The sequence below is a fragment of the Carassius carassius genome, chromosome 38, assembly GCF_963082965.1.
Source record: "Carassius carassius chromosome 38, fCarCar2.1, whole genome shotgun sequence".
NCBI lineage: Eukaryota > Metazoa > Chordata > Actinopteri > Cypriniformes > Cyprinidae > Carassius > Carassius carassius.
In genome coordinates, this window is record NC_081792.1 from 16204042 (window position 1) to 16276130 (window position 72089).

At 37.7% G+C, this 72089-nt stretch overlaps 2 protein-coding genes across 2 annotated transcripts; one reads left to right on the plus strand and one right to left on the minus strand.

Annotated features, from left to right (window-relative positions):
- Positions 1 to 17453: 17453 nt before the first annotated feature.
- On the plus strand, positions 17454 to 57226 carry LOC132119438 (A disintegrin and metalloproteinase with thrombospondin motifs 9-like). Its single transcript, XM_059529390.1, has 28 exons — positions 17454 to 17775; positions 18430 to 18809; positions 20522 to 20681; positions 22089 to 22378; positions 30930 to 31013; positions 31166 to 31290; positions 31673 to 31713; positions 31867 to 31972; positions 34005 to 34151; positions 34395 to 34536; positions 34797 to 34901; positions 35857 to 36002; positions 36265 to 36446; positions 37186 to 37322; positions 37457 to 37574; positions 37769 to 37864; positions 38972 to 39138; positions 39287 to 39416; positions 39649 to 39775; positions 42824 to 43034; positions 43153 to 43314; positions 43461 to 43622; positions 45286 to 45405; positions 51205 to 51312; positions 51419 to 51586; positions 52472 to 52747; positions 54204 to 54365; positions 55559 to 57226. The coding sequence occupies exons 1-28, from the start codon at positions 17679 to 17681 to the stop codon at positions 55745 to 55747; spliced, it is 4338 nt and encodes a 1445-aa protein (XP_059385373.1). The 5' UTR covers positions 17454 to 17678; the 3' UTR covers positions 55748 to 57226.
- On the minus strand, positions 23018 to 26277 carry LOC132119437 (uncharacterized). Its single transcript, XM_059529389.1, has 2 exons — positions 23581 to 26277; positions 23018 to 23239 (listed from the first exon to the last, which is right to left on the minus strand). Exon 1 carries the CDS (start codon positions 26051 to 26053, stop codon positions 23756 to 23758), a length of 2298 nt encoding a protein of 765 aa, XP_059385372.1. The 5' UTR covers positions 26054 to 26277; the 3' UTR covers positions 23018 to 23239; positions 23581 to 23755.
- Positions 57227 to 72089: the final 14863 nt, after the last annotated feature.

The window sequence follows — 72089 nt, forward strand, 5'->3', positions numbered from 1 at the left end:
AAATATCCAAGTACAAAGAATAATTACCAGGTGAGTTGTAATATAGAAAATACTGTGCATGCATTTATTTAATTTAAACTGTGTTATTTATGCATTTATACATGTTCAAGATTACAAATGCATAAATAAACAAGTATGATTTCATTGTGAACATTTTCCTTTAAGAAGAAAGGAAGAAAATTTTTGTTCTACAATCACAAAACTGATTGAAAAAATACATAACCATCCCTCCCTGTCTGCTAAAAATTAATATTTCAATTTAAAAATGAATTTAATTTGATCCCTATACCAAAAGTAATTTTAATGTGTTTCTATATATGTATATATATATATATGTCCCCTTTGAACACCTAGGCTGCATTAATTTGTTCAAAAATGAATTACAAATAATAATATTATGAAATGTAATTACAATTTAAGCTAAATTGTCAAAATGTGTAATAATATTTAAATATAAATGTAATCTAGTAAACATTTTGTCACGGTTTGCCTACTGTTCAGAGCGAGGAACGATGAAACAAGGTATATAAAATATGACTGTCTTCAATTATCCACAGGAGGAAACAGACAGGTCCATAATCCTGACACATTTACATTAATAAAGTAAATAATATAATATTAATAATGTAATAAAATTACATTTAAGTATTTAAATTAAAAATGTTGTTACTGTCACTTTCTCATCTTATTCATCTTTGATGAAAAAAATAATCATTTTGATTAAAACAATATCTATTTTTCTGACCCCCAAATTTTGAACAGTAGTAGTAATTCCTAAGCCCTTAAACTGTCTGTGTTACCACTCACTCAATGTTGAAACCATCCCCAGACTTCTATTTTAATTGATGCATCCAATTTAACATTTATAACGTTTATTCATATTATTATTATTATCACTTTTATTTATTCTGTTCGGTATTGCCATTTATTTTTGCAGCGGGTTCAGTGTTTTTGTTGCCTCACCAATGTAACACATCAGAAGTACATAGCTACTATAAAACACATCTCTACTGAACAAATGTTGCTTTGAGCTGACAATATGCAGATTATTGTAAAATCCATCATCTCCTCAGAGTTATAGCTGTGCCTCTTAAGAACTCTCAAGCTACATGGTTTCCCAGATCCCGAAGAGCCTGATGACGTTGTCTTCTCATTTCTCTGTACATGCGTATGAGCACAGTGACGTCTGCAGCCACTGAGTGTGTTTGGAACTGACCAGTGAGTAGAGAAGAGGAAGGTGGCAAAGGAACGGGATGTGAAGGGAAGAGTTCTGGGAAGGCAACGTGAAGGGACTTGACAAGAGGCTACATAAATCACTACTCACTTTTCCAAATCTTCCAGATAAAGTCTGAGGAGAATAAACGTAATATCAGCTTTGAAATGTTTTGCTAAAAGTTCATTTCGAAAATTCCATTCCCAGTTTGATCCAATCCAGTGATTTGAGTCTGCAGCAGGACTATTTGTTTGACCAATGACAGACAAGGGAGAGTTTAGGGAAAACGTTTCGATAATAATAATTGTTACTCTACAAAATACTTCCCAGAGTTCTTAGTCTGCTTTTGAACAGGCTCAACTCAATACAATATTTCTGAACAGACTGCATTCTGTTTCAGAAAACATTTTTCTTTTCCAAACCAAGTTGGACATAAGGCATTTTTTCAATTCTGTATTGCACCCATTCAGGATTTTCTGTGAGAAATTACTGTAGAATGGCAACTGGGACAAAAATGCACAAAAAACATATGGTGTATAACAACAACAGATATGAGAAAATGATAACAGACAGAGTGTCTGTCGCATGGGAGGTCTGTGCTGTTCATGTGCAGAAATGGTTAATCTCAGACAAAGTCTGTTCAAATACTGTACAGCCAAGAGTGCTTCTGTCTGCTTTAAACACACTGGCCAAAACTTCATGCAGTAGTTTTGCCATTACATTGAAGAAGATGTGAGACAGTGACGTTTTTGCAGACAATGTTTAGCAGGAATGTCTGTTTTGAATTGTGGACTGTGTGCAAGCTTGTGTTTGAGGTTTTGTAAGAGAGTAGGTGTCAAGATGAGTGTCTCAAAGTGATCTAAAACTTTATGCACAGCCTGAAGGATTGTCTTCCAGACTGTTGTAGGACACCACAAACCACTTTAAACATTACCAAAGATTATAAGAAAACCGCCCATAAAACTATGAATAGGCTTGTTTCTGTTCTCCTTTTTGCATTCTCCTCATCGTCAGTCTGATTCTGAAGACGTTGGTGGCAAATATGAGACTTTTACAACCTCGCACACAGAGATGAGCCAGCTGATGAACAGATTATATAGAGGTATAGCAATTGTTTTCAATGATACTATTTCTGTTTATTCCCCCAGACACCTGCATGTTCTGCATGTCATCTTCTACAACTCCTCCTCAAGTCCTAGAGCTTTCATGTAAGGGACACTGAGAAGAAAGGGATGAGCGAAACGAGGGGGCATGTGGAGAAATAGAAACAGAGACATTGCACAACTCACTGTTCTTGCTTTGCCATTAAGTAAGTGGGAGACTGTTGTTGTAAAAGCACATTCCCTAGATGTTAGTACTATCAGCCTGTACGATGGAGTGAATAGCTCAGACGTTTGACTGTTTGTGTGTGTGAGCTGAGTGGAGACAGAAATACCAGCACAGCTGGAAAGGGCCATCTCAAAGAGGCAGAAGATAGTTTATGTTACAGACAATACTCTGACATTACAGGTGGTGCACAGCAAAAATATGGTACTGCTATTTTTTCATATGTTGACAGTGTCAAGTGGAAATTATCACTCCGTTCCAAAACATACTAAACTGCCTATTCTGTGCTGCTGGTTGCTTGTGGCTATTCTTGTGTACCAGGTTGTGCAGGATGTGCAACTGAGCAAATCAGAGTTTTTCTTAACTCTTGCTATCCTAAAACTTTTCAGACCCGTTTTCAGAAACTAATGAAAATGGGTGAATGCAGCCCTGTGTGATTTTGCTTTTCATTCTGCACAACGCTGTGTTAGTATCCATAACATGGGAAAACTGAAGCTGCTTAATTTTCACAAGCAGCCACCAAACCTCAGTGTGATCTTACCAAGTTGTTGAGGATGGGCATGCCACCTTTTGCTGCCACTGTTTCATGAACGAGAGTGAGTAACAAAAGACTTCCTGTAAGCCCTGGTGCTCTGCGTGCACAAGTCTGTATCAGTAAACTCATATCTTCTGCTCTGTATCAGACTCACACTGAGGGTTCCCACATCCCATCATTGCACATATGTATAAAGTTGAGCTTTGTTCAACTTTGTTTGTCACTTACATAAACTGCTTGAAAACAGCTCATCAAGCATCACTGCATGCATCTTTCTCAGAGAAAGCAATCCCAGAATGCTTTGTGACAAAGCCTGTACTAAGATGTTTCTGAGATGTTTCTCTCATTATTACTATGAATATAGGCGAAAGTGCTGTGCACAATATTGCAGAATAAGTCTCGCCATATTACAACCATCATTGGCTCATTGGAAAAATATGCTTTTTTAAACTACCTATCCAGTTGAAATAGCAGTAAGACAACAACAGCTTTTATTCATGTTAACAAATTATGATTTTGGTGCAGATTATCACTTAAAAAAAGACTACATTTTTGTACAATTCCTTGAACAATACTATGTTAAGACTTCAAAATGTAATTTACTGTAATACATTTGATCACCTAACCTCCTCCACATGTATAGCTTTTTGACATACTGTAGTAGACTTGCTCAACTAGTACAGCATTGCACTTGTGATGCAGAGTACTGTAAAATGAGTCATGATAAAAACAGATCAAAGAGTTGTAGAAGCAAGCTCAAATGTTATGGTTGCTTCAGCAAATGTGATCTATATTTTTGTTAATGCATTTGGCTACGGTTAGTTTAGGTGTCTATTCAAACTCGATGGAGCATTCAATTTTTTGCATCACTCTCTGAACGTTTCATTTCCGAACTGCCAGCATACATACAACGACAAGAGTCACATTCATCATTTCACTTTGAAAGTGTGGCAAGAATGCAAATAGCAACAAAGTCATAATTTAGAAGAAAAGCCACCAAATGAACCTGGATTGGCTTAATTAGTTCAGTAATTTAATTCTTAAATGTATAGTTAAAAGTAGCTCAGTGTAGTTTTACTTAGTATTTGTTTCTGTTTGCTGTGCATTTGCTTACTTGAGTATCATGTCATGAGCAAAATGCGAACATCAGATTTTGCTGTAAACAACTGTCAACTGAGTCTCCTGTGTGGAACACTATTTGTGTGACATGCTATGTAGAACATGTCAAATCACGTATGAGTGATGACTATGAGCTTCTGTTTCAGTTACAATTCTACTTTAGAAGACAGCTGCTTACGAAGCTAGTAGGTGCAGCTCACTAGGTTTTGGAACAGAATTACTATGTTGAAATTCCCTGTGAGGCATCTGGCTACTCTTATCAGTTCCATTAGCTTTTTTCTTTTATTTTCATCCCCCTCACTCTCCTCCTTTCTCTCTCCATCTGTCTCTATTTTTCCTTCAAAGATTTTTGGAAAAAACTGTCTACTTGCCACACAGATGCATGCACAGAGAAGCATTAACACACTGTTATCGGGGCCTGAGAGACACACACACAAACACTAAGCGGTATTACCATAGCACTGGTTCTGTTTTATTTCTTATTATTTATGTACAATTATTATGAAATTAACAATCTTTACAGACAGTTTGTATGAGCAGATCTGTGAAGATTTTTTCTTGAATATGCCTCTATGAATCATTTGTGACTCTGTGGGTTGTTTGGAATTGATTGTGGGTTTGTATGTCAGGATGTCATGGAATAATGAGATGTGGTTAATTTTTTAGTATGTGATTTAAAGTTCAGGTAAGCATATGTTTGAAGGAATTATCAGAGACATTGTCACATACTGACAGATGCCTTTGACATATTCCAAGTGCTTGCCATCTCAGCGGTACCATAGTGCATATCACACACACATTCATACTGTACATATAAACTCTACTTGAAGCTCTTAAACACCTCATTCTCATCCTTCTTAACAAAGAACATGTCGAATGATATTCTACAGCCCCAAAAAGCCTTGAGAAAACTGAGTTAGAGATTTTTCCATTTCTCTGTGATTTTAGATGCAATAGAGAATGAGAGCAGGCTTGAATGTGAGCTACTCATTTCGGTTCTCCATAGGTATCTGAAATGCATGCAGATCTAGGGTACTGCTTTCCACAATGGGAAACTGTAAAACATGTAAATCCTCACCCTTATGTTGTTTCAAAACTGTATGCCTTTCTTATTTCTGTGGAAACAATTGGTTAGGGGGGAAATCACACATGCAAACTGCTGAATATTGACGTTTTCTTTAATTAATCCTCCTTTCTTCCATTCTGTCTTCAATTAATCTATAAATCTGAACCATTATCTCTCACATTTGCCACAGTGACTCTGCATATAATAATTGCATATAATCAATTTTAAATAATCTGGCTTTAAGTTGGACATGTAGTCTAGTGTGCAAAAGTGTGACTGTCTTTTCAGCGGTTTTGTTTGAGGTTTGTCTCCCACCCTGCTGAATGTAGTACATTTGTGTATGTGTGTCACTTCTTTTGATTAACTGCTTCTTGACATGAAATGTGGCTGCTTTCGGACATCACCCTTATGCACAGGAACACACGCATTGTGAACCATCTTTTACCAATTTTGCGTGCAAAAAAATTTGCTCTTACCACCAACATGCTGTTATTCCTTATCTTTTCTCCCACAATGAAGTCGATGAATTCTGCAGTTTCTCACTATAAACACACAAGTGTGATGAGATAATATTTTCGACCAAATGAAGCTGAACAATAGCTATTTTAGAAGACCAAATACGACCAACTCTAAACCATCACACAGTGACATAAAATAATTAACCAAAACCTAGCTAAGGGAAAAAGTATACAAATTGTGGCTTAGAAATGACTGTTAAGGCATTTCCTTGATTCTGATTGACATTTTCTCACTTAGTCGACGGTTTCAGAAAAGATCTGACCTCTTGAGTCAGCTCTGATATTCCTGTGGCCTTCCAAAAAAAAAAAAAAGTATTCAGCATATTCTCAATAAAACTGGTCTGTGGCTTCTTATCGCTTAGAAACTAGTGCTGTGCAAGTTATTAAGATGCCATGTTAACATGCCCCATACAGTGACAAGAAATACACCTGGAGTAGTGGGTTTAAAAAAAAAGTCTTCCTTTTTAGAAAGTCAGCATCTCCAAGAGCCCACAACAAAGTTTTTTTTAACTTTCTGCATTTCAGCTCTTTTAAAGTGGTTAACCAACATTCAAAATGACCCAGGCAGCCTGCCTTGAACCTGAGCCAGTGCTGTTGAGCACTCACTGCATCACCACCGTAATACACTCCTGTGGGCCGAGCGGTCGCAGTGATTTTGCCAAGTAAGACATGTTCCTCAATCAACATCTTTTGATGATCCTGGATCAACGTTATTGTCCAAAAATATAGACTAAGCCCAGTCCCTATCCCTAAACCTAACCCTACCCATAATTTATTCCTAAAATCAGTGGGAAATGATGGCTGATTAACAAGGCTAAAGAAGCACCTAACCCTGATTTGTAAGCCTAAAGCAGATATTTCCTGAAAAGTTATATCTTAATTCTGATTGGTTGACTGGAATGTTGTTCCAGGATCAACAAGGATGTTGATCCAGGAACATGTTGTACTTGTTGAAATCACGCTCAACTGGGCCGAGCCCTGGTGATTGAGAGAACTTTCACACAATGCAAGCAGAGAATGGGAAATGGCAGGAAGGAAGAATTAATAATGCATCCACATCAAGAACACATAGTGAGGAACCGTTTAGCATGCAAACACATCCGTTTGTGACTTTATTCCGGACTTTATTCATCAGACTGTGTTGGTTCATGATGCTTTCTCATTCTCTATAGCAGTTCCTGAATGTTTATTCACCATGACCCACTAAAATAGACTGTAATGGCTTTAACATGACTGGTTACCTGATATTTCCAAAAAGTTCTTGTCTTGAGACCACTTTTTGGTGTTGCAGATGGATTATCTGTTGTAGTGAGTGAAGACTTGATGATTCCTTCACAAACTGCAGAATTCAAGGCCTGTTTGGATGTCTGAGCCTTAATCTCATAGCATGTGACCACAGCCCCCAAACACTCACAGGGTTGCCAACTCTCACGCATCTGGCGTGACACTCACGCTTTCAGCATCAATCTCATGCTGAAGTGTCAGGCCAGTTGCGTGAGAGTTGGCAACCCTGTGAGTGTTTGAGGGCTGTGGTCACATGCTATGAGATTAAGGATTAAGAGTGGCTTCTAATTAAAACTCTTGATTACAAAACAAGATGAAGAAAAATATGTATAATAGCTCTAAGGAGGTTTTCAAGCCATGAAATACACTCCTCCACACTCATTGTGGGACATTTTGTTTATCTAAAGACATTCTCAAGAGTGACTTCCATTAAATGAGTGCATAATAATGCATGCTGCATGACATGCTTGAGAAAAAAAGACATTCCAGATTTACACTAATTTATATTTTGAAGTTAAATAGCTCAGTAGATGTTTTTAAACTTTATAAGGCAATGTGCCCTCAAATAAGATGGTCCCCTTCCTAAAGTATAAATTCAGCTAAATATTTTCCAGTGTAAACACCTATTTTGTACTCTGTTTTTGAATGGAGCTACAGGAGGGATGCATTAGGGAGACAAAATATCTGCACTTAAGCATATTATTTATGTTTGAAGTTTCTGTATCTGAACTGAAGTTCAAAATGAGGTGCTGGTGCGCTGAGCTTTGTGTGCGGTATGCTGGCTATCTGGTGAGGCCTAGGCTATCAAGGAGAAGATAGCATCTGAAAATGTTTTGGTTTTGATTTTCTTTGTTCCTCCTTATCCCCTCTCTGAATATTGAGATTGAAATACGTAACATCTGTATTTCATTAATGCTGGAAAGCATAAATCATTCAGCAACACATTATGGAGTACATTTTTGTTTACTCAACCATAATAGACTGTGCGGCAAAATTGACCTGTTTTTAAAAAATGGCTTTTGATGGCAAACTTGAATCATGATCCTACAAGAATTGCCTTAAATAAAAACTTTCCATAATATATATATTACTAAAATCTATCAAATTTAAAGTTTTAACTCCTCTACTAACTGCAAGACTGTCACTGACTCCTTAAACCAAAATATCCTCTTTAATTAAGCTCTAAGGCATCAATAATTATTAGACATCCCATATACAGTCGAATTTACCAAAAAACTAAATTCCAAACATGTTTTTTTGCATAACCTGAGGAATAAAAGAGTGAATTCATTTCATACGTGGTGCACATAATTAACAAAAACATATGTTTTTAAACTCTGATTAAAAATTTCCCAAAGCCACTATACATTCAGCAGAGTTTTTAAATGTCCATGTGTTTTTACTGTAACGTGTCTAGATTGCATGTTGACAGTATATCAGCTCTCTTTATACTTGAAGAGAAAAGGCTGATGTCATAATCATGTGTACGTAGTAATGGATAAGCCTATGCGGACTCACAATAACTGTGGCATCATTCAAAGAGCTGTATATTATGACAATAGCTCTTAAAGATATCCATATGGTCTCATCTGGTACCCCTGCTAATGGTATATTAAGTAATATTTTTGAATGTTGCCTTTTTATATTGATTTCAGAACAGGTTTGTTGATTTCTCTTCAGCATATTGATAATTCAAGCAGTTGGTCCAAGGCCAACATTACGCACTGTTTTGGGAGATTGTAAACTAAGCACTTATCTTTTTCCTTCTCTTCTGTAAAGGTTACAGTCGGGTTGGCTTTCCGTGGGGTTACAGAAATGTGCTCAGCCAGACGCTTTTGATTGTTGTGTTTGAAAAATATGAAAAATAAGAAACAGTGTGTTTAAAAGAGGTTAAATTGGTTACATTCCCCTAAAAGCAGTAATTCCTATTTTATTTATGATGCACTTTGCCTTTCTCTGTAACTATCACTCAGCTCACTCTTTATGAGGCACTAAGCCATGCTTTGACCAAACTGCTAATAAGCTTCTAGCAGCATCATTTCACTGAAATTGCATGAATGGTAGTTATCATAGTACATTATATTTAAAAACTCTTGGAAAACAGCTCTCATAAAAACTGTATTGCTGTCTTGGCAATTAAATTTTGCCTGTGGCCTATTTTTAGTATTCAGACATCAAGACACTTCAGGAATGTCTCAAAGACTACATGCTTTAATTTAGTATATTTATTGAGACAAACCACAAAGATAAACTTTTCAAATCATTGGGATGATATTTATATATACTTAAAATGTTGGGGGATGAGAAAGAAATAAAATAGTTGTAAACATCTAAAGCTGGTTCCTTGAGAGCGGAGTTGCACATCTGGAATCCCTCAAGATTGAAATTGCACTTTATGACCTGCTGAAAAGCAGTCGCTAGAGTACCGAAGCAGTGCTGCCAAAAAGAAATGAATGAAAATAGCTTCATAGGTAAAGTTCAGAACTTGGTTTTGGATGAAGAGTTGAATTTGAAAGTTTGCAGAGTTAGATGTAATCTCCCATTAGACTTCATTTGGCAGGATGGGAGGGTGATAGCCCTCGGTCCCAATAGGAATTCACATCCACCCATTTCTTAGCTACACCAATCTCTTCTATAAACATCAATGATGATGATGATTCTGAATGATAAATATTGAGCGTTTGTTTTTTTGTTTTTTTGGAGAATGCATAAGCCAAAAGAAAAGATGCAAATATATTTAGTATATATGAAGTACTAAATATTAAGTCAGATTTATTATACTCACACACACACACACTACCATTTTTAAAAGCTTGGGGTCAGTAAGATTTAAGGTTTTTGAAAGAAGTCTCTTATACTCTTAAGACTGCATTTATTTGATTTAAAATACATTAATAATGTTAAATATTATTACAATTTAAATTAACTGTTTTCCATTTTTATATACTTTAACATGTAATTTATTCCTCATATGACAAAGCTGAATTTTCACCAGCAATTATAACATTTTTCAGAGTCACACGATCTTTCAGAAATCACCATACAATATGCTGATTTGGTGCTCAAGAAATGTTTCTTATTATCAGTGTTGAAACTATTGTGCTGCTTAATGTTTTTGGGGAAAACATTTATTTCAGGATTCTTGTATGAATAGAAAGTTTAAAAAGTATATATTTGAAAATGATTTCATATTTTAATTTCATTACATAGATTGTTTTTGAATTTCCCTTTCTCATTATTTCCAGAAATTCCCTGCAGGAATATATGGGAAGGAAAGTTACATTATAGAACATTTCAGGCTATTTTCTTCGTAACTGGGATTGTTTTGCTGTGGCTTTCAAATAAATTCTCAATTTAGACAAAGAATAACAAAATTATGGTGTATGCAATTTAGGGACAAAAACCAAGCATTTTACGTGATGCAGATGTGGTGATTCAGAGATCAAAGTATGACATTTAAAATCATTATTGTCTCTTTCACAGCATGCATAACAGCAAGGCCAGAATTGCTCTGACCATGTGCAGCTAGTTACATACTGACTTAACAACAAAATATGCAGGATCTAGGGTAAGTGCTTTGACTTAACTAAAGACTACACTGCTCTGATCTTCCACCGAATGCATTTCATTTGCTTTGGAATAAGACGATGCCCCCCCTGTGTGCATCAGAATAGGATAAGTGTATGTAAACGCTACATTCTTATTAATGGATTTGGCTTTTTCGGCTACACTCATTACTAACAGGTGTATATAATCAAGTATACAACCAAACAATCCCACTAAACAAACATTTTAGTTGAATGGGGCCTTTTGTGTGGTATACTGGGTCTGATTTTGAAGACCTCGTCTGGCCTGCTCAAAGAAGAAAACTGAACCCAACTCTACACCTTCAGGGTGAACTGAAATGCTGAATGCAAGCCAGATCACTCAACATCGTTGCCTGACCTCAGTTAATTGGAGTGAATTACATGCATCTATGATCCAACATCTAGTGGAAAGACTTATAGAAAAAAGGGAGGTCCAAATACTTAGGTTTGGATGCTATGCTTCATAGCTGGCATCTTTTCATTTCTCTTTTCCGTGTCATGTTACTGGAATTGAAGTGGTGAGGAGCAAACAAGCAAAACTGTTTTTGGTGACCATGAGATCCTACAACTTCCTCTTTGCAGCCTTGATAGCAGTGTGTAATAAAACAGAATATTTCCTTTTTCATGTTTTTATCAGTTGCAGTTGCTTCCGTTGAGTTCAACGCTCCTCTCATTTTCTGTCCCCTCCTTCTAACAGAGATAAGTAGGTCATTATGCTAGTTGGGATTTCTTATGCAACATTTCACTTCTCTAAAGATACAAAATAACATTTTTCTGTAACTTCAGAAAGAGCAAAACATGATTGCATGTGATATGCACAAAGGCTGATGTGCAGCCAAATCAAGTTAAACGTCCCTGTGAGATTAAATGTATTGTTTCAGCTCAAATGTACATCACTTCATCTGTACTTTCCTTTTGAGTGCTGAGCTTGTACAGATGGATAGTTGCAGGAAACTACAGGCCCAGATGGGAATTTGGAATAGCATTTGGTGTGCAAAACTACAAAGGGGGAACACCAGTGTACCCTTGTAAAAGAGTTCAAATGAAGCTAAAAATAAATTTGTTTGTATTTGATTATATGATGTCTCCTTCGCCTGGTCATTGATAATTACCTGTCCTAAACAATTTCTTCAGGCCAGATGCAGAGTCTAATAATGAATAGGTACATGGCCACGTGAATGCAACATGTCTACACTGTGCTCGTTGTTGGGCAATGACTGTAACTACAAATTAGGAGGGAAAAATCCATTTGTCTTGAAATGATAGCATTCTTGCTATATTGGGATGTAGCAGTCTTACATTTTACAATACATACTAATTCCAAGTTGATTTGACAAAGTCAAAGCAAATTTAACCGTTGAGTGTATCGAAGAAAAGTTTTTTGTTCCTGAATGCATCAGTGCCATTGAACAAATTATTTGAATGAATGATTCAATGACTCACTCATTTGTTTCTTTCCTCAACAAATCAGTGTGTTTCATCAAATCGGTTGAATTAATAATTTAATGACTCACATAATGCCATGTACTGGCGTAACGATGTAACCTGCAAAAAAAAATTCACTGAAAATTCCCATCACTTATACACATTCTGGAGCACACAAAGACAAGCAGAGTTATACTAACATTGAAAGGTCTCAGTGCTGTGGAAATGTTACACAAAGTTTCTTTTTCCACTGTTTTGCAATTATACCTGAGAAGTACTTATGTTTAAATGCTATTGGAACTGTTCAGTCTGATGAAATAATAATGATCCTTTAGGCAGGAAAAGAAGAGGACAAAATTGGAAGGAGGTTGTTGAAAATGTGAAAAACAGATACTGAAGTACTTTTGCCTCAGAATACTTTTTTTTTCTTGGGTAAAACAATAGACAATATTGTAGATGATGCAACAGCATTGTTAGGAACTTCCCTCTTAAACTCTGGCCAATGCTGACTCTCACAGCTCGTGGACCTTTGACATAGGAACTTCACGCATCATTCTTTCTGAAATTCAGTATTTACTTTTATTAGTATTTAGTATCACTTTGTGATTGTGACATTCTGTAAAGGCATGTTTTAATCTGTAGGCTCTCATTGTTTCCCGGTGACACTCTAAAGGGTATATGATTGATTTTAGTTTATTATACTAACAGTAATTTTGGGGAACAACATCCTCCCTCTTTTGCTTCTTTTAATCAGAACATTCCTTTTATACCTGACAAGGCTTACAGTATAGAAACGGGCTATTTAGTGTTTCATGTAATATTTTTGGCATCAAAGGATTAGCTATTTAATAAAATGCTGTGCTTCCCTTGCCATTTCCTGAGGAGTGAGTGTTTCAGGGTATACAAATATAGGAATTTTAGCCTGCTGTCATATGATATTTCCTGTACTTCTCTAGCCATCCAGTTCACAACAGAAACATACACAAAAGACAATCTTTGGCCAGTATGTCACTGCTTCTGGGAAACAGAGAAAAGATCCATGGTGATTTTCTGCCTAAGATGTCTTGTCTGAAATATTTTTGTTGAGATTAGTTTTACAAGGAGCTACTGATATGAAAATGCTATTTCGACCCTGGAGCACAAAACCAGTCTTAAGTCGCTTGGGTATATTTGTAGCAATAGCCCAAAATACATTGTATGGGTCAAAATTATTGATATTTCTTTTATGCCAAAAATCATTAGGATGTTAAGTAAAGATAATGCTCCATGAAGATATTTTGTAAATTTCCTACTGTAAATATATCAAAACTTAATTTTTAATTAGTAATATGCATTATTATGAACTTCATTTGGACAAATTTAAAGGCGATTTACTCAATATTTTATTTTTATTTTTTTGCACCCTCAGATTACAGATCAAATAGTTGTATCTGTGCTAAATATTGTACTATCATAACAAACCATACATCAATGGAAAGCTTATCTATCAGCTTTCAGATAGAAAAGCTGACCCTTATGACTGGTTTTTGTGACCCTTATTACTGGCATTGGACTACTGGTTTTGTGGTCCAATGTCACATATTGGAAATGTCTGACATTTCAGAGTTTTTGGAAATTCCAACTTTTGACATTTTCCATTTATTTAATGCTCTTGGAATATAAGACTTGTTGTTATTCAAAAATAGGATAAGCTTGAACATAATAGTAATGGTTTCTGTTGTGGTTGCAAATTAATTTGATATTTGGAGGTATTTGACTAATGAGGCTCTACTGGATTGTAATTAGAAATCATCCCTCCAGTTTGTCAAACTTTCCGTTTATGATTGTTGGATCATCTGACATGCAACAAAAGCTTCTGATGTTTTGGACTGAAAAACTGTCAATCATAATGATTAGAAGCACTGCCACTGCACAACTTCACAAAAGATGAGTTATCTGCTCATGTTTCAGACAGCCAAGTTACAATTTATGCTATTGGCAAAGAATGAAGAGTGAAGGCTCATGATCATTATCACTGATGTCTTGAAGTTCAACCAGGTTATCCATTTGACAGTATTCTTAAAATATGCTTGTGGAAATTTGCAGTTTTTGTAATTAATCCAGAGGATTTCTCTCAGCATGTCTCTCTCACTTTTTCAGAATCTCAGGCTCCCCCCTCCCTTTTCGTCTTTGCCCATGTTCACACAGGAGCATAGAGGTAATTTGGGCCGCCGTTTTTCTCCAGTGGGGGCCCCTGTGCGCACCGCTGCGATCCTGTCAGACACTGAGGAGCTGAAGTCACAGTGAGTCTCAGGTCTCCAAGCTCCTGCCAGCAGGACTCTAGCATGGCCATTCTCATCCCTGTGACAACCAGAGAATGGAGTTTGTGACCCAGAATTCTAAGCTATATATGCTATTACAAAAGGCCAGGCCACTGCATCTGGAAAGGGCAAGCATATTTCCCCATGGTTCCTCTTGCTACAGACACATGGCTTTGATGTAAAGATGTAGAGTTTGGAGATAGATTTTTCCTGTGTGTAAGAAAAAGGGAGGCATAATCTGATTGACATTTTTTAATGCTGTCAGGACAGCTTTATGGCTCAAATAGTGCTCGTTTTCAAAGAAGTATTAATGCATTTTTAATAAAATTATAAGTTCCAGTTTTCTGCTTTTGGCTTCAAAAATGGGTCCCATTTACCTTCAATTGTAAATGGCTCACTGTAACCTGGAAATAAGGTACAAGTCGGATTTTTTTTTTTTTTTTGGCAATCGATATTATGCCACAAATTTTGTCGATTAAGATGAACTTGTATCAAACCTGGAATATTTCCGGTAAACTTTATTTTACAGTGTCCTTGTTAAAATTTACATGTATTTGTCATAGTAATAACAGTAAATTATACATAATTAGATGCAGCTAACCCTAAACCGAACCCTAGACCTATATTAAGCACATGTTGTTAATTAATATTATTCAGTAGGCTATACTTCAAAAACACTTTAAAATAAAGACCAACCATATTTCTCTAAGAAGTGGTTTGTTTGTTTGTTTTTTTCTTTGCACGAATGCAAAAATGATAAGATGTGAACATGCCAGAAGGAAATGAAGACTGTACTGAAAGAACATTACATTCAGTACGTTATTACATCACCTAATGCAGACTAGTCATGTGTAATCATAATCACTATATTATTACAGTATGTTACCTCTTATCACTGAATTGAATTGAATTGAATCACTGACTCTCTGCATTTGTCGTCCTTCATGATGATACTAAATGTTTGGTGAAACACGAGGTGTATAGCTAAAGAAAATAGTTCTCCAGACATGACAAGTGATAATGCTGTCGGTCCTTATTCATTTGCTCCCCTCCCTTCTCCCTCTTTTTGTCCAGCTGCTTCATATCAGCGTGCAGGCTTAAGCAGTTTGGGCATTGAGTTATCTTTTTCAATTTCTCTCACAGCTGAGAGGGATTAGGTCACCATGTTGTCCTTATGTTTGACACGAGAAGATATGTGAGGAGATGGGTCAGGCAGCAGTAATGCAATGTCATGAAGGCTCAGATCAACAATAAAACCACTTTTCTTAAACCATCTGTTTACACATTTCATATTAATCAAAGTTTGTCTAACTCCATCTGGATGCCCAATCCCACACGTTTTTCCAAGTATTCGCCATGGTCAGTGTCACAGCAGTAAAAGCACATGTAAAATGCTCTCTCAGTGGGAGTGATTCAGTGCAGCCATTCTTGGTCAAAAGCACAACTAAACAACTTTTAGGAAGAGCAGAGAAGTTTTAGGATCACAGATTGTTTTGAAGTGGCATGGAAAATGTCTTTCTAACCCGTAACATGTTTCATCAGTCTATCTCTCCTGTTTAATCTATGTTTGTGAATCTTGATGGATCCCTGTTTTGCTTAATCTGTAGCGTTCCCATTCCATGGAGCAGTATAACATTTGTAACATTTGATCTTGGAAAGTGTCCATGTTCAGTTTAGAAAGTCAGCACACCTCTGACCTGGCTATGCATTTGATATTTAAAGGGGACATATCATGAAAATCAGACTTTTTACCCATGTTCAAGTGCTATAATCATGTCCCTTTTAACATAAACCTGTGTGCATTTGGCAGTTTAAGCCCAATAAGACATGAAAGAGAACTTAGTTTAATACTCACATGCTGTGTGACAGACGCTTTCTGTGTGTGTGCTTTGGAAGTTCAAAAAGATATGGCTTTAAAACGCATAATTTCTGTGTGATATACATGATAATCAAAACCGAAACAGTTGTTTTTTTGCAGAGTATTTGAGGTACAAGCTGTTAAGTCACAGCCCCATTCTGGAAAATGTGGCAGCGGGGAGCAGAAGCTCATTTGCATTTAAAGATAGGCCTACTGGCAAGAAAACAGCATGTGCTTCCACTCAAAATAGTCATTTTCAAACTTATATAATAAATGATGGGGTATTTTGAGCTGAAACTTCACTAAAACTTGAGCTGAAACAGTGGTGTAGGGACATTCAGGGACTCATCTTGACCTTCTTTGAACATTCAAGCTTTCTAGTTCTTATCAGCTCATCAGAGCCAAGAGGAAGGGAAGTTTACACTGACTAGAAGTCACTCTTATTACACATTTGCAAATCACTACAGTCAGCCTTTCTCTCTCTCATTCATGCTTTTTTATTCAGGAGCCTTACAGCTGATGCATAAATCCATATCCACTCCAGGAATTAATCTTACAGTGTAGATATAAACTCCAACACTTTTCATCTAAACCTAATGGAAAACTGTTTGTAGCCTTTTGTCCATATCTATAACCCATATCAGCATGATGTATTGGTATTCTGCCACACTGCTGCTTAATAACTGGTATCACTATTGGCCACTGAAAAAAATTTATCAGTCATATAAATGCACATTGCTGAGACAGATGTTAGGACAGACACAAATGCTTAAAAATAGACTAAGAAGAGGGAAACTGTACAAGGGGTTTCTTAGAGAACATATGTTTCCTAGAGACTTTATATGTAATATATAAAGCATATCATGTAATATTCTATTCAAGATTATGCTCCTTGCTCTTTAAAAGAAGAACTGTACTTATGTACTGACTCAGAGCTGTTTGTATTAATGTAAACATCAATTTGACTGAGAACTCTTATGAGAGAGAGGCAAAGGAAATAACTGAATGTACAGTTTAACTACACAATCTGAAGAAGGAACAAGAACATAATGCACGTGTGATTGGTCATTCTGAGTAATATGTTCAGTGATTTTAAAATTGAGTTTAGTCTGTGCGCTACATTAGCGACACATATGGCAGGAGTGGCTTTCTGAGAGAGGGGTGTCTCTTAAGAGTACGCCCAATCTCGACTAAGTAATCAGCAAACTGGAGACCACCACAGCTGCATCGACCCCCTTTCTGGTATCATGCATGCAAACCAAGAGCTCCGATCGAGCTCTTGTTAGCGACATGGAAGTCACTTCTATTAAGTAGAGAAGAAACGCTTTGGATGTGGCAACCGTGCGGCAGAAATCCCGGCTGAGCGCTGCTTTAAGGGATAGCGGAATACTGAATTCGAGCTTGCTTGCATTCATTCATTCATCTTTTTTTTTCTTCGTGGACAATCATGTTTTTTTTCTTCAGGGGAGTAAGTTTTTTAGTATTGCTCTTTGATTTTATGAATGCACTAGCTTCAGCAGGGAGACCGCTAGGATCTGAGAAAGGTATGGGCTCTTATGGTGATCTTTTACTCTCTCATTCAACTCTGTGCAAGAATGAATGACTTTTCCTTGCTTGCAACACGCGCTCTATGAAGACTCTTCGAGTAAGCTAACTCACTTGACACCTGATTAATTTCGTGGAGTCTTGGAGATGGAGATTTTTTTTTAATGTAGTGTAGGCTGACATTATGAATTGTTAAAGAAACTTAAGTTGTGTTCCTAGGTTATTCATCAACCCTGTTACCATTATCCTATATTTTTCTATTTTAAGTAATATTTCTTTTCTTCAAAAAGTATTTTTTTTCCTTCAAAAACTCTTCAAGGACAGGTTTAAGTGTTCTCTTTTTCATCATGTTTTATGTTTTTAAGTAGGGAACGATCTTACGGTGTCAACCCTGTTACCATAGTCATTGATAACTAAAGAAAAGCAGATTTTTAAAGAATTGTCGACATCGTTGTCTTTGTATTAAGTGTAGTTTCACTATATTGTAATGTCAAATTAAAATGTAAACTGTCAAGCCTGTTACATGTTACAAAGACGCGCAGTCCAATATTCGATCAATTAGAGGACAATTTGTCTGAAAAATAGTTACAAAAATATTGATAAAATAGTATTGTTACTGAATTTTACTATTCAATCTCTGTTTTCGTTCACAGTGAAACTGCAGCAGTTTGGCACATATGAGATTGTAACTCCGGCTAGAGTGAATGAAGCCGGTGACACACTGCCAACGGGCGTGCACTTCAAGAGGAGAAAGCGGAGTGCCGAGCCAGTTACCGGCAACATCTCCCATCACTGGACCTCTCCGCACGTCTATTATCAAATATCTGCCTTTGGGCAGGACTATTCCCTTAATCTTACACTTGAGTCGGGATTTATTGCGCCAGTTTACACTGTCACGATACTCGGAGCATCAAGTGAAGGTGATAATTCAGAAGAAGGGGAGGAGGACACGGAGTATCAGCACTGTTTTTATAAAGGACATGTGAACGCTGGGCAGGAGCACACTGCAGTCATCAGCCTCTGCTCCGGTTTGGTGAGTTTAATACATGTTTATTGTTAACAATACTTACCTTAATCATAATTTATGCGAAACAGGTCGCAGTAAGCTTTCGGAAACTTTGCAAATGTTGCACTTCAGACACTAGTAGCTACACATAAAAAGAAGTTTAGCGCGAGTTAGTAGTCGGATACATGCGCACCAATTTTGAGGCAGATCACTTAGAAAGTATATTCGTTCTCAACATATAAAGTCAACGATCATACACAATTACGCTCTGTAAATGATCTAGCTGACGCACACTCATCAGTAGCATAAGCAGCACCTGTGTGCTGACGTCAATGTCAGTCCATATATGGGACTCAGATACGATATGGGACTCGGATGTCTGTTGATGTGAACGCGAGTTCGCGCCATGGAACGCCGTTACTCACATACAGTGTTTTCACTCATCAGAATTAGTCATGGAAATTAGTGGGAACTTTTTTTTCGAATCGTTTGTTCTAAGAACCTGTTCCAACCCGTATTTGGCGCTTTTTTAGTTGTCACGTGGTCCTTGACATCCAGGTAATGGCAAGTCTAAAATATTAAAAAGCGTTTCCCCCCATACAATTTCTTGTTTCCCAATACAGTTTGTTGCATGCATGATTCAGTTAAGAACCTATAACTTACACTTAACATTAAACACTACAAAAATCAATTTAAGTATATCTTTCATCTGTAAGTGTTTTAGCTTGCTTAATTAAAACTGAAACACAACAGGGAAAAGTCGATTTCACACTATCAGGAGCCCCCCCAACATCTGCTATAATGATGCTTTCAATTTATGTGTCGATTGAATGTCAATGGAGGACACAAACTCATAAACATATTAGTTAGGTCTGCATATGAGTTTCTGGCTAGATTTCATAAAATAATATTGTCACAAGGCATTAGAAGTCCATTATTTTAAAATGTGCTATCATGACAGTGGTAGGCTTCCATTGAATGTATTGATGCGTGTAATATTGGTTTAAAATATTCATGTCATTTAACAAAACCTCAAAGAGAAAATTTAATGTTTACCCTTTATTCCATTTAAACCTACATATTGAAGAAACTAGTCATATTATGACATAACATGATTCATTTGTTGCTTCCTTTATGGTTTGAACCTACAGTATGAAGTTTGGATTACCTGCCTAGATAATACTGTGCCACCCCAAATAGCATAGATGGTGTGTAACCTGGAGATTATATGGTCATATGGCATTTTAACATTACATTTTCTGCACATGTATTCTTATTCAGAATCTCAGGCAAATTTTGTTAAAATAGTCAGGCTAGTTTGTGATGGCCAGTTTGTATCCCTTCATACTCAGGTGTATGCAAATAATTTGTCTAAAATCTGTTTTCTGTAATATAACAGCCAGCCTCAAACCTGTTCAATATGTTTCTTCTTGAAGATAAGGAGAGGATTTACCAAAGTGCTTCTCGCTGGCTTTTGGGAAATTAACATTTCAAATCATTATGCTTCATAAATGTAGCTGAATGTTCGGATAGTTATCAGTAACATTCTGCATTCATTACCCCCCAGAAGCCAGTGCACTTATATGCATGCAATATAGGTTTACTTTATCACTCCATCGCCCATTTAGGATTTGTACCTAAGTAAAAAGTTGTATGGACAACTTACAGCCACCCACACCATGTGTCTATAGACTTCACTGGCCATGGACCAATTTAAACATTGTTGTTATTTGTTTTAGCTTGGCACTTTCAGGTCACCAGAAGGGGAGTTTTTTGTAGAGCCCCTTCATAGCTACAATGGTCAACATTATGAAGAAGAACACATCAAACCTCATGTTGTTTACAGAAAAGATGCCTCAGAAAAGACTGTAGTTGATTCGACTACATGTGAAACTTCAGGTAAGTAGCAAGACACCTAACTCTTATCTTTGGAATGGGAAAGATTAAGATTGGATTTGATTTTAAACATTAAAGTAAACCAATAACTGTAATATTCACAACAACAGAACTCCATCATTTGATATTGTACTGGATCTTTCATCAATGCAGTGAATTCACTGCCTCCCAGTGCATTGTACTCAATCTATTCAAGATTAAAAGTGTAAAATTGCCATATTGTTTTTGTATAGTTATGCAAATGGTATATGTTATTGTATATCTAAGTTGACCAGTTGTAATTCTGTAAATCTAAATATGATTATGAATATATGCACAGAAAGCGCCTCTAGGCACGGAAACTGACATGCTATCATAGACGAATGCATCCTTCACTTTTCTATTTTTAAATGTCATTGAGTAGAAGTCAGTGGAACAGGAAAAATCATTTTGGAAGTTCTTGGTATCATTCCAATCTTAGTTTGCTGCCACAAAATCCTGTTGACTCTTGCACTTCCTGTGGCCTGAAAATTAGAAAACTCAAGAGGCCCAATACCATGAAAGCCACGTGGTCAGTAGCACTGTAGTAAAGTAAAGCCAGTTTAAAATGTTTGTAAATTCATTGTTAAAAAACAATGCACGTGACTTGTATACAGTAAATAGCACTCAACAACAGCTTTGTTTTTTGAAATACCCAATTGGAATTGTGTTATGTTAAGGAAACGTTTGGCCCCCAAAATTGCTGGGAGAAGAACTTTTTTTAGATGGCAAGAGTTTTATTGAAAGCTCCATTGTGGCTTTCTTCTTGTCTAGTGGAATAGGATTTTTATTCCCAGCACACGCTTCTTGCAATGTGATTTTTGTGTAAAATCAATTACCCATTGTTTGACGTTGAGTATAAGCACTGGGTTTTGTTGCATTTTTGTGCTATTTTAAGCTTACGGAAATTAAGACTATCCAGCTATTACATTTATGTAGTAATCATAATGAAGCTCTATAAACATCTACTGTATTGTGACCTAAGATTTCACTGTCCATAGATGAGAAATTAATTACGGAAATTAAGACTATCCAGCTATTACATTTATGTAGTAATCATAATGAAGCTCTATAAACATCTACTTTATTGTGACCTAAGATTTCACTGTCCATAGATGAGTAGTCATTATACAACTTTTACTATTTTGGCAGGTTGCCAGGCTTACAATAAAACTTTCATTTCGTGCCATACATTAGCATTCAAAAGTTTAGGTTTAATGTTTGAGAGTAAGTCTCTTATGCTCATCAAGCCTGCAATTATTTGTTAAAAATGGCTCACCTGTCTACAATCCATATTATCATCTAATATAGATCATGATGAACAAGGAGGCTTGGATGCATTATCACTTCTTTATATTTCTTAACATGTATTGTTTTCTTCCTTCAATGCAGGACATAAAGAGCCACACCACAGACACAGGAACAGAGGACTGAAGAGAAAGTCACCCTCAAGCTTGTTGTCCAACCTGGAGACTCTTAATTCCAGACTCTTCTCTGCAGCCTTCCCCTCAGAAAACAAGCACAACTCCACTAATGAAAGCAGTGACTCCAAGCCACACCGGAGATCAAAGCGTTTCCTCTCCTACCCCCGTTTTGTTGAAGTCATGGTTGTGGCAGACAGTAAGATGGTGGAACATCATGGAAGCAACCTCCAGCACTACATTCTTACACTGATGTCCATTGTAAGTTCTGCCCAGTTAACGATAGTCTCCTGGGTTGTGTCTGTTGCTTTAGGTCTCATGGGGAGACACTTGCACTTACTAGCTCTTATGGGACAGATCATTGGCATGAGGTTAATGTGTCTGACAGACTTGATGAATGTGAATATAAAACAAATAAAATCAGGTATGTTGCATGGACTACATGCTTTAGATGCTTTTTTGGTTGGAACACACAGGGAGGTTAGATGACCTATATTTTGATCTTGGCAAAGACTGCATTCTCAGCAGGATCTGGCAGCACAAGCTAGTTCTCAATGGCCAAGAAACATTTTTTTTCAACAGCTGAAGTTAATGTCACATGTTAAACGAGGTCTGTGTGTATTGAAATTCAGAAATCAAAAAAATCAAGTCAGCGAATGTAAAAAAAAAAAAAAAAACACCCTACTAAGTACTTTCACATTTTGAGTGAGAAATATGTTTTCAGTGGTGTCTCTTTAGTTACATCAAGATGAATGCAAATGAAGACACAACATTTCTTCTTATAAAGCAAGGGTCTCAAACTGATATTACAGGATCCTACAAGTTACGTGATGTTCTCAAATGGTTATATACACATATATGAAGTCTCTTATGCTCAGCAAGTCTGCATATTTGATCAATGTTGCAGGCTACCACCTCTGTCAACCTTGTTAAATTTTCAGTTCTACTGGCGGACAAATATGGACATTGATTCTGGTTAGAGAATCAGGCATGGTCGATGTGAATCCTTTCAAGCTTTTCTTTAATAGTACTTTTCAGGTAATCAGTGATATCCCTTACAACATAATCTGAAGATGTGATAGATCAAATGGCAGTATTTAACATAGGTTATTGCGTTGTGGTCTGTGAAACAGATAAAGAATACAGTATAAATACAACATCTGTATATATTCACTGCAAATTAACTCACAAAATATCAATAACTGGTTAAATCACTCATCACAAACGAATACTCAACTATCAGATAATATATGTATATTATATAAGAAAGTAAACTCCAATACACGGCATAACGCAGCATGAAATACAACAACACTTGTGAGTTCAATGTGATCAGACTAACGCGGCTTATGGAATTAGCGCCTATCCGCGGTCACATCGCGATCGTCATTACACATCTCAAAAACATTCCACAGATCGCCAGACATTCACAATTAGTGTTAATTAAATATTTACATGATTACTCACATTTGTTTGCATAAACGCACAACACTGAACAATAATGGAGAGCGCACGTCTGGAGCTGGCTATTGCATCAGTCTATTGGAAGTAGCAACTACAATATCAGTCCGTCAGAAACCGTTCCGGTGGTCTTTCTGACATTGCCGCCCCCAATTACCGGCAGGCTAATTGTAGCCCTTAAGAAAGGCCATCCAAAGTGTCTTTATCCTCATCCCTCTTTGGAGGAAGTGGAATCAGTTTCACAACAGGCCGCAGATACATTTTGTCCTTGACTTTGACTTTAGCTGTCCGAATCCTCTTGTCTGCTCCTGCATAGGTCTCTGTCACGGTACCCACAGGCCATAGTGCTCGTGGGAGTTGATGGTCAATTAGGAGCACCACCTGTCCTACTGCCAACCCTTTGCCATCCGATGTCCATTTCTGTCTGCCCTGTAGTTCTGGTAGGTAGCTGCGTATGAAAGCAGTCCAGAACTGATCAGCCAATACCTGGCTATGTCGCCACCTGCGTTTGCCCAAGAGCTCATTGGAGTCATAAAGGACTTGTGGTAAGGAGGCATCACGGCGTCCCATGAGTAACATGTTCGGGGTCACAGGGTCCGGGTCTGCAATGTCAGATGAAACATAGCCAAGTGCCTTGGAATTGAGTATGCCCTCTACTTCCACTAGTAATGTTTGCAGCACAGATTCAGGCACGGATTGTTCCCGTAAAATGACTCGCAAAGCAGTCTTAACTGACTTCACCTCTCGCTCCCATGTACCGCCAAAGTGAGGGGCGCTCGGTGGGATATAGCGAAACTGGATCTGCTGTTTAGCCAGTTGTGTCTGAAGTTCAGGTGTCATTTGACTAAAGGATTCTCTTAACTCATGACTGCCTCCAGTGAAGTTGGTGCCGTTGTCACATAATATCTCAAAGGGCTTCCCTCTGCGGGCTATAAAGCGTCGTAAAGACAGGAGAAAGGCGTCTGTGTCTAGGTGTTCAAGGAGATCAAGATGTAAACATCTGGTCGTCAAGCACTTATATAAGATCCCCCATCTCTTTTCTTGACGTCGACCTATCTTCACCTGAAAGGGCACGAAGCAGTCTACGCCAGTGGAGAAGAATGGTGGCTTGAACAGACGTAGCCTGCAGGGTGGAAGGTCAGCCATCTTTGGGTTCTGTGGCTTGGAGTGCCAAAATTGGCAATCCTGACAGAAATGTTGGTGTCTGCGCACAGCTTCACGGCCTCTAAGCACCCAGTATCGACGGCATAGCTCCGCTAGTACTCGTTCTGCACCAGGATGATTGAGCTGTTGATCTATGTCTTGGATGAGCAACTTTGTGACCTGATGTTGAGGGTCTAGAACAATAGGGTGAATGACATCAGGAGGCAGGGTTTCAATACGACGAAGTCGTCCTCCCACTCTGATAAGACCAGTATCTTTGTCATATTCTGGGGCGAGAGACCTCAATCGGCTGTCTGTCGAGATGAATTGTCCAGCTTTCAAAGCCCGCAATTCTTCTGGAAATGAATCAAGCTGTGCCTGTGCTAAGAGGAGCTTCTCTGCCTGTATATACCTTGGGGCTTCAGAAGAGTTGTCAGAGTTGGCCGCCCCATCACAGGACTCCACAGTTGCTTGAAGTAGCTCCTTCCAGGTTCTGAATTGACTGAAGTCTAAAGGCACTGGACTGGGAACAACTGTGATTGCTCCAACAAAGGATGCTCTTTTCATCTCACTCAGGTCTGGTTCAGGCTCTGAACTGGGTAATGCTGGCCACTTATTCTGTGGTTGAGTCAGGAAGGAAGGACCGGATCTCCACTGGTGAGGGCAAGCTAGTTCCGCTAAGGTAAGACCCCTGGTGATGTGGTCAGCAGGATTTCTAGCAGAGTCAACATACCACCATCTGGAAACATCTGTCAAAGTCTGGATCTCGGCTACTCTGGACCCCACAAAGACTTTGTATCGACAAGATTCTGATTTTAACCAATGCAGCACCGTGGTTGAATCAGTCCAGTATGTGACTTGGTGTATGGGAATGGTATGTTCAGTCTGTATAACTTTGGCCATCTGAGCTCCAGAGAGCGCCGCGCACAACTCCAGACGGGGCATAGATAGACATTTCCGAGGGGCCACTCTAGATCGGGCTAGGACAAAGGTGACATAAACTTCATCACTCTCGTCGGTGACCTGAAGGTAGGCGACAGATCCATATACCCTCTCCGAGGCGTCGCAAAAGACATGTAACTCTCTGACAGTGGACGGAGTGTCAGACTTGCCAGGAGCATAAGGTCGAGGGAATTGTAGTTTGGTGATACTGGAAAGCTCTGCAATCCATGTGGACCATTTCTCACGCAGATGTAAGGGTTCAATAGGGTCATCCCAGCTTAGGTTGTGTTTCCAGAGATCCTGGATCAGAGTCTTTGCCCTCGTGGTGAAGGGTAGGATGAACCCCAAGGGGTCATATTGGCTTGCCGAAGTCTTATACAGGTTCCTCATAGTGGGCTGAGCAGGCTCTGCTACACGGTTTCTATACCCAAGGGTGTCATCGAGGCAATTCCATTGTAAGCCGAGTGTAAGTTCTTGCAGGTCAGTGCTACTCTGAGACAACCAGCACTCACTACTAGCTGATCTGGCTTCCGATGGGAGGTGCCTTAGAATGGATGGCACATTGGATGCCCATTGTCGGATTTCAAAGCCTCCCTGTAGCAAGGACTGACGCAAACCATCTATTATGACTTTGGACTCATCTTGGTACTGTGAAGGCAGTTATCAACATAGAATGAGGTCTCCACAATGTCAACTAGTCCAGCCATGGTATGTCTGTATTCTTGGGCATGATACTGAAGAGCATAAGTGGTGCAACACGGGCTGCAGGTCGTACCAAAGGGAAGTACCTGCCACTCGTAAATGTCTGGGTGAGCTTCCTGGTTCATGTTCCTCCAGATGAATCGCAGGACCGATTTGTCACCAGGTAATAAGCGTACTTGGTGGAACATGCCTTTTATGTCCCCGCTCACTGCAACTGCATGTTGCCGGAACCTCAATATCACGCCCAACAGAGATGGCCCAAGTGTTGGCCCTGGAAGGAGTTGTTCATTCAAGCTCTGACCATGGTACTGGAAGGAACAGTTGTAGACTATTCGATCCTTTCCGTTGTGGTGCACTATGTGGTGAGGAATGAACCACGACTCTGTGGACTTGTCTACCTCATCTGGTGCTATCTTAGCAATGTAGCCTGCTGATTCAAGCTTTTGAATCTCAGAACAGTAAACTTGTGCTTGCTCAGGATTCTTGGCCAGTTTTCTCTCAATGTTTCTTAAGCTGGGGAGCACAGACTCCATACCTCCATTAAGCAAAGTGATAGGAGAGCGCCTCAGCAGTGGAGTAGCATACCGCAGGACACCATCCACGTTCACTCTGACAGTGGCAGTCTGCAAAAGGTTATAGCACTGTTGGTCTTGTTTCGATCTTGTTATCACCTTTTCATTGTATGGAACAGTGTCAACTTGCCACAAGCGCTCAACATGCTGATACAGCTCGTCACGTGTTGGGGATGTCATAATATGCAAACATTGTTGCAGACCTTTAGGGGGCTGAATTGGACACATTGGGCCTTGCAGTACCCAACCAAGCTTGGTACATATGGCAATGGGGCTGCTCTCTGCTCCTCTTCGCACTGGCTGAACTGGCATCAGGAGGTGTGGCATATCAGACCCTATGAGGAGTAAGGGTTTGACGTTGTCAACTGGCTGTAAGGGTAGACCTCTCAAGTGGCGATATGCTTTCTGGAGTGCTGCCACAGGGTAAGTATGTTCAGCAAGGCTTAAACCAGAGGCAGTAAAGGCGTTTCGAATGACATACCTCTCTGTAGGTTTGGTGATAGAAGACACCTCAAAAGTTACTGTGGAACCATCAAGTTTGGTATGGCTCTGGTGAATTGTCTGCAAGGGAAGAACTTCTGGAGCTCCATTTAGCCTGAGCTGTCGAACCACTTGGGGAAGGACGATAGTTCTTTCAGAGCCGTCATCTAAGACAGCATGAGCTTCCATTGTTTGGCCACCATTGTGCAAGAGAACTCTGACAACTTTTAGCATGACTTTCTGTGAGCGGTTGGGTCTATCTAGATAGATATGTGTCGATGGTAGGCTCACCATAAGCACTGCTCTGGAGGTGTCATTAATCGAGTCATGCAGCACGGTAAGGTGAAGCTCTTTGCAGACTTTACACGGTCGCTTGAGGTTACAGGAGTCGGCTGAATGATTCCGACCACACTTCCAACAACGTTTGCCCTCTGCGATCCAGGTGATGATCTGTGCAGTGGTCAGCCTTTTGAATTTATCATAGGAGTTAAGATAGTGATCTTGGTTGTCGCAATGAGGACAATAGGGCTTTGGCTTGGAGATGACCTTTACTTGTGCCGTTGCAGAAGGCTTGACAGATTTCTCTGATGTCAGAAGTATAGGTGTTGAACGCTCTTGGTGATATGGAGTGTATTTACTCTTCCCAGATGACTTTGTAGTGTCGGACTGAAATACAGCGGCTGCTCGGCTTGAGATACGTTTAGCTTGTGACTTTGTTTGTAACCAGGATGCGAAGTCGGGGAGAGTAAAGGTTCTGTCTGTACCAGTTTGTAGAATTCCATGGCTCAGGCAGTATTCTACGAAGCTGTCTCGATAAGCAGGTGGCAGTTTACTCAGAAGGCGGTCTACGTGTGAACCACACATGAGCTCATACCCGTTTTGACCTTCCAGTGTTCTCAGCATGCCTACTAGTGATTGGACAGATAAGGCAAATGAGTCAAATGCATTAGAATCACCCATTTTAAGTGGTGGTGTACTCATGATTGCACCTAACTCAGATTGCACAAGCTGCCTGGGCTGGCCATACTTCTCCTGCAAAGCTTGTAAGGCTGTGGTGTATGGCTGTGGGTGGTGCATATATGCTTTAGCCAGTTGTTGGGCACTAGCAAATTTCAGGTGACTCAGCAACACTTGATATTTGTACTGCTCGCTGATGTGAGTATGGTGACTTAAGAAATTATCTAAGGCCAACTTCAACAAGGCAAAGTCACTTTCAGTGCCACTCTCAAACACTGGTAGTGTGGGGCGAGGAATGCCATAGGCTGCTGCCATCAGAAGTTCTGTCCCGGGTTGGGGTATGTAACCAGCTTGAGGAACAGGTAGAGGTGAATATGGTTGAGGGCAGATGGGTGTGTTTGATAAGAAAGGTGCTCTATGATGAGTGGTTGGAATAGGCTGATTCTGACTCATAAGAGGGGCTGACTGCCTTGGTAATGGAGTATTCACATGTGAGGTTGATGCAATGGGTGCAACAGGAGGTTTAGTCTGTGATATCAGAACACTACCTGGGTATGGTGTCGCAAGCTGAGTCGCTGCTTGTTGCACAGGGCTGAATGGAGGTAGTGGTATTGAGACTGGGCTTGGCTGCTGCAAGACATGTGACATATTCTCCTCATAATGTGCTACTTGTGATCTTCCTTGGGTTTGAGTGACTGAACATGCGGACAACTGTGCGGTGTAAGCTGGAACTTGTAATGGCAATGGAGGAGTTTTGAGTGACTGAACTATGCATGGTCCCCTTGATGTGCTCTGTGCCTCTGAGACAGTCTGCGTGGCTTGCATCATGGCCAATACGGGGCTGGGAGACTGCTGAGATACAGGAGACTGGACTGGGCTGGCATGAAGTGACTGTGGTGGTGGCACGGTTGTGTCTGGGGATCCTTCAGAACCTGCATTGTCCACACTCAAGTCTTGGCTGAGCAAAGAATTCACCAGTTTGGCCACTTCTAGGTCAGTCTCTGCCTTTTTTAGCTTACGTCGTCGTTCTAATTGGTTAGTTAGTGCTTCCTTTGCCATGAGAGCCTCTTCCTGAACACGTTGAGCCTCTTTAGCTTGTGTTTGCAGTCTCTGATATTCTATTTCTGCCAACGTGTCCTCCTCTATCTGCTGAAGTAGGTTGTCATACTGCCTCTGCTTGATTGTCTCATCCACCATGGCTGCCTGACTGCTTGTGAGTGCAGAAGTAGCTTGCACACCAGAGATAATGGAATGACCACTGGATCTGGAATGAGAGCTGGCTTTACTGTGGGACGTTTTCCTCGATTGGCTCTTATGTTGCTGTGACAGCGAGAAAAAGAGATTGGAGGAGGGTCCACTGGGGGTATGTAGTCAACCTCATAGTCACTCAGATGTGAAGGTGGTTTACTTTGTCTCTTGGGTCTGACCACAGGCTCCGCTGTATCACTAGCTGCAGTGTCCATATTGTTTGCTGTTGCCAGTATCCGGCTCGAAGGACCAATTTGTTGCAGGCTACCACCTCTGTCAACCTTGTTAAATTTTCAGTTCTACTGGCGGACAAATATGGACATTGATTCCGGTTAGAGAATCAGGCATGGTCGATGTGAATCCTTTCAAGCTTTTCTTTAATAGTACTTTTCAGGTAATCAGTGATATCCCTTACAACATCATCTGAAGATGTGATAGATCCAATGGCAGTATTTAACATAGGTTATTGCGTTGTGGTCTGTGAAACAGATAAAGAATACAGTATAAATACAACATCTGTATATATTCACTGCAAATTAACTCACAAAATATCAATAACTGGTTAAATCACTCATCACAAACGAATACTCAACTATCAGATAATATATGTATATTATATAAGAAAGTAAACTCCAATACACGGCATAACGCAGCATGAAATACAACAACACTTGTGAGTTCAATGTGATCAGACTAACGCGGCTTATGGAATTAGCGCCTATCCGCGGTCACATCGCGATCATCATTACACATCTCAAAAACATTCCACAGATCGCCAGACATTCACAATTATAAGTACAAAGTGTTAATTAAATATTTACATGATTACTCACATTTGTTTGCATAAATGCACAACACTGAACAATAATGGAGAGCGCACGTCTGGAGCTGGCTATTGCATCAGTCTATTGGAAGTAGCAACTACAATATCAGTCCGTCAGAAACCGTTCCGGTGGTCTTTCTGACAATCAAAATACAGTAAAAACAGTAATATTGTGAAACATTATTTCAATTTAAAACAACAATTTTTATATATTAAAAATAATTAACATTTCTGTAATGGCAAAGCTGATTTTTCAGCATTATTATGATGATCATTTATCATCATTGTCACTTTTGATCAATTTAATGCATCCTTGCAGAATAAAAGTCAAATTTCTTACAATCTTACTGACCTCAAACAGTTTTGAACAGTTGTATATAATATAATAACTGCTGAAACTCTGAGACTGGTAGTTTGATAACCTGTTGTAAAGTAATTTGAAGCTTTGACAGTGAATTCCAATTGTCTGTGTTCTCTCACTTAGGTTTCCTCCATCTATAAGGATCCCAGCATTGGAAACCTGATTAACATTGCTATTGTGGAGCTGGTCATCATAAAGAATGAGCTGGTAAGAGTTCTGTTTGAGGAAGTGTGGTAATTAATGGTTGCATTACGAGCTCTTTTAAAATGTACTTAAGCAGATTATTACAGTCAAGCCTTAATTATTTCCATATGTCTAAATGTAATCGAATGTTCTCATCTGTCTCTGTTCTTCTACAGGATGGTCCCACTATCTCTTTCAATGCACAAGTCAGTTTGAAAAACTTCTGCATATGGCAGCAGAGTCAGAACCATCCGGATGACAGCCATCATTCACATCATGACACCGCCATTCTAATCACAAGGTAAAAGCCATTTTTATGGGATGCTTTAGATTTCGGATATTTCTTTACCTAGTCTTATTGCTCACAGCTGTTGTAGAATACAGAACATACGATAAGTCTAGTTGTGTGATGTTTTGTGGCTTCTCTCCACAGTGTGGTTTCAGTGCCATTCATGTGGCAACACAGAAACGGCATACTTGGTGTGAACATTGAAAATGGCAAAAAATCTGTTTAATATAATTGATTTGAGTAACAAAGTGATTATTTATGGTGCTACAATTACTTGGGTCATTCTTTTCAAGGCTATGAGTGCAGAAAGAAGAAACCAGTGGGCAGCAAAGACACAAATGCAAGATAAAAGTGTATCCAAATTTGTGACGCCTTATCCTTTTTTCATTTTTAGGCAGGACATCTGTCGAGCACGGGACAAGTGTGACACTTTAGGTAAATCATCTTTGTTTGAAAATGGTGATTATAATTATACTTATGTCGACAATGAGCATGATGTTGATGGCAGTGATGAGAATTACAACAACAGCTACGAATAATATTATTCCTTTAGTTTTGACTATAACCACTGTGTACTCTCATGCTCAGGTCTTGCTGAGCTGGGTACAGTTTGTGATCCCTACAGAAGTTGCAGTATTAATGAGGATAATGGACTCAGTACTGCGTTCACCATTGCTCATGAGCTTGGCCATGTGTGAGTACTATTTTTGTGAAATGTTTCGCTTTGTAAATATGTGTGTACTTTTCTCCTTTAAAATGAATGCCACTTGAGTTAATTTTTTGTTAGCACAATGACAGTCATGCTTTTTTAAGTTTTAAATGTGACTTAAGTGTCCAAATACTTTTTGGGCTGTAACGTCTCCCAAATTATCCTCAAATGCTCTTGTCACATTGACTTTGCTTGAGAGGTGCTTTTATTATACCCAGAACTAAATTGTCTTACTGTTGTGTTCTACATTTTTTTAGTACTGCTTTTAAAAAACTCCACTTCTTCAAGGTCCACAAGTTTCTCAGGCCTCTCTACTACAGTTTTTCCTTAGATGTGTTTCTTTTATTTTGGTATACTTTGGGAAGATGCCTTTGCCTTTTGTACAGCTCGATAACAGTGTGTCTGTGTCTGATATGCAACTTCTCAAGGTCTTTTGTTCATCACTGCAGAAATAACTTTTTTAGCTTAATAGACTCTTGGAGGTCAATTATTTAAATAAATTATGTCATGGCATATACAGTGATCTCATGATGGTCAAGTATATTAAAACAAACATTCTGTCAGTGTCTCTCTGTAGCTATTTTAGTCATAGCTTGCCGAAAATCTTCATTAGAAGGCTAACATGTTATGGCAAATGCATCTACAGCTAAATTTAGCATGTACAGTCATTTGGAAATGACCTTTAAAGGCCTTTAAATGAACTCCCTTTTTGAATTCCACTCTTATCCGTTGGCATCAGTACCATGCGCTTGAGTGGGGATTTAGTCCTGGTGCTGTTCAATGCTATGCAGCGGGTACCACATCTCTCCGCTATGGCCGTCACTGAATCTGATATGTCCTGCTGCTCATGGGATTATTACTTTCCTTACTAATGGCCAACTGTTATGAGATCTTTAATATTGCCAGTATTGCAAGCAATATCTTGAGAGCAGGGTGGCATATGGTCTATTTAATGCTGATATAAATAAAACTATTTATTGATGACAAATAAAAAAAATGTTACTGAACTAAAATGAGCACATATTTTACACTGTTCTTATTAAATATTTACTAAAATATTGAATAAATATTGTTCCTTTATGGTTTGGGATATTTCATTGCACAGACTCACTTCCCCTATTTTTACATTTAGGTTACCTTAGCCATTATGTACAGTAAAGTAATTTGTTATCTATTCTAATCCCAAAATGAAAATCCATTCCTCGTGCTGTACATCATAATGCTGCAAAGCTTAAATTTAATAGTAGCATTGATTTTAGTTTAAATTGTTTATTTTTTATTTATAGTCCTGAGTGTTTTAACATCAGCTACAGATATATATATATATATATATATATATATATATATATATATAGCTGATGTTAAAACACTCATACAATAAATATAAAAAAATATAAATATAAATAAAAAAATACATAATAATTGCCCAGCTATATATATATATATATATATATATATATATATATATATATATATATATATATATGTATATATATATATATATATGTATATATATATATATATATGTATATATATATATATATATATATATATATATGTATATATATATATATATATATATATATATATGTATGTATATATATATATATGTATGTATATATATATATATATAGCTGGGCAATTATTATGTAAATTTTAAATACTTATTGTGCAAATAATTAGATATATAGAGTTGTGTGTGTGTGTGTGTGTGTGTTTATTTATTTATTTATACACACATTTTATTTTTTTACATGTAAGAATAATTGACCAGCTTGAAAGAAAATACATTGAAAAAATTTTTTTTTTTCATTCAGAGATTGCTAGGAAAATTCAGTTACAAAGAATTGCAAAGAAACATTGAATTAATCATGACATTTTGAAGTAGAAGACTAGTCAGTCTTACAGATATGGTGTGGATCAGTTTCAGAGTACATGTGTCCTGAACCTGCTCATCATCCTGTCCTGTGTGTGTGTGTGTGTGTGTGTGCATGTGTGTTTTCAATTATGCTCTCAGGTTCAACATGCCTCACGATGACAGTAACAAATGCAAGGAGGATGGAGTGAAGAACCAGCAACATGTGATGGCCCCAACGCTCAACTATTACACCAATCCATGGATGTGGTCCAAATGTAGCCGGAAATACATCACAGAGTTTCTCGAGTATGTAAACCTGTGATGTTGGATTGAACTCTCTGTTTTGCACTCCACATGTCCAGTGTCAACATTAATTTGCTTTCTTCTAAACATACTCAATTGAAATGGAAACAATGTCATCAGTAGCAAATGGAACAGATTCATTTTTTTTTCTTTTTTGTCTTCAGTCACTCACTAAGAACATTTCTGTTGTTTGTGTCTAGTTTGTTTTGTTTTTCTTCAACTCATTTGTTTACCATTTCTCATTAGCACAGGGTATGGTGAGTGCTTGCTCGATGAGCCAGTTTCTAGGCCATACAGTTTGTCCAAGCAGCTGCCTGGACAGATATACAGTGTCAATAAACAATGTGAGCTGATATTTGGGCCTGGGACACAGGTGTGCCCATATATGGTGAGAAAATCCCTCAGGGAATTGCACAACATACTGACATAGACGTCTTCTACTGTGTATTATCTGCTGTTTAACATTATTTATGGAGATGTTTTTCATAAAAAAACATGAAGAGAGTCTGTAATAGAGCTTGTTAGTAATATCAAAGTGACATTCAAAGCATGCTACATGTGCAGAAAAAAATCAGGCATCAGTGCAAATGCTGTGTGTGAGTGTTTAAGAGTTGTTAAGCTAACAGTAAGTGTTTGGATGGTGTGCAGACACAGTGCAGGAGGTTGTGGTGCACCAGTCCAGAAGGAGTTCAGCGTGGCTGTCGGACCCAACACATGCCATGGGCCGATGGGACCGAGTGTTCTCCAGGAAAGGCAAGCACTTCAGTATATCAAATTTGAAAATAATTAGAAAAATTTTGTTTAGACCACAACAAACTCCAAAATATCTTCTGTGTTAAATGACATGAGTGAGGTTTTGGGGTGAACTGTCTCTTTAAAAAAGATTTACGTAATCTTTTCTATTATGAAGAAATAATACAATTGGTTGGTTGCTTGAGATGGCTGTACAATATGTGATTTGTGTGTAGGTCCAACAGATATTTTTTGCAGTTGCAAAGCAGATGAAAAGCAGATTCATCAGTGCAACTTCAAACACATTTTTCCTTCAAATAGCGACCAAATCACGTGCACTCTGACACTCGTCCTCACTAATTGATGCTTTCCCTGTTTTACAATGTTTCCCAGATTGTGAACTCAAGTCAGATTTACATAGTGGTAGTTATAGTGAATGTCAGTCTCATGACCTCCATATGAAAAGCATTGCAGATGACATCACAAAAGGGCAATTTTACATGGTTGCCAGGTATCTCAGCATTGAATTGCTGCCATGGATTGTTTTTCTTTGAAAATCATATATCCTTTCATGTGGTATCATGCAGCTTGATGTATCTAGATCTCTTGCAGCTTGTTTTGATTTTCACACTTGGAACAGCCATGATATGTGGATTGTCTCGTAATCATTGGTTGAAATTGTTTTACATTTAAGCTTTGCATCACCCAACTTGACCCATGTGCAGGTGGAAGGCGTTTACCAAGTGGAGTAAACTTTTCCTTGAAAGTTCCCTTTGGCAAGCTGTTTTTAACTCCCAAAACAAAGAGATGCTTGACAAGGGTTTTAAGTGAAACAAAACACACTTTGAATTTTCATGTTGTCTGTGTATTAATATCATTCCTTTGTCATTTTAGTCGGTGGACTTTATAACAAGCAGGCTGCATTGACTGATTCTGCAATGATCTCATCTTTTCTGTGTTTGCTTCTCATTTGCAGCATTGTAAACATGGCCTGTGCATCCATAAAGAGCATGAATCTGTTCAATTAGATGGTGCCTGGGGTGTCTGGAGTCCCTTTGGCACATGCTCAAGGACCTGCGGAGGGGGAATCAAGATCGCTGTGCGTGATTGCAACCGACCCGTGTAAGCTGCAGCTCTTTGTAGTCTTGCATCCTCACTGGACTGTGAATTAGCACCAGGTTTCTCAATGTTCCTGGAAAATTATAGCATCACAGCCATCCTGAAGAAGAATATTCTTCAACAGAGAATGTATACTTAATACACATGGGTAGACAGCAGGTTTTGCTCTATTTAAATTTCTAAGAAAGGATTTATAGTTACCATTTATAGTCAATTTTTCTCAATGTGACTATGTGCTCGGTTTATGTGTATTTATGACATTTAGGCCCAAAAATGGGGGGAAGTATTGTGTTGGACGCAGAATGAAATTCCGTTCCTGCAACTCTGAGCCATGTTCCAAACAAAAGAAAGACTTCAGGGAGGAACAGTGTGCCAACTTTGATGGGCGACACTTCAACATCAATGGTCTACCTCCAAATGTCCGCTGGGTGCCAAAGTATAGTGGAAGTAAGGTTTTTGTCCAATGATTGCAAATGGCACAAATTCAAGGAAAAGTTAACTCAAAAACCATTTTGTCATTAATTTCTCACCGTCATGTTGTTCCAAAACATATTCTATTGAAAACAAAATCTTTTTCAAAAGGTCTTTTTCAAACAATGAAAGATCATAGTGACCATGTGTGTTAAACTCCGAAAAAATTACCAATGTCTGTTGCTGTTGCTTTTCTTCCATATATCTTCCATATGTGTTCCACTGAAACAGCTTGTAAATAAAAAATATATTATTAGAAATATATATAAATAACTCGAACTAAAATTAAAATATAAAAATAAACGATAATTCTAAATATTAATAAATACTGTATTAATAAATAATCGTAAAACAAAACTGCAGATTTCTCACTTGATGTTTTCCAGTAATTTCTGCTCATATGCCCTCAATGTTTGTTGAGGATGTCCCTATAGAATAAGTTTCTTAAGTTCTAACTGATTGTTAAACTAATATATAATTGCTTTCAGTATGTATTAACCCATATAAAAACATAATTTGAAACATGGTGGAGACAATAATTTCAAAGGTTCCATACTTAAAAAAAAATGTAATTACCAAACCCAATTACATTTTAATTACCTAGGGAATAGTGTAGTACAATAGCTGTGATGAGAAACGTACTATCAATGTCCTAAATACAGTAAGTCTGAAGTCACACTGTACTAACTCTTTCTCATGGCTCTGTGTGCTGTAGTTCTGATGAAGGATCGATGTAAGCTATTCTGTCGTGTGGCGGGCAATACAGCTTACTACCAACTCAGGGACAGAGTTATTGATGGAACGCAGTGTGGGCCTGACACCAACGATATCTGTGTGCAAGGACTGTGCAGGGTGGGTGCTTTTGTGTGTATGTATGGTGTGAAAATGCAATTTTCAATTAATATCCCGCAGAATTTAAAGAGATAGTCCTGTGTAATCCTGTTTTAGTGTTTCCTTTGAATTAATTCCACATCCTGTTTCTATAGCAAGCAGGATGTGACCACGTGTTGAACTCCAAGGCCAGGAGAGATAAGTGTGGAGTGTGTGGTGGAGATAACTCATCTTGCAAGACTGTGGCAGGAACGTTCAACATAGTGCATTATGGTAGGTGACACAAGTCAAAAGTTTAGTGGGGTTCAGATCAGTTTTATTTTTTTCATGTTAATGAAAGTAATCCAGAGTATCTTAATTCTTCAGGTCCACGCCGTTCAGCCCAATTACAGACTAAAAGAACAATAATATTTACTCTATATTAATCGTTTTGGAAGAGCATTTGATTGATTTCTGCTTTTTTATAGGTTACAATGTTGTGGTACGAATTCCCAGCGGTGCTAGAAACATAGATGTGAGACAACACAGCTATTCAGGGAAACCAGAGGACGATAACTACCTCGGTAAGGCAACAAATTATATTAGACGTTAAATACAAATCCATATGATTGTTTTTTTTTGTTTGTTTGTTTTTTCAGTTTTAGTTCAATGGTTGTTCAGAGGATTTAAATAAAACTTGACAATGTAATAATAGATATTAGAGATGCACTGATAATTGTGGCCAAAACAGATGTTGATAATTATTTTCATGTTATATTTAAATTATATAATATTTTATTTACTTAAAAAATAAAACTTAAAAACCTATGTATATTTCTATAAAATACTAAATGCTTCAAGTGCTTTTAACAATATCATAATGTAAAGTATGAAAATGAATGGTTATTTTAATGTTTGATTTTAAGATAATATTGCATTTAAAAAAGTTAAGTTATTAGTTTAATTATTTAAAGATTTTATTTAATTGAACATTAGATGTTGTATATAATTAAATATCCTACATTTTAAAATAAATGTTAATAATTTATGGAAAACATCTGATTTTGAATTCATGAACAATCCTAATTTAAAATGAATCTTATATATTTTCTGTGATGTGCTATAAATTAACCGATGTCAAGATTTAATTTAAGCTTTTCAAGAGGCTTTTGCAAGAGTGTTCATAGACGTTTTTGTGTTAATGCTTCTCTACAAACCTATGGACATATGTGCTGCTTTCAGCAGATTACGGAGCTGTGCTTGTATGTTTATTGATATCTTTGCATGCCTATGTTTATTTGGCTCATATGTGTGTGTTTATGTATGAGGAACAAGGGTTGGCCGGTGTAATATGTGAAGCTGCGAGGAAAGTAACTTAGGAAATTAGCTACATAATCACATTAGTGTGCATATTTGAAGCATACTGACTTCAGCAGAGCAAGAGGTGGCCTTTTCACAGAAAACTGGATTTCTTTACCCCGATTAGCCTAATCTGCCCCAACTGTTGCTAAATCTGACTGTATATGAAAATGTTTTATTCCTTAGGTAATTCAGGTCTTGTAGTGAATAAAATTTGTGTTTAAAACAAATGGATGCTGTTTGATTGTTGATCCTGTCACATGCCTGAATACATATTAGCTTTTTGTGCTTGAACATATATAAAGCATGCATGTTGTTTTAATTTTTTGCAGCCTTGTCCAATGGCCGTGGAGAATATTTACTCAATGGAGATTTTGTGGTCAGTATGTTTAAAAGGGAAGTAAGAGTAGGGAATACTGTTATTGAATACAGTGGCTCTGACCATGTTGTTGAGAGAATCAACTGCACTGACCGCCTAGAAGAGGAGATTATTATCCAGGTAATATGGCTTCAGTGAATTCAATTTGAACTTTAATGTTGTCTTACATTGTGGAATATTGCAACTTCACATTTAAAGAACATGTCAATCATTTTGGAACTCTTTGTAACATCACACTTTAAGTCTATATGTGATCTTTTCCAACTAGGTGCTATCCGTAGGTAACCTCTTCAACCCTGACGTCAGGTATTCCTACAATATTCCTATAGAGGACAAACCTCAGCAGTTTTTATGGGATGCGTTCGGTCCATGGCAGGATTGCAGTCTTTTGTGCCAAGGTGGGTGTGAAAGAAGCAACAAATATTTTTTAGTGAAACAGTTGCCAGAAATGTCAGTTTAGAATTTGGTAAACTTGAACCAGACGTTTTAATGCTGACGGGGACATCCAGTTCAGTGTTTCCTGGAAATTTGGAGAATACAATGAGGAACTTTCTTTTTTCTTCCTTTGTCTAGATCACAAACATGTGTTTGAACTTCTGTATGTCTTGTGCTGTATGTTATGTGCATCAGGAGAGCGCAAGAGGAAGATCACGTGCAGTCGTGAGTCGGATCGAGTGGTTGTGTCTGATCAGCGGTGTAATAGCTCTCCCAAACCAGCTGTGATCTCTGAGCCATGCAACACAGACTGTGAACTCAGGTACATGTCCACATTGACTAGTTTTATAAACTTTTAGTGTCTTGTTTAACCAAATTATACACTAACGTAGGGCTGCAAAATTAATCAAATTTCTAATCGCAATAAAAATTTATGGATACCACAATTACGGAATCGTTCAAAGCGCCAATTAATCATTTAAAGTCCACTTATGTTATTCTGTGTGCTTAAGATGCATTTTTTTTGTTCTACATGTTATCTTAGGGGTTATTTCCTATTTTATTTAATTTTAGTTTTAATTATAATAATTTTTTTACTTTTTTATAATTCAAAGAAGAAACCAATCCGATGAATACTTAATACTATAGAAAAGCACTAAAAGTTGTTCAGTTAGACTGTTTTCAGCTTGTTTATTTTCATAAAAGAATGCAGCATTCAGTTGCATCAAACAATAGTAATAACATCTATCGATGTAAATATCGATGTAAATTGTGATAATGGCAAATACAATTTCAAGGGAATAATCGACAATTATGATTTTTGTCATAATTGTGCAGCCCTACACCAACGTTAAAAAGTTTGGAGTTAGTGAGAGAGAGAGTGTGTGTGTGTATGTGTGTCTGAAAGAAATTGTGACCCGTGCTGGCAAAATGAGTTGGAATGCGCACAGGCTAATTTTGAGCTAAAGCAAAAAATCGAATTAATCGATTTGAAGTTTTCACAAAAAATGGGTTCATTAAGCCCTCGTCTAGCAATCCCAGTGCTCCAAATAATAAGTGTAGATGTTTAATTACCTTTATTTGTAAGTTTTCTGACAGGAGAACCTTTTCTCCGCTTGCTTCTCATGCTGATTGTCATCTGAAGATCGCGCTTAAAGGCGCTTCCGACTGCCCGCGATCCCGATAAATATACACATATACCGTATTTTCCGGACTATAAGTCGCACTTTTTTTCATAGTTTGGCTGGTCCTGCGACTTAAAGTCAGGTGCGACTTATTTATCAAAATTAATTTGACATAAACCGAGAGAAATGAACCAATAGAAAACATTACCGTCTACAGCCGCGAGAGGGCGCTGTATGCTGCTCATTGCTCTTGTAGTCTACACTGAAGACATTGAGCGCCCTCTCGCGGCTGTAGACGGTAATGTTTTCTCTTGGTGCTTGGTTCTAAATAAATGCGACTTATAGTCCAGTGCGACTTATATATGTTTTTCCCTCATCATGACGTATTTTTGGACTGATGCGACTTATACTCGGGTGCGACTTATAGTCCGAAAAATACGGTACACAGAATTACAGTATTTAAGTGTATTTAAGTATTTAAACATAACATTTATGTTTTAAGTGGATGTTTGGAAAAACCCTGTTGGGGAAAAACATTTGATTTTGCTTTGGTACCTTCAGAAAACTTTAACTTGAATTTGCTGACTCTATCGACATCAAACAGGCGTAGCTCAGTCATTTTCGTCCGATTGCAACAAATCATACATAATTTTGAAGGTCTCTTAATGGAGAATGTGAAAATAAAATAACAAATTTTTGACAGTTTGCTCATTTTGCTAGCAAAGGTCACATTTATTACTTTTATTCAGCAAAAGAACAATAAACTTATCAAAGCTGACAGTAAAGGTATGTATAATGTTAGAAAAGATTTCAATTTCTAACAAATGTTCTTTTAAAACTTCTAATTAAAGAATCATGAAAGAAAAATGTGACCCTAGACAACAAAACCAGTCTTAAAGGGTTAGTTCGCCCAAATAGAAAAATTTTTTCATTAATAACTTACCCTCATGTTGTTCCAAACCCGTGAGACCTCCGTTTATCTTCGGAACACAGTTTAAGATATTTTAGATTTAGTCCGAGAGCTCTCAGTCCCTCCATTGAAGCTGTGTGAACAGTATACTGTCCATGTCCAGAAAGATAATAAAAACATCATCAAAGTAGTCCATGTGACATCAGAGGGTCAGTTAGAATTTTTTGAAGCATCGAAAATACATTTTGGTCCAAAAATAGCAAAAACTACGACTTTATTGAGCATTGTCTTCTCTTCCGTGTCTGTTGTAAGACAGTTCAAAACAAAGCAGTTTGTGATATCCGGTTCGCGAACGAATCATTCGATGTAACCAGATCTTTTTGAACCAGTTCACCAAATTTAACTGAATCGTTTTAAACGGTTTGCGTCTACAATACGCATTAATCCACAAAAGACTTAAGCTGTTAAATTTTTTAATGTGGCCGACCCTCTGAGTTCAAACAAACCAATATCCCTGAGTAATTCATTTACTCAAACAGTACACTGACTGAACTGCTGTGAAGAGAGAACTGAAGATGAACACCAAGTCGAGCCAACATTGCAGTGAACGCGCTTACAACAGACCCGGAAGAGAAGACAATGCTGAATAAAGTCATAGTTTTTGCTATTTTTGGACCAAAATGTATTTTCGATGCTTCAACAAATTCTAACTGACCCTCTGATGTCACATGGACTACTTTGATGATGTTTTTCTTACCTTTCTGGACATGGACAGTATACCGTACACACAGCTTCAATGGAGGGACTGAGAGGTCTCGGACTAAATCTAAAATATCTTAAACTGTGTTCCGAAGATGAACGGAGGTCTTACGGGTTTCCATTTTTGGGTGAACTAACCCTTTAAAATATATAAAGATAGAAAACAGTTATTTTAAATAGTAATAATATTTAGTTTTTACTGTAGTTTTTTTTATTAAATAAACGCAGCCTTGGTAAGCAAAACATTAAACAACCTTAACCAAACTTTTGAATGATAGTTAGTTTGTTTGTTTGTTTGTTCGTATATATATATATATATATATATATATATATATATATATATATATATATATATATATATATATATATATATATATATATATATATATGCATGTATATATTTATTTATATATATAAATATATAAATAAATAAATAAATATATATATATATATATATATATATATATATATATATATATATATATATATATATATATATATATATATATATATATATATATATATATATATATATGCAACATTGTGTTTAACCTTGCTACATTTCTTCAATTTACAGGTGGCAGGTTGTTCGCAAAAGCGAGTGTACAGCCGTATGTGGTCTGGGTTTCCGTACTTTGGTCATTTACTGCATCAAACAGAGCAGGTTAGATGGAAAAACCCAGAAGGTTGACGACTGGTATTGCAGCAGCCAGCGCAAGCCTGAAGACAAGGAGGTGTGCCATGGAGACTGCAACCCTGGTGAATGGGAGTACTCCCTCTGGTCCGAGGTGCAAAAAAACTCATTGGTCTCAAATCAGCTTTTGTTGAACATATTGCTTGTAAAAATGTGAACTGTATATTTTTGACATATAACTTACCACGAGAATGTTTTTCTTGGTTATCTAGTGCTCCAGGAGCTGTGGAGGAGGAACACGCCATAGGAGTGCAGTTTGTGGAAAGTCAGCAGAAACTGATGATGAAAGCAAGTGCAACCAACAAGAAAAGCTCACAGTCCAGCCTTGTAATGACTTCCTGTGTCCTCAATGGAAAACTGGAGACTGGTCTGAGGTAATCACTGAGCAATACATCCCTTGAAAATATGGGCAGCATCAAATATAATCTGGATTTATGCAGACTATGCTTAAACCTTCAAAGTAAAAATGTAGTCGTCCATCGTGACTTATCCTAATGCTAATTTGGAATTTGTTTTGTAGTGTTTAGTGACATGTGGCAAGGGCTATAAGCACCGTCAGACTTGGTGTCAGTTTGGTGAAGAGCGTTTGGATGACCGTTTCTGTGACTCATCCAAACCAGAGCCGGTACAGGCCTGCCAGCAGCAAGAATGTGCATCCTGGCAGGTGGGACCCTGGGGACAGGTGAGAGAAACTATTTATTTCATTGCTGTGAATAAAACATTGTTTTGGTGTGTCAGCTATTACATTAAGTATATTTGATGCTTATGCCTGTGAAATGGAAATTAAATGCAATATAATTTCCAGGAGTCAGTGCAGTCGTAGATATTGTACACAGATTATTACAGCTGCAGTGTGGGTGGTAAGCAACCACAAAAATTTAACAAGGTTAGGGACCAGACAAGGAACAGCATTTGGTATTTCTATGCCGGTGTGTAACACATGCAAAACAAACAACTATGCTGTTTTTTAAGGTCTGTGGATCCTTGAAAGGTTTAAAAATGTGTTTCATTTGCTTTTCAAAATTCCAAGGCCATGAAATTCTGAAACATCTCGGAGAAAAAAGTTTTAAATATTGTTCACAGAGGTCCTACTTTTGTTGATTGAAAGATTTGCTTCTCTTTAGGCAGCCGACTTAATAGGACTCTGATTTAAAGATGCTGTGCTGCATGTACTTTAATAAAATGCCAGCAGAGCAAGTTTAAAGCTTTTTGTTGGCAATCAGCACTCATCTGGTGTTTTATGTTTGTTTTTTGTCAGCTGTGCATGAAAATCAGTAATCAAAATTCAATGGTGCAATAGACTCTGCTGCTTTAAAACATCTGTTGTGAATGTGCATTTTTTATATCTTGTGCCTTTGCAAAGGAGATAAGACTGATATGATAACCATGTTGAATACTGAAGAAGTATTACATCTGTTTTCTATTTTAATATATTTAAAAAATACTTTTTGTTTTATAATGGCAATTCTGAATTTTCAGCAGCATAACGGCAGACTTCAGTGTCACATGATCCTTCAGAATTCATTCTTATATACTAAATTCGTGCTTAAAAACATTTATGATTATGATGATTATTATTAACGTTAAAAACAGTTGCTTAAATTTGTCGAGATTGGTTGTTATTGTTTTTTTTTCTTTCAAGATTCTTAGATGAACAAAGTTAAAAATTACAGCATTTAGTTGAAAATAAATTAAAAGATAATCAAGTGATTTCAGAGTATTGAATATAATAGTATTTTTAGGCCAATTGTTGCCAATCATACAGTTCAGCAGTATGTGGCGTAAAAATCTTTTTTTGTTGTAAAATTGAATTAAATGATTGCATACAGCACGTGAATATCATCCATTCATGGATCATCTGTTTTCTATCCACTTGAGCAGTTTATGGCTGTCTTTAGAAACGCAAATTGTTTGTTTCCAGAGATCTCCTAGAGGGGAATCACACAATTTGTAACATTTGTATGGGCAAACTATCTTTAAGTCCTAAAGTATGACAGAGATTAGGCATCACTCTTGCATAGATTAAGCAATCATGATAAATACATGTTTGAGGTGCTTTACTGAAGCATATGCAATCTAGCTGCAAATGCTGCCACACGAGCTTGACCTTGTTGCAGTCAAGTCAGCGATGAGGAAAAGAGATTACAAAAAAAAGAAGAAAGGTGGACAAATTACTGGCCCACGTCCCAGGTTGCCCATGTGGGTGCTTATCACAGCAGTGCTGGTCTGATGCCAGCAGGCAAATGGTGAACATCTTATTCTCTTGGGTAAATCATAGGCATTACTATGTAACACTAAATAGGATACTGCCCCTAACTGACCTCCCTCTTTATTTGTGTGCGTAGTGTACCACCACATGTGGCCCGGGCTATCAGATGAGAGCTGTGAAGTGTGTGGTTGGCCCAAACGTCTCTTTCATGGATGACTCTGAATGTAATGCAGCAACACGTCCAACCCACACTCAGGTAGGAGCATTGATCTCTAACATTCATATTGACTCCCATTAATTTCTCTGTTTCTCAGCATTGATTGTGAACTAAGAACTATGTTAGTTTTTCATAATGTAACGACTGAAAACTATAAAGGGGTGAATCAGTCTTCCTGGTTGAGTTTGCTGTATGCTTAATGATATGAAAGAGCAAAAAGCCAGTGTGGGGGTTAAAAGTTGCTTTTATTAACTGAACCACAACACAATTAAGAAACCTTAGCAGATCATGTGTTTTCCTTTACTGCAAACACTGTTTTGCCATGAAATAGACATGATTTGTGATACATTAATGGGATAGTCCTCCCAAAAATGAAGGTTTTAAACATTTTAAAGACATTTTGAAAAATGTTGGTAACCATACAGTTGACAGTAGCCATTGACTTCCATAGTTCATTTTTTCCATACTATGGAAGTTAGTGACTACTTGCAATTGTTAAAGGTTTGAGACAACTTTAGGGGAATAAACGATTACACAATTTTTGTTTTGGGGTGAACTGAATGTTTTGTTTGCATTTTATACATTGTTATTCACTTAGTTGTCTCTTAGGTATGCACGAGTATCATTTTACTATGTATTTTAACACCATCCTGGAATGAGAAACTGGAAAAGAGAAAAGAATGTGTGTGCAGGTATAGCCTGAAAGGCAGGAAGGAAGTTTCCCAAACAGCATATTTATGACCTGCAGTCAATAAGGCCTTGATTGAAGGAAGAAACACACACACACACATACGTCATGGCAATTGGTACAACTTCACAAATAACTTTAGTGAAGTAATTTTTGTGATTGAATCAGTTTTTGAATCCGTTTACTTCAATGAATTAGCCAAATAGGTCCACAAATCTATTTAATAATTATTAATTTATCTGAATCTGAATTATTTCTCTCTCTCTCTCTCTCTCTCTCTCTCTATATATATATATATATATATATATATATATATATAAATACAGGTCCTTCTCAAAAAATTAGCATATTGTGATAAAGTTCATTATTTTCCATAATGTAATGATAAAAATTAAACTTTCATATATTTTAGATTCATTGCACACCAACTGAAATATTTCAGGTCTTTTATTGTTTTAATACTGATGATTTTGGCATACAGCTCATGAAAACCCAAAATTCCTATCTCAAAAAATTAGCATATCATGAAAAGGTTCTCTAAACGAGCTATTAACCTAATCATCTGAATCAACTAATTAACTCTAAACACCTGCAAATGATTCCTGAGGCTTTTAAAAACTCCCAGCCTGGTTCATTACTCAAAACCGCAATCATGGGTAAGACTGCCGACCTGACTGCTGTCCAGAAGGCCATCACTGACACCCTCAAGCAAGAGGGTAAGATACAGAAAGAAATTTCTGAACGAACAGGCTTTTCCCAGAGTGCTGTATTAAGGCACCTCAGTGGGAAGTCTGTGGGAAGGAAAAAGTGTGGCAAAAAAGGCTGCACAACGAGAAGAGGTGACCGGATTGATTGTGGAGAAGGACCGATTCCAGACCTTGGGGGACCTGCGGAAGCAGTGGACTGAGTCTGGAGTAGAAACATCCAGAGCCACCGCTGTGTGCAGGAAATGGGCTACAGGTGCCGCATTCCCCAGGTCAAGCCACTTTTGAACCAGAAACAGCGGCAGAAGCGCCTGACCTGGGCTACAGAGAAGCAGCACTGGACTTTTGGACAAATTTTGCATGTCATTAGGAAATCAAGGTGCCAGAGTCTGGAGGAAGACTGGGGAGAAGGAAATGCCAAAATACCTGAAGTCCAGTGTCAAGTACCCACAGTCAGTGATGGTCTGGGGTGCCATGTCAGCTGCTGGTGTTGGTCCACTGTGTTTTATCAAGGGCAGGGTCAATGCAGCTAGCTATCAGGAGATTTTGGAGCACTTCATGCTTCCATCTGCTGAAAAGCTTTATGGAGATGAAGATTTCGTTTTTCAGCACGACCTGGCACCTGCTCACAGTGCCAAAACCACTGGTAAATGGTTTACTGACCATGGTATTACTGTGCTCAATTGGCCTGCCAACTCTCCTGACCTGAACCCCATAGAGAATCTGTGGGATATTGTGAAGAGAAAGTTGAGAGACGCAAGACCCAACACTCTGGATGAGCTTAAGGCCGCTATCGAAGCATCCTGGGCCTCCATAACACCTCAGCAGTGCCACAGACTGATTGCCTCCATGCCACGCCGCATTGAAGCAGTCATTTCTGCAAAAGGATTCCTGACCAAGTATTGAGTGCATAACTGAACATAATTATTTGAAGGTTGACTTTTTTTGTATTAAAAACACTTTTCGTTTATTGGTCGGATGAAATATGCTAATATTTTGAGACAGGCATTTTGGGTTTTCATGAGCTGTATGCCAAAATCATCAGTATTAAAACAATAAAAGACCTGAAATATTTCAGTTGGTGTGCAATGAATCTAAAATATATGAAAGTTTAATTTTTATCATTACATTATGGAAAATAATGAACTTTATCACAATATGCTAATTTTTTGAGAAGGACCTGTATATATATATATGTATATATATATATATATATATATATATATATATATATATATATATATATATATATATATATACAGTACAGTATTTTTAATAATTTAATCATTGACAACTGGAAAGATTAAAGAAATACTTTGGTCAAACAGTCTGGGAACCCTGTATGTGTGTGTGTGTACCTTTAACTTGCTTGTTTGCATGTTTTTTTTTTTTTTTTTCAGGTTGAGCTGTTATGGTTATAACTTATATGTCTAAATAGTTCCACTACAGATTTATATTTAATAGTTATTTAAGTTCATTTGTAGTAATCTGGATCTTAATTTTATTTACTTAACAATATGCACAGGGTGCGATTTGTGAAAAAAAACAGAGGGGGGATGTTTTGAAACATTTTAATTCATAAAAATATATCATGAGAACATGAACTAGATGACGTCATGTGTTAATTAGCATATTTATGACGTAAGTGCGTCGTATTGTATTGCCTCCCTATGCTCACATACTGCAATTTAATTTAGCCATTTAATTAAATTCTCAATAAAACTGTTTTTATTACTATATTTTAATGTTTCTGTTGTCAGACAACGGAATGAATATTATAATGACGGTCCATTAAGACTACATAACCAGCTATCAAACATTAATCTGCACTAATGAAATCAAATACACATACAATAAAGTCAGTGGTTGTGCTGTGACTGATGACGGCTATACTTGCTTGTAAAATAGAGTTAGAAGCAACAGAATATCTTTTTTTTTTTTTACTGAAATACTGCTCCTCTATGCGCTCGCTGAACACAGCAGATGCAGAGAGAGAGGCTCGCGCTAGGAAATAGAGACCTCGCGCTCGTACGGCAGCACCAGAGAGTCTCAGAGACTAAATAATGATTGCTCAAAAAGTCGCTAGATTTGTCGCTAGTCGCTTTTTTGGAAAAAAAAAAAAAGTCGCTAAATCTTCAGAAGAGAAATCTGAATCTTCAGAAATCCACTGCCCAGCGGACCGGCTTCAACCGTCTCGCAAGTGTTGATAGGCTATTACCATAGACAGTAAAAGAAATGGACACAGCGACCCCACTGGAACTCAATTGAGACAAGTGAAGGCCATTTTAGCACAGACTCAAACTAAGCTTGATGACGTCAGCAACCTGTCTGACAGATGTAAATCTTCTAGTAGCTGTGCGTGCAAACTGCCATCGTTAATCTTGCAGAGACGGCGAGCTTGAGCGGGGAGTTCTTTGGCGTGAGTGAGCAGGAGTAAGTATTCTGATGAATTATTTTGTATAGTATTTTAAAATGTAACGCCAGGACTTGTATCTATGGGCTTCTCTCTTGACATCTCCCCGATTCCCTGCGAGTTTCTCCTCCTGTCCATACGGTAATTTCTCTACTGTGCGACAGAGTCGAGTGGTTATGACGCAATTGTTAGCCTATTTTTACAAAAACTGTTTCTACGGGACCATAATGTAACATAGAAGGTAATGGAGCCCTTTATACATTGTCGTGTATCTTTAGAAATAAATAATGGACAAATGGAGTCTTTAAACGCCTCAGATGTAAAGTTATTCGCTGTCAAAGTGACGCCAAAATGAATGGGAGTCAATGGGATGCTAACGCAAGTGAAGTTCTGCTACAAGATGGCGGCATGCGGCCGACTTCAACTTCCGGGCGACTTCCTTCCCGCCTGGCTATTACTCGTGAGGTGTAACCAATCAGATAATAATAAGCAGATAATAATTAAGCAGAGGCAGGGATACATTGACCAGAAAGGGGGAAATCCCATGCATCCCCCCCAGCAAATCGCACCCTGAATATGCACATACCTGCAAAATTACATTTACCCCGTTCCCTCTCCCCCTGTGTAATGGTGCTGCAGAGCTGGAGTGGCTGCACGCTGCGTTTTACAGAGTATTTTATGAACTATCCTAAGGCATTGTTTTTATAGAGCTTCATTTTCACATGGCTGTTAGGAGATAAAAGAAAGAGCCCTTTTTCCTCACCATCTATATATATATATATAATCTACAAATTATTGCGCTGCACACATCTGTATATTTGGGTTGAAGTGCTCTGGAACAGTGTTGTAAATAAAACTTAACCACTGATTTCTAGTTGTGTCTTCTTTTGGAAGGCCAAACAGAGTAGTTTTGATTTCACAAGGAAACACACAGCTACTCCACAACAAGCGGGAACAATTTTTTTTGTGTGAAAACTTGGGCGGCGTTATGCAATTTTCCCACACAGTGACGTAGACATGTAGGGCCGTGTTTGAACGAGGCGTTTTAGGAGGGCGTGGTTGACTCTTTAACTTTTATAAAGAATATCTCTTTGGATTTTAGACTTGAGTCTTTCCAACTTTACAGATCTTCTTTATGCACCAAGAGCTTGTAACACTCTAAAGAGAAAGGAAAAATTTACATCACAACATATGACTCCTGTAATACAGTACTATGTCTGTTCTAAATGGGTGATTTTTAACTTTTAATTTAACTTCTCGAAATTCTTTCATGTAATTTGAGTGCTTAACTTAATGGTATATTTAATCTAAATGTGCAAATATAGGTTTACTTCATTGCTATCACACAGTAAAAGAGTGTGCTCAGAGATGCGCACATAATTACCGTTTATACATGCTGATATGTACGTGACAAGCTGGCACAAATATATTTTGTGTTACATGAATGAATTAAATTATGAAGAAGGACTGGAGACGGATGCAGACTGGAGATGCATTTACTTTGCATTATAAGCCTTCTACACATTCAAGTGGTGGGAACAGAATCGACTTTGGCAAAAAGTGGTGGGGACATGTCCCACCCATCCCACCCATGAATTACGCCTATGAGTAAATTGTTGTTATGTAGGTAAATAGTTAATTATGCTATACAATCTTTATACAAAACTATTTGACCACAGAATGCTGTTATTGGCCAGTCAGAGTTAGGTATTTCAGAGAGACATGTAAAATGATTGGTGAAGGCAGAAACCGAGGGGGTTAAGTGGAGGTAGGTAGGAGTGTGAGAGAGTCAGGAACCGAAAAGAGGGATATGCTTTCTCCAAACAAGAAAGCAGGAGGCCCCCTGGTTTTAAATCCTCTATTTGCCATAAGACACACTGACCCAGAACAAGTGATTACATCCAGTCGAGAATAAATCAAGCACACTGGCTCCAGCCATGAAGCCCCACCGGCTTCACCCCTATAGAGTCAGGGATCTCCATTACCAAAAAAAAAAAAAATGATTGTCCTTCCCCACTTTCTCCCTTTCATAGGACTGTGAACTCTCACAGTGCCCTGTGACTCATCCTGTTGCCCCAGAGACCAAAGTGATATCACATCCTGGTCATAAAACACAGTGGCGCTTTGGATCTTGGACACAGGTACATTCTTGATAATGTGATGTATATGAATTATTAGTAGTACTTATTATGCTAGATGCTGTAGTGGTTTCTTCAGATATCCTAAAATAGTTGCTCTTTACAACAGTGCAGTGCCACCTGTGGGAAGGGCAACCGGATGCGTTACGTGAGTTGCCGTGACCAGCAGGGTGGAGTAGCAGAGGAATCAGCCTGCTCCCATCTTCCAAAACCTCCTGCTAGTGAGGTTTGCTCCATGGTGGCGTGCGGACAGTGGAAGGTTCTGGAATGGACTGCGGTAAATAAAATTGACCTTTTTTATTTTAATGTAATGTCCTGATTATTTTATTTTATTATTTGCCTAACTTTTTTATTCTTATTATTAGCATAAAATGTTAGTTTAGAGTTGAAAAATTAACCTGATGATCATTTTTGTTTTGTATTTCATAGGAAGCAGGAAAATCTGACCTTTTATACAGAGAATTCCTATAATCAAGGGTCACATTTTGCCACCTATGTACCTACCTAGAAATAGTGCATAATATGAAATATTCTTATTTATATATGCATACATATATGCATATTTCTAAATGCTAAAAATTTAATTTTTTTTGGACCCCACTTTATTTATTCAGTAAATATTTGCAATTTTATCATTGCACGGGGTTAGCCAACATTCTTTCAAGACTGAAAGTATTTGTATTTTCATTCACAGCTGTTCTATTGTCTATCATAGACCATTGACCTTGATCATTCTGGTGTTTAGGGCTGGTTACTGTTGTATTTGGAAACTGATGAGAGTTAATTTTGTGTGCAGGTGGGGTTCGGTGTGCATACTGGTCACATTTATACAGGAAGAAAAGAATTACTATGGAGTAACTGGATTGCTTTAGCCAATGTCCTCCTGCCTTTATTAAGCTTTTAAATTGAGACTTTCCAATATCTGAAATATCTGAAAAAGTCAAGAAAGCTAAACTAAGGGGACTATTTTTCTTTCTTTTTCAATTTAAGCAATAGTTCATATCAAAATACGAATTCTGCCAATACATAGCTTGGCAGTCATTTTAAGGCTCAAATTAAGTGTGGTAGGTTATCCTCTTAATATATGGTGTTATTGTTAAGTGTGTTTCTGTATAATTATGTATTTGGTGTGTGTATTTAAAGTATTTATTTGTATTTACAGTGCTCTGTATCCTGTGGTCAGGGTACAACTACACGGCAAGCAGTGTGCATGAACATCAGCGATCAAGTTGTGGATATGAGTGAGTGTGACCCAGATGATCAACCATCAACAGAGCAGGAGTGTGCCATGCCCCAGTGTCCGTCTCGCTCCAGCGACCACGGGGGCTTTTTACCTAATCCTGATTCTTGGAAAAAAACGGTTCCCACTGGACAAACTGACCGTAACAGAGCTGGCAGACTCCAGTCTCATCAATGGAGGACTGGACCATGGGGGGCGGTAAGTACCTCAAAAAATTATTAAATCTCTGCATGTCAGTGATGTTTGATTTACTCCAGAAACTAGTTCTATTAGAGACCTTTCGCTAACCCAGGAATGGAATGGCATATAAGGTATTGGTCTCACCAGTGCATGAACACGCATGAAGTTATCCAAGCATCAGCATTTCCTCTTTCTGATAAATCCTGCTGTTTCCTTCATAATATCAGTGGTTTAAATAGTCTTTAGAATTCAAAGAACAGCTAAATGTTGTGCAACAGTTGGGAAGCTCTTCCTTTTTGTCTTAAAGTAGGTATCTGTAGACCTTTTGAAAAGTGCTTCCTTTATAGCTATATATAATTTGCATCCTTCCAAATGATGGTAGTCATGAGGAATTGAATGAATCCGTTTCCACATATTAAGGATTTTATTCATGATATGTAAAATTTTACCATCCAATAGTAACCATCCATCCATCTGGTTTAGTTACAGGGTAATGCATTTATTAAGCGTTTCTCTAAAATTTCCAAACTTAATGCAGTGCGGTGCGACCACAAATCCCTTACAGTAAACTGATGCCTCGTTCTATTTTTGATGTACTGACACAAATGATTTGCAGTAGTCACTTTGATGCGTCCAGTGTAGAGAGCCTCAACTGTTGCATGCAGTGCAGTCATTTTATTTTGTTATAGTCTCATTTTTGTCTGTGAAAAAAATTTTGGGGACGAACAATATGATAAAAATGATCCCTCACCTAAATTAACACTGCACTGAAAACTGGAGTAATGGCTGCTGAAAATTCAGCTCTGCATCACAGGAATAAATAAAATTTTTAAATGTATTAAAAAATAAAATTTCTTTACATTTTAATAATTTTTCACAATAATCTTTTAATAATAATAAATAATATTTTTTTTTTCAATGTTTTGGATTAAATGAATGCAGCCTTAGTGAGCATAAGAGATTTATTCAAAAATATTTAATAAATCTTACCGACCACAAACCTTTGAACAGTAGTTTATATGGTAGTGAATTCAAAACAACATAAATTCACTTTTAATTATTGTTTATGTATTGTTTTTGCCGTTCTGTGTTTCTCTCATAACATTTAATTCTGACTGTTCAGAACATATCTAAAACATTATTTCTTTTGCCATAATAGCTAAATCATGAGTGCATGAAACCAAATCTCATTCAGCTTCAGCATTTTCAAAAAAACATTTAAAAACATGCTGCTTGATTCCCAGTCATAATCTTTCCCATCAAAGTTGTCAGTGTTGGTCAGTGTTTATGTATTGACGTATATTTTCTGTCAAGGCTAATGGGATGTGAAATTGGTCCATTGAGAATGTGCTTGCTAGTGTTTGTGATTATGTGGGAGGTGTGTGTGTGTGTGTGTGTGTGTGTGTGTGTGTGTGTATGTGTGTGTGGCCCTTCTCTCATTATGTAGCTTCTGTTCATCTTTCACATCTCTCAGTGTTCAAGTACCTGTGCTGGAGGATTCCAGAGGCGTGTGGTGGTGTGTCAGGATGAGAACGGCTACCCTGCCAACAGCTGTGATGAAATCACTCAACCCATAGAGCAGCGCTCCTGTGAGTCCGGCCCCTGCCCTCAGTGGTTCTATGGCAGCTGGGGTGAGGTAAGATGCTCTGAATTGAATTGATTAAATTGAATTGATTTTATTGCATTTAAAAATATATGAATACTACTGTTGAAAAGTTTGAGGTCAGTAAGATTTTTTTTCAAGAAATCAATAGAAATTAATATTTTAATATTATATTTAGAAAGGACACGTTAAAATGTTTAAAAGTGACAGAAAATTCATTCATAATATTACAAAAGATTTCTATTTCAAATATGGATAACACTTTACAATAAAGTTCATTAGTTAACATTAGTAAACTACTTTAGTTAACATGAACTAAGAATGAACAATAGTTCTTCAGCATTTATTATTCTACAATGCATTATTAAAATCAAAAGTTGTGCTTGTTAACATTAGTTAACACACTGTGAATTAACATGAACTAACAACTGTATTTTCATTAACTACCATTAACAAAGAATAATCAATACTTGTAATAAATATACTGTTCATTGTTTGTTCATGTTAGTTGATGCATCAACTAATATTAACTAGTGGAACCTTATTGTAAAGTCCTACCGAAACATGTTCTTTTGAATTTTTTATTCTAAACAAATAGAATAATATATATATATATATTAAACAGCACAACTGCTTTTAACATTGATGATATTAAGAAATGTCTCTTGAGCACCAAATTAGCATATTAGAATGATTACAAAGGATCATGTGAGATTGAAGACTGGAATAATTTAGCAATGCCATCACGGATATAAATTACATTTTGAAATGTACGTATAGAATAAAGAAAAAATATCTACCCTAAAGTTTGAATTGGTGTATGCATGAAGATGATATCCATTATTTAAGTAAGAATAAGGTTTTGGTCACATTACACAATTTCCATTTTAATCACACTTTTACATTTTTAATCAGATTTACAAACTCATTCAAATGTGTTTTGTATCTGATTTGTAGATTTCTTGCATTAAGGTCAATATAAAATTTGTTTGCAATTCAGAAAAAAAAAACATATAAAAGGTTTGATAGGCCAAGACATCTTATTTTGTCTATTTGAACGAAGCTTTAGAAGTGTCCTTACACTGGAAAACTCTGACATATTGACATTATATTTGGGATCCAAACTGTCTTTTAAAAATGTACTCTCAGAAAAATTATATCTGTTAATTAAACAAGACGTCCACTCTTTCCTTTCTCTCACCCATACTCTGTTCTTGCCTCCCTAGTGTTCAAAATCCTGCGGAGGAGGGATAAAGACCCGGTTGGTCGCTTGTCAGCGGCCCAACGGGGAGCGCTTTAACGATCTAAGCTGTGAAATTCTTGACAAACCACCCGACCGAGAACAGTGCAATACCCAGCCCTGCTCTATTAACCCTCACTGGAGCACAGAACAATGGAGCTCGGTACGCTCATAACTATTTTAACTTTCTCCCTTCATATGCTCTCATCCTCACAACATGCCACGTGTTTCTTTATACTCAAGACATGAAGAAAACAAACTGAAACTCTGATGGTTTGATCTTTGAGTAAGCAAATAACTGGTTTTAACCTTTGCGGCTTATTGGCGAGTTTTGGTTGCACCAAACATGCAGTTAAATATTGTTTTATTTCCTGACTGAAAAAGTGAGCATCTCTTTGGTTGATGTGTTTGTTTAAATGCTGTTTTGTTTGATTTTTCCCCCTATTTAATTTTCTATGTTAGGTTTCATTTGCCTGACGCAGCTGTACTTTAGATAAATACAAATCATTGTGACGCTCTCTGTTGTTGCTTGTGTTCAAAACACAGTACAGTTGTATATAGTATTTGAAAACATGGGCAGCAGCACTTGTATTGCTCCACTTTAGAGCTGAAACATCTGGCCACAGGTGGTTTACTTTATTATATTGAAACTATCTCCCTGTGTTTTTTATAGCTCTTCATAATTCATTTCTCATGAATACGTTTTGTTGTTGTTGTTGTTTTCAACCATACCTCACATGAACTCAGCTAGCCATTGACCTTTTTCAAATTCATCATGGTGCTTTTTCAGTACAAGGGAGACTTTATGTGAAAATCTGTGTATAGTCGCTATATTTTTGTATATTTAAGGTAACTTACAGAAGTACATTTTTAAGTAAATATGAAAGTTGTGACATAAACAAAAATCTGATGTAGTTTTGTGTCATTTTATGTCTGGTGATTTGTTCTGCAATTGTAATATTTTTCTACTTTATTTACAAGATCAGTATTATTTCAGTTTTGTGTCTTAAGCAACAGAAACCATGTTCTTATAAAGTGTGTAAAATTTTGTCTCATTGTATTTCCCTCAGACCCAGGGAAGGCCAGTTTTTTTATTTTTTACTTGTTGGCCAGTTACTTGTGTCTACCTCATTCTCAATGAAGACATACGTCTTCAATCTGCTTTGTATTTACAACCATTCACTGCTTAATTGGATCTCTAATCTCTCATGGATATAGTAGTATATATTTAAAGAATCATACAGTGATGTTGTTTCCCAACACAAGAAATGGCACAAATAATTATAAAATATCCATTCTAAGTATGATTTATTAGATTATAAATGATCTATTAACACTGATGGAATGCAATCCAATATCTCTCCTAAAAACTACTTACTTTTTCACAGCACTGTATTTATAATTTTTTTTTTTTCAAAGATGCTGTGGTGCTATAGTGTCTATGTTGCTATTCCCTTTCATGACATGGTCTGTTAATGTACCTGGACTGAAAATGAAGCGGTTTAAATCAAATGGCAGTATTAATGAAGTTGTGCATGTACATTTCTGTATATAATTGTATGTATTTGTATTTATTTCTGCTGCCATATGTTTGTCCATATTTGTTTGAACTTGCTATTGATGATGGTCAAATTAAACACAAAGTTATTCATTTTATTTTATTATTCTTGATGTGAATTGGAAAAAAATGGAGGTCTTTTTTGGTGCTCACTCATCTTAGTACCTGTACAAGAAATCTACTACCCCTGTATATTTCCTTTTGATTTGGTCACAGTCAACCGAGTGAGCATACATAAAACAACAATGGCAAGATCATGGGGGGCCAAGGATGGCCTTTGATCTGTGGGAAGGTCTTTACCAGTTTCCCAGCTCATCTAATCAGAATGGATGCACTTCTCAGAAAGAGTTTTATTCTTATGGGAAAAATGAATGACAAGAGCAATGGCCTGGATATCTTGTGTGCAGTTTTTTACTTGGAAGTTCTAACGTTGGAATTAAGTAAGGCACATGGCCAAGTGCTATGCCTGTACTGATAATTGGTGGCGAGCAATTTTGCATAGTTCAAAAAGCCCCCTCCCCCAAAAAAGTTGGGTTTAATCTGATCATTAACTGTTAAGAGTGGCATTACAGTTACACTTATGTTTTAATTGTTTAATTAAAATGTTTCATTCATATGTCATTCACTGGAATATTTGTTTTGAACATGTTTTATTAGCATCACAAATATACATATGTTTTGTTCATTTTGGCAAAAAATCTCATATATACATTTATTAGTTGTATTATAGTTTTCTATTGTCAGTTTGATGAAATTTGGAAATGTTGTTCACTCTGGGAAGCAAAGCTTGTGCATTTCAAGATTGTGGGTGGTTTTTAGATGGAGGGAATTTTTAAGTTAACGAGCCTGCATTGCAATGCCTTTGAGTGGAAACATTGGTAATTTGAGCTCTTTAAATCAGTGGTGCATTCGTTTAACAAGGTACATACATTCTGAACAACAGTATGGCAGCTTTCCTCACCTTAACTGCGACTGAAATGAAATGTCTTGCCATATGAAAATAAACTGAATGATTGATAAGGCCCCTAAATATTCACACACACGTTATTGCTGTATGTAAAATCCATTTCAAATGTCAAACAGCCATTTTAAGTGCTTTAGATCTGATGACAGAAATCAGCACCAAGTTTGTAATAACATTTTGTAAATGTAAGTTTATTGATGTTTCATATCAACTAGAGACCTTCACACACTCACATTCAACTAAAAGTATGCATCTTTCATACTTGTAACTGCATAGAATTCCTAAAAGAATATGTAGCTATATATATATATATATATACACACACACACATTCTCACACATACTGTAACATTCTGAGGCAGAGTAAGCAAGTGTATGATTTATCATGAATCAATATCTAGGGCTCTGGATGACTTATTAAAGTGGATCATTATAACAATGGTACATGGGGGTTTTGCTTTAGAGATTAATGTGTACTTTTATATTTTTTTCAAGTAGTTATTTTGATATAGCTGTCCATGTTGTTGGTATTGCATTTGGTATAATATAACTGCAAATATTTGTAAACGTGTATATATACATATATATATATATATATATATATATATATATATATATATATATATATATATATATATATATACACACACACACACACACACAGACATTACTGTGCAAAAGTCTTAGGCCACTAGTATAGTATAGTCTTAGGCCACTAGTTTCACCAACAAAAAATGGTTTTAAGTCAGTTATTTCTATCTTTTGCTGTATTGTGTCAGTATAATATCAGTTTGCGTTTCCAAACATTATTTTTGCCATCAATTGTAATAATCCAGTGAGATTTTTGTTTGCACAAGGAGTCTGACAACAGCCAGTGCTCTACACAGAGATCTGATCTCACCATCATCAGTCTGTCTGGAATCACATGAAGAAACCGAACAAACTGAGGCCAACTAAATCCAGAAGAACTGTGGCAATGTCTCCAAGACACTTCAAGAAACCTGCAAAGCTTCCTGAAAAACAATGGGAAAGTGCACCAAGGGCAAAAGCTTTTTTTAACGCATAGTGTGGTCACACCAAATGTTTTAATTTAATTTAGTTAATAGAAGTTAATTAATAAAATCTATGGCATTATTTTTGACTGCATCCTCACTTTGCAGCATTTTCACACAAGTGCATAAAAATTTTAGCTTTGCGAGCACAGGTTTCTTGAAGCATTTTGGAGACATTGCCACAGTTCTTCCAGATTTAGTCTGTCTCAGTTTGTTCTGTTTCTTATTCCAGACAGACTGGATGATGGTGAGATCAGATCTCTGTGTGGAGCACTGTCTGCTGTCAGACTCCTTGTGCAAACAAAAATCTCACTCGATTATTACATTTATTGACAAAAGTAATGTTTGGAAATGTAAACTGATATTTCATACTGACACACTTCAGCAAAACATAGAAATGACTGACTTAAAACTATTTTTTGTTGGTGAAAATAGTGCCCGAAGACTTTTCCACAGTATTGTGTGTGTGTGTATATATATATATATGAATGTGAAACCTATTGCCCAATACCTTTTTTCGCTCTAATTTCAAAATGAATTCCATCACCTTAAATACAACTGTGACATACTGAATTGTTTGAAAAAGTATCCCCAGGAACACAATTATCCAGTTGGGGAGTTTCTGGTCTCTTAGTTCCTGTATTTCATAAATGCATGCTGGGAATGGACTCGTTCAACTTTAGACTTGTCACATTATATCCATCCCCCCTCTCTGGGCCCTTTGATAATCCATTCCTCTCCTATCCTGGGGTCCAGGGAAGCCTCTCTCTCTTTTCTCTTCATCCACTGGTGCCAGAAAATATGTCACCGTTTCTTCGGCTCAGCAAGCAGTTGTAGCGACTGTCATTCATTATGATTCAGAGACACTTTCTTTCCCCTTTTTATACTGTAAATGATTATGATTTGGTTATGCTGTTTTCATTGTATATAATATATTATGTTGTTGGTATCTTATTCTGTAAATGTCCATATACTAATTCTCCACACAACATGATGTACTATCAAAATTGTAATAAATTTAACTGTAATTACAATGATTACCACAGGATTGATTTATTCTTTTGTTTACTTTGACATACCCATAAATTTACATAGGCTATTTAGACATAATCAGCTTCATAATCAAACATAATCACCACAAATGACACACTAATTAGGCTTGTGTTTATCAAGCAGTTGGATTTCACTGTAGCTTTTTTCCCCTTCTTGCAGTGCTCTTTGTCCTGTGGGAGAGGATACAAATACCAAAATGTGACTGGTGTCAGTCACTGGAGCCAGCCAATCCCAGAAGAGAACTGCCTACACCTGTCCCTCCCACAAAAGCAAAGGCGCTGCAGAGGTGGGAGGTGCCCCAACTGGAAGGCAGTAAGTTGGGAAGAGATAACACTGTGTGCGTGTATATACAGTCTACCATTACAACTATTTGGGGTCTGTAGATTTGTTCGTGTTTTTGATCAATAGTACAGTAAAATCTGTACAAAGTGAAATATTATTACTATATGTTTATGTTTTAATATACAATGCATTTTTAAATATAACTTTAATGTAAATTTAAAAGATTAATTTTCATTACAATTCATCCATTACAAAGTCATTAATCATTCTAATATGCTGATTTGGTGCTCAAAGAAACATTACTGCCCCACCAAAACCAAAATAATATATTTAACCAGCAACTTAAAATGAATATCGTACTGTTTCTCCAAACGCAATAAAATTCAGAGAGTGAGATCTGCTCAGAGTCCACTCACAGTTTTAATGTATGTTTCCCAATGGGATACATAGTAGCACTCAAAATCTCTCTTTTCTAAGATTACTCACATACACGGAAGATCTCTGCATGACATATTCTTGATATTATGCAATGCAACAACATTTCCAATCAACAACCATATACACATGAACAAATGACCCAGCATGATCTATACACTATAACCAGTATTTAAACTCATGTAAAATTTCATCTTCTGTGTTAACCACAAGCAGACTGGAAGATACTGTGAAATGAAAGTTAAAGTAAACGGGCAGGATTTGTTTGCCAAAAATACTAGTTGGCTATTTTTATGGAAGAGTTGAATTCCTTTTCTTATCTCTTTTACCTTTTGCCTGCATTTGGATGGCATTCATGCAGTGAAAAACCCACCTAGGCTTGTCACATTTACAAAACGTTGTCTGTAAAACACAACAGAATATGCATGATACAGACATTAGTTCAACTTTTACCTCATTCTTGGTTTTCCAGTGGCCTCAGCTGAAAAACATACATTCAGGTACAGCAGCACTTTTCTGAGATTTAACAGAGCAGGATCGTGCAAACCTCTCAACAGACTGGGTATTCTCTTCATCGTAATCCCATCCGTACCTGTCATCACATGTTGATTTATGATATTCAGTGGAAGTAATTACTGTCTGAACAAACTAGAGGACAGCCGTGATTTGTTAAGGCTGTTACAGTATGTAAACAGATGACAGAAATGTAGAATTGATGAGTTCCATTAACCCACCTGTCATTCTCCGTAGTGTTCATCATCGTGTGGGAATGGACTGCATGAGCAGCAGCAAGTGTATGAGCATAAGAAAGTAGGCTATGTCAAGCATCTGAGATTATACGGGCAAATTATAATAGAGCATAATAGTGACCGCCTACTTTTTAGTGCCCTCAGCTCTGTAAGTTTTTTTTTCTTTAAAGGGATAGTTCACCCAAAAATTAAAAAAATCTTTCATAATTGAATCACCCTCATTTTGCTCTAAACCCCTGTAGGGTTGTTCTTTCTTCTATAGAACATAAAATACATTTCAGACATTTACTCTATTTTATATATATATATATATATATATATATATATATATATATAAATAAATTATAACTATGAACTTCTGAAATCATGTAGTCACTTCCAGTTTCTGCTAACAGTAGCTCTGGTAATATTATATTATATGTGGGCCTTTGAATATTGTGTAGGACAGCTGTGGGGTTTTTGAAACAAAAAGGGGTGCTTTTTCCAAAAGAATTGCTAGCTAAACTATGGTGATAAGTTCCATTGAACTCTATTGGTAATGACAGAACTTGCAACCATAGTTGCTTTTGGGAAACGCACCCAAGTCTTAGAAAAACCACTGATCTACAAAAAACTTTTCAGAAAAAAAACTCAAAACTGGGTCATCTAGCAGCATGGAATCACAGCACTAAAAAGAAGTGTAATTAGTTGAGAAAACTGTTTCCAGAGAACACCTCCACTTCTCCCCCCTTCACAGCAAACACAGGCAGCTGGAGCCTATTAGAGTAGCTCACTTTGCCTGTCGGATGCTTGAGGGGCCAAGTTGCCTCACACAAAGCTTGGAGCTGCTCACTGTCAAAAATGTAACGCATACGACAGGATTCCCAGAAACAGGTACCTCTCTTCGCCCTTCCTTTACATTCTCTGCATTTTAAGTTAACCCTATGGTAGAGATTACGGTCCAGGTTAGCATTCATCATACATTATATTAGCTAATGCGGAACTATACTTTTAAGTCCACCAAAATACAAATTATGTAGTACAGAAAAGTACACACATACAAGACCCTGAAGTTGTGATGTAATTTTTGCTCATTCCTTATCATAGCTGATCAAATTACTACCACTATTATCCTGCTTGCTAGAATTTGGTGATCACTTTTCTGGATTTCCTTTACTTTAGAGCAGAAAAGCATGCGGTTCTGGATACAAGGTTCAAGCAGCGGTGAGTTTGAATAAGGATGAAGATGAGGTGCATGAGACGCACTATATGAACCAAAGTATACCAGATGATAAGTAAACTTGTAACTTACAACCCTGTGAATTCATCTGGATTACAGGAGAATGGTCTGAGGTGAGAGAGACAGGAAGTAATAAAATTGTTTAGAAAATATATTTGGAAATAATTTGTCAATTTAAGTTCTATGCCAATAGATAATGAATAAATAATCAGATGCAATTTGTAAAGTGCACATATGATTCACCATTTACAATGATAATTTACAGTAAAGTTTTAGACTCTGTGGATGTGTTTTCATTTCCATCAAGGCCGTTTTCCATGTTAGTGCTCAGTCACCTGTGGTCAGGGGTAACAGATGAGGCTGGTGTCCTGCAGTGAGGTTCACGCTGGGATTGATAATTATGAGTATAGTCTTAACTCTTCATTAAAATGCCCTAACACCCCTCCTGAGGATATCTTGCACTGCTTTCTGCTGCCTTGTCCAACCCCACACACATGGAGAGTGGGTATATGGGGACCTGTGAGTTCTTATTCATTATTTGAATTTGTCTAATAAAATTTGAAATTTTTAAGGAATGACCAATCTTCAGTCAAGATTGGTCATTCATATATATATATATCCATTCAAAAAGTGAAACTTGTACATTATATTCATTCATTGTACACAGACTGATATGTTTCAAATGTTCATTTCTTTTCATTTTGATGATTATAACTGACAAATAAGGAAAATCCCAAATTCAGTATATTAGAAATTAATTGGGGCTCCTTTTGCCTGAATTGCTGCAGCAATACAGCGTGGCATGGAGTCGATCAGTATGTGGCACTGCTCAGGTGTTATGAGAGCCCAGGTTGCTCTGATAGTGGCCTTCAGGTCTTCTGCATTGTTGGTCTGGCATATCACATCTTCCTCTTCACAATACCCCATAGATTTTGTATGGGGTTAAGGTGAGTTTACTGGCCAATTAAGAGCAGGGATACCATGGTCCTTAAAACAGGTACTGGTAGCTTTGGCACTGTGTGCAGGTGCCAAGTCCTGTTGGAAAATGAAATCTGCACCTCCATAAAGTTGGTCAGCAGCATGAAGCATGAAGTGCTCTAAAACTTCCTGGTATACGGCTGTGTTGACCTTGGACCTCAGAAAACACATTGGAACAACACCAGCAGATGACATGGCACCCCAAAACATCACTGACTGTGGAAACTTTACATTGGACCTCAAGCAACATGGATTGTGTGCCTCTCATCTCTTCTTCCAGACTCTGCGACCCGAATTTCCAAAGGAAATGCAAATTTACTTTCATCAGAGAACATAACTTTGGACCACTCCATTCCTTTTTGTCTTTAGACGCTTCTGACACTGCCTGTTGTTCAAGAGTGGCTTGACACAAGGAATGAGACATCTGAAACCCATGTCTGGCACACGTCTGTGTGTAGTGGTTCTTGAAGCACTGACTCCAGCTGCGGTCCACTTTTTGTGAATCTCCCCCACATTTTTGAATAGTTTTGTTTCACAATCCCTCTCCAGGGTGCGGTTATCCCTATTGCTTGTACACTTTTTTTCTACCACATATTTTCCTTCCCTTCGCCTCTCTATTAATGTGCTTGGACACAGAGCTCTGTGAACAGCCAGTCTCTTTTGCAATGACCTTTTGTGTCTTGCCCTACTTGTGCAAGGTGTTGATGGTCGTCTTTTGGACAACTGTCAAATCAGCAGTCTTCTTCATGATTGTGTAGCCTACAGAACTAGACTGAGAGACCATTTAAAGGCCTTTGCAGGTGTTTTGAGTTAAATAGCTGATTAGAGTGTGTCACCAGGTGTCTTCAATATTGAACCTTTTCACAATATTCAAATTTTCTGAGATACTGAATTTGAGATTTTCCTTTGTTGTCAGTTATAATCATCAAAATTAAAAGAAATAAACATGTGAAATATGTGTGTTTGTGCCCGATAGATTTTCCTTAGATTTGGTTGAATTTTTTATTTCCGCACAGTTTTGAAAGACCTTTTACATAGAAAGAAATTGAATGTGATGACCACTACACCTGTGGTTCCCAACCACCTTCCAACCACCTTACTACCTTCACTGCGCATTTTGCATGTCACAAAATAAAACACTTAATATAAAATAAAATATTGTATTTATTTACCTGCATGTCATGTGACCATTAACCAATGTAGACAAGAATGTCTCTGAGACAGCCGCCCGCGGCTAAAAATAACTGTTGTTTTTTAATGTTTAATAACTTCTGAACCGCTAATCCAATCTAAATGCTTTAAAAAGTGATGTAAAGCAGAGATTCTCCATGTTTCGGAGATATCCTATTTATCTCATTATTTATCTGGATATTCAGAGGCGACGTAGTGCACGTGATTACGTCATCACATTTTGACAACATTGATTTGTCAGAAGAAACCAACGAACACAAAGTGAAAGTGAAGTCTGTCGCGAGTGCATGGATGAAACAGTGGTACATAGCTGATAAAGCACTGGGATTTCTACATTGGGTCGCTAGGCGATGTCCCGGTAAAATCTATTCTGACACAGATTACTGACAGCGGATCTCTCATTTATATGATGTCTATTATGTTTAAATAATTATAGAAATATAAAGCTCATAAAGATAGTTTGCAAAAAAAATTCAGTTGCACTGAATATTTCTCACTTATTTTGTGTAGTTTGTGAATCATTTGCACTGTATTGTTGAAGACAGTTTGTGCAATTTTTTTACTATATGCTGCATAGTTTGTGTTTATTGTTCATACTCAGATTGAAAATATATTTCTCAGAAGAAGAAAAAAACTTGTTTTGTTATCAAATAACACTCTTTCCATTTTCTTTACTCATTAAAATGATTTTGGACACATCTCTATTGTTAGTTAACGAAATAGGCCTGTTTTCTTACTTAAAAGCGCAGATAACAATATTGTAATAAATGGCTATAAATTGCTTGGGGAATGGTATATCTAAACAAAATTTTATATGGAAGTCTAAAACACCCAGGCACAACTTTCTAAAGAAAAATATCCAAACTTTAGGAGTTTCTGTTTGAGTACACAATATATTTATATATATTATTTTTTTTTATTTTATTTTTTTTACTGTCATTGGATAGCACCAAGTGAAAAATCAACGTTTTCTTTATATCTAGTGGCAGTGATCATGACGTTAGTTCAGATAAGTACTGGTAACCTTTGTCATAGTGTCGTAGTACTGGTAAACTTTGTCATTTAGAAATAGAAGGCATCATGCTAGCTATATGGCCGTTTCTAAGCGTTCTAACCGTTCCTAATCTCTTCCTCTGGTGAAAATGTTGTTGCAAACGTAGCCACGTGTCTGTCACTGTGTTTGGCAGGTGCTTGTGTGGGCGGTGCTGTCCCATGAAACTGCGTTGGAAAGCTTGTGCTGCGCTATTTGAATACTCTCGTCTACTACTACTTGTCTACAAGGCGGGCTTTGGTAAATTATCTCCCCAACGTGACATAATGCAATGCATTGTGGGGGAAAGGAGAATCGTTGCAAACCGCTGTAAGATAGTACCTACATTTGATATCCACCAACATAAAATACAATGGATAAATTGCACAAATTAAGCAAATTGCACAAATTCGTTGAAGAATTAACTTTGCAACACAGCCTTTAACATTAGTGCATGTGTCTTCCAATTGCACTCGTGATATGTTGGCAAGAGATCAAAATCACATTTTGCAACTGGTGACTTCCGTATTAGCCTACGCAGAGCAAAACCTTATACCCTAGAAGATGCAATTGATCTTGCTTCTGAATTAGAGCTTCTTAGGAATATGGAGCAAACCCATCTAATGCCTGATACAAAAGTAAGGGGAGTAGTAGAGAATAAATCTAAAAGTGATTAACTAATGCAAATGATGCTAGGAATGGTGGAGGAATTGAGGCAGGAAGTCAAATCTCTTCGTACAACAGTGAGTAACATTCAACAGTATATGGTAAACCCTACTACTACTACTCAATTTTTCAGGGAACCTTTACGAGAGCCCAGGAATAGTGGTTCACAAGGGGCCGTAGATCGAGCCAGAGGGGCGGGGGTGGTTGCTGGGAGTGTGGGTGTACTAGACATATAAAACGAGACTGCCCATACTCGCAGGGAAACTACAGGGGGCAGGCACTGTAGGCCCACTGCCTGCCCCCCCACATGGAAAGAACCTATATGTGGATATATGCGCATATATGAAACCTATATGCAGTGTATATGCACATATATGCTGCATATATGCACATATATGATAATATATATGCTGCATATATGCGCATATATGCTGCATATATGCGTATTTAAACTGCATATATGCTGCATATATATACTGCATATATGCCACATATAGGCAAAATTGAGGTGCATATATGCATATACAGGAAATATAGGTCTCCTGTATTGCTTCTTCATATCCACATATAAGCCCTATACATACATATATGTCTTCTATATAGCTAATGGCAGGATCTGGTCATTTTGTAGTTCATATCCCATTTTTGACTATCATACATGATGCCTAGCTCATATTTTCTATTATCAAGGCAAAAACTAAGAATTAACGAAAAAAATTATGCAAGAACTTATGTATGTGCGAACATGTGAAATTGGTATCATATGTAATTGGCATGCTATGGAATTTAACTATGGCAATATATTAACATGACATACAGAGCCGGACAGTAACGGAGTACATTTACTTGAGTACAGTACTTAAGTACAATTTTGAGGGATCTGTACTTTACTCGAGTATAATTTTTGGGGAGTACTCATGACTTTACTCAACTACATTTGAGAGGCAAATATTGTACTCTTTACTCCGCTACATTTCTATCCATAACCGTAAGTACCCATTACTTTTTTTCCCTCATCTCAAGAAATATCCGCGTCCACACGAAACCGATGTAGTGCACATGCCAGACCAGCATGTGGCGCTGTAATTCTGCCACAGAGATACACTTAAAACGGAGAAGAAGACATGGATTTGCTGATAAACCTTGCGCGTGGTACACAAACGAACATGGAACAATACATTTATTAATCCTTGTTAATGTTAGCGTTCAGTGTTTGTTCATGTTTTTGTTGCTGTTAAGTGATGTAGTGGTGTTTGACTAGGGGCGAGACGTGGGCTGATGACGCCATATTTTCAGAAAATGTACGGATTCGCCATCGAGAAGAAACGCAAAGGCGGCGTTTTCAAATATATCCACTCTGGGACCCGGTTTCAAAACATTGGTTTCACTCTTCCTAAACGCCACATCTGTGTGGACAAAAACGCCTATCTGCTAAAAAATTTGTGCGCCGAAAAAAAAAAGAGGAAAAAATAAAAATCTCTGACACCCTATCAAACGTCATTGGATAGTGCAGGGAGGAAGAGGAGGAGTAGGAGGCGGTGAAGAGGAGGATGAGGCACATCATGACAGACCTTCAATTATTTTTCTGTTCAGTTTTTTGTATTATTTTTGTTCTTGTACTATTTGATTGTTCTTGTAAATACATAATGTACATTTCTATATTTTGGACTTTTATTTATGTTGCCTAGCAGGTTTTTTTGTCCTTGTACTAAATTTTTTGTTTTGTACTATTTGATTGATCTTGGGTAAATAAATAATGTCAATTTCTACATTTTGGACTTTTATTTATGTTGCCTAGCAGCTATGGATTTTAATTTTACTATTATAGGTGAACATATAGGTGCATATATACGTGCATATATGTACCTATATAGGTATATGTATGCACATATATATGTGTAAATATATGCGTGCATATATGTGTAAATATATGCGTGCATATATGTTCATATATATGTACATATATATGTGTGCATATATGTAAATATAATATAGGAAAACGGCCAATTTTATATATGTCACATATATTAAAAACCTATATCAAAACCTATATTGAAACATATATGTTTATATAGGTTTTTTCCATGTGGGCCTTGGAGATTTGGTACATATGCGGCCTCTGCAAGCAACCAGGGTGGCTCTGGATACATCTGAGCCAAAATAGGTGCGTCAGGCTCCCTTCTCTTGGTAGATAGTGGGGCAACATTATCGGTCATACCAAAACAACGTTGGCTTGAAATCACTAAAGGGGGAACAGAACTGTCTGGACATCATGGTGATGTGTCTGCAGCTAATGGAGGGTTGATGGGGATTTTGGGAAAATGGCAAACAGTCTGCCAGTTTGATTCATTGGCATTAATCGCTGAGTTTTTGGTAGCTGATGTGCCATCCCAGGATATTGTTTTGGGTTTTGACTTTTTGAGTAAATATGGTGTCGTTGTGGATTTTGGTAAAAAAGAGTGTCGAATTATGGGTAAAATGTTTCCCCTGATTGTTCCGGCAGATGTTGATAAACCTCGGACCGTGATTGTCTTGGAAGATACTGTAATTCCCCCACGTAGTGAGGCAATAATTTCTGGAAAGGTGGACAATTCCTTCATGGCCTTTTGTGAGTGTATGTTGGAACCATCAGACACATTATCAAATCAATGTGATGTAATGATAGCTTGGGTGGTCTGTAGGGTGGAGAGGGGTATGTTAAGGGTAAATTAAGGGGGGGGGGGGTATGAGGTTGGGAACTTTACATACCGATACGGAGGTGGGCTGTAAGGCTGAACCTTTGGGCATGGGTGAGGATGAGGATGGCCCAAATGAGCCTTGATCTGTTGACAAGCTTATTGCTCATTTCGGGTTGCATCAGAAGAATTTTACTCCATCTGATTTAAGAGATATTCGTGAGCTGTTACAAAGAAATATGTCTGTGTTTAGTGAGGGGGAGGGGGATTTGGGGAGAACACACCTGACACTGCACCAGATCGATACAGGGGATGCGAAGCCTGTGAAGTTGCCACCCCGTCGTGTTCCCCTCCATTTGCAACATGAGGTAGCAGACCATGTAAAGCAAATGTTGGCAAATAACATAATTCAGCCTTCTCATAGTCCATGGGCAGCTCCAGTAGTTTTGGTATGCAAACGTGATGGCGTCCTCCGTTTTTGTTTGGATTATCATAAATTAAACGATGTAACCCGGAAGGATGCGTTGCTACGGATTGATGATGCCCTTGACAGTCTGAATAAAGCTTGCTGGTTCTCCACTCTTGATTTAGCCAGTGGTTACTGGCAAGAGGAGTTGGATCCTGTGGATAAATATAAGACTGCGTTTATCACTCACTAGGGTCTGTTTGAATTCAATGTCCTTAGTTTTGGTCTTTGCAATAGTCCAAGTACATTTCAGCGACTGATGGATCTGGTGCTGGCAGATCTTCAGTGGCTACCTGTCTGGTGTATTTGGATGATATTATTATATTTGGACGGACCTTTCAGGAACATTTAGTCTGTCTGGACGAAGTTTTAATAAAACTACGCCAGGCTAACCTCAAAGTCAAGCCCACTAAGTGTAAATCGTTTGCCACTTAGGTGCAGTATTTAGGACACATCATCTCATCAAAGGGGGTGAAAGCAGATCCCGCAAAAGTGGAGGCTGTGCGTCAGTGGCTGGTGCCCAAAAATCAAACAGAGACTGTTGGAGACATTGTCTACAGTGGAACAGTGGAGACATTGTCTACAGTGGAGGCAGTAAAGGGCCATCAGTTAAGAGCTGCAGTGAAGCAGAAGGCTTCAGAGCACATTTCCAATATTATTCTGAAGGAGAATTGGCCTGGGTTTGGGGGAAAGTGGAGAAAAAGGGGCCCCGTCCAAAATTACAATGAAGGTTTAAGGGGCTTTATAAAGTCACGGAGAGGATAACCGAAGTTCTGTACAGACTTGTGCCAGTTGAGGGGGGAACAGAAATAGTGGTGCACTTCAACCGACTTAAACCATGTCTTGCTTCTGTAACAGAGGTTACCAGCCAAGAGGGTCCAGAGAGCCCATGGATAGCTGGCGTCCCACTGAAGGAGACCAGGCTGCAGACTTCAGATTCTACAGCGGGTCGAGAGAGACAGGTGGCAGTGCCACGGGCCAGATCCGAGGTGCCCCCAGTCACACCTATGAGGGAACAAGTGGTGTGCCTGGAAGCAGTGCTGCCTCAGTGGGATCACAAGGGCAAAGGGACTGGCCAGCTCCGACCACACAGGATCAGGGTGGTCAAGGATCTTCACACATGGGGCATATGCAACCATACATGACTAGCCAAGTTCCAATGACCGGGGAGGTCCAACAAGGTGCAACATTATCCAAAGACTTATGTCCAGGACGAGCAAGAAGGGCACCGGTGTGGTCACTGGACTATGAGATGTTATGAATTTGACTCAAGGACGAGTCTGCCTTATGGGTGGGGGGAGTGTAATGAAGTGCATTGTTATGACTGCTGTGTGTGGTGGGGGAGGGATTTGAGGGAAGAGGGGGTTGAGTTAAATAATTGTTGCACCTGACCATTGATAAGCGTTAAGGAGGAGAGAGAACAATAAATAGAGAGGCACAGCGAAGCGTGTGGGACTCTGGGAAGCAGTGTCTTTGCTAAACTTCTCAGAAAAGGGGTGCTCCGTTTCTGCTACAGTCGGAGGCCTCGCGAGCGCTGGACTGGTGTCTGCTTTCTCCCCTCTACCAACCAGCGCCAAACCTCCCCCTTCTTCCCGGGGGAGGGTCTCGCATCCCGGGAGAGTTAAGTTTTCAACTTTTTGTGGGTGTGTGTGTTAGAGGTCTTCACAGTGCACCCGAGACCCGTCGACCCGGGACCCGTACGGGTCCGGGTCTATATTTTAAATGATCAGCCGGGTCCGGGTCGGGTCCGAATCTATTACTTCGGGTCCCGGGTCTGTTTAACATTGTGTGTGGCCTAATACCCATGCTATCGGAGTCATCTGACTCGGAGAACACCTGCTATGGCATGTGTCATGTTTCTATGGCAACCAGTGAGGGACAAACCGCGCTTTACATTTTCTCCCATTTTTATACTAATATAAATAAACAGTTTAATCTTAAAGTTTTTGTGGTCAGATTCAGACTCGACGCAGAGCAGAGAGCACAGAGATGATAGCATAAGCGGCCATGGCACTGAAGGAGCGTTCGTTATTATAGTTCAAAAGGGCAAACAGTCGAAGTTATTATGCGAGTTAACTCGAGTCAGAATGTACATGTGCACAGTTGCATTTGTCATCCGTCACCGTGACATCAAGTGGAACTTTGAAGCTGAAATAATGAGTGGATTAAGCTTGGACTTGGAATAACATGGATAACTTTC

Excerpts from the sequence above, each read along its gene's own strand:
- LOC132119437 (XM_059529389.1), bottom strand. The coding sequence starts at position 26,053 with ATGAGGAACCTGTATAAGACTTCGGCAAGCCAATATGACCCCTTGGGG.
- LOC132119438 (XM_059529390.1), top strand. The coding sequence starts at position 17,679 with ATGTTTTTTTTCTTCAGGGGAGTAAGTTTTTTAGTATTGCTCTTTGAT. Across the intron at positions 51,587-52,471 it reads AGGTTCTGGAATGGACTGCG|TGCTCTGTATCCTGTGGTCA; the intron begins GTAAATAAAATT and ends TTGTATTTACAG. Across the intron at positions 52,748-54,203 it reads GGACTGGACCATGGGGGGCG|TGTTCAAGTACCTGTGCTGG; the intron begins GTAAGTACCTCA and ends CACATCTCTCAG.